The 57,363-nt window shown below is 38.1% G+C and overlaps 1 gene segment (V, D, J or C); it reads left to right on the top strand.

Moving 5' to 3' along the window:
• Window positions 1–6,688: 6,688 nt before the first annotated feature.
• On the top strand, window positions 6,689–45,194 carry LOC124244041 (T-cell receptor gamma chain C region C10.5-like). The segment is given in 6 exon segments: window positions 6,689–6,800; window positions 6,917–7,221; window positions 29,449–29,488; window positions 39,012–39,341; window positions 43,001–43,045; window positions 44,687–45,194. Coding segments are annotated over 6 exon segments (900 nt in total).
• The last annotated feature ends 12,169 nt before the right edge of the window (window positions 45,195–57,363 follow it).

The following is a 57,363-nucleotide window of genomic DNA, read 5'->3' as shown; positions in this document are numbered from 1 at the left end:
GCAATGGCCCAATGAGGATAGAAATTAATTCCTGAATCACAAGCAGCCAAGCATTTTACTTAGGGCACAGGTCCTGGAGACGGGCAGACTTGGTTCAAATTCTTGGTGTGCTCCTTATTAGCTAGGCAACTACCAGTTAAGTTACTTAACTTCCTTAATCCTCTATTTAATCTGCAAAATGGGAATCAGTAACACCTACTTTAAGCTTTCAAGGAAGGAATAAATATGCACAATGTTGGACATTCAATAAAGGGTATTGGTTATTGTTTCAGGATCAATATTTATGATATGACCTTAAAAACTTAATCTGTTACAAAAAACCATCAGTTGTTAACTCAAAATTCTAGAAGAAATTTCTACTACTCTTTGAGGTCCACCACTGTTAATTTAATGACTGCTCTTCAAGGATATCTTTTGCTCTTTGCCTACTGGCATGTGAGAGTTATTCTTGAGTTTCTGAAATCTTTCTGAAATTTTCTTCATGGTCCCTTACCCTTTATAATTTAAAAGAAATTCTATATTTAAATACTGAATTCTATGTATATTGAATTAATGGTGGCATGGGTTTTGGGATTTGTTAAGCTTGAGTTTGAATCCAGACTCCATGACTCACTTTTTAAGTGACCCTAAGCAAATGAAACTTTTTAAGATTCCAATGATCTCGTTTGTCAAATGTGGTTGATTATACATACTTTGAAGTATTATTATAAGAACTAAGTTTTTGAGGCCGACCCTGTTGCATAGTGGTTACTTTTGGCGCATTCTGCTTCAGCTGCTGGAGTTCACGGATTCAGATCTCTAGTGTGGACCTACACCACTCGTCAGCCATGCTGTGGCAGTGACCTACATATAAAGTGGAGAAAGATTGCCCCTATGTTAGTTCAGGGCTAATCTTTTCCAAGCAAAAAAAATCACATGAGGAAGATTGGCAACAGATATTTGCTCAGGGCTAATCTTCCTCAGCAAAAAATAATAATAATTTTTATAAGAATTAAATTGTACTTAAGACTGACTTAGATATTATATATTTTAATAACAAATGACTTGGCACAATCCCTGGCACGTGGTGGATGGTGAAGACAGAGTAAGCATTTCATTCCCACTTTCAGAGACTTTTTAAATGACACATTCTCCAAGAGGCAGTACTTGGACTCGATCTGTCATGCTGTCTTTTCAAAGGCAATATAGCCTCACAGAATTAGAAGGTCTCAAGTCTTCCTCTCCAAAGTGTTCCCTTTTTGGCAGCTCTGTCCTAAGATGGACCATCTCCTTCAGCTCACTGTTTATCAGACCATTCACAGGGAAAGGAAGTCTGGAATGGTGATACCACATGGAGTGGATTAGAACTTGCAGGTCCCTGAAGACCACACGCACCTGGCAGCCACAAAGCCTATGGGAAGAGCAGGCAGGATGCGAAGCTTTGGTTGAGGTTTCTGGGCTACACTCAGCTTCCCTGGAAACTGTGCCTGCCCAGCCCTGCCCCAGCACTGGCAGGAGATGCTGCTGCTGTCTGGGAAGCTGCAGGGCGGCACAGAGCAGCACAGGGACCAGGGACAGGAACTGGGCCTCTTTGTCCACCTAGTGTGGCTTCCTCTCTCCTCCACTGTCAACTCCTACTTTAGTCCCATGTGATGAGGAATGATTTACATTAGAGTCACTGCTTCCCAGCCATGTCCCAGCCCAGACTGACTGTATGAAAATGTTGTTCACCGACAGCTTCTTTTAATCCTCTGTAGCAAATACACACACTGTTTAGTTCAGTTTCACTGACATCCCTATAAGAATCTTCCTAGACATACACATGGTACTTTATCCCCTATATATATTTAATTCCCAGGTTTTGCTCCAAATGCTCTTGATACGAAGGTTTGTGCCCTCTTGAAGCTCATTACAATCATTATTGACAAGCCTCACTGTGGTCACAAGAAAGAAAGGGAGAGATGGAGGAGAGAGGTCAATATGAGAGAGGGAGAGGAAGCTAGAGAGACACTGATAGCGCAGAAATTAGTAACAGAAACATGGAGAGAGAGGCTATGGAGTGGGAGTTAGAGAAAAAGAGAGAATGACTGAGACAGTGGCATACAGTGATAAAAATAGTTAATGAGAGAGAGAATTATACATAGAGATGGATAGATGTCTCTACTGAGGAGAGAAAAATAACAGAGAGTCAGGGTAATTAAAAGACAGAGAGAGAGCATGACAGAGACAGAGGGATAGAGAGATGAAAATAGAGACAGGCAGAGAGGGAGGGAAGATGGATATAGAGAAAAAAAGAACAGAGACTAGAGAGAGGTTTTGATATAAATGTACTGATAGAGAGAGAGAGGGGTAGACATACAGAGTCAGAGATGTAGAAATAGGGAAAGATACAGTAAGAAAGAATTGGAGACAGATGGAGAGGGTGATAGAGCTATAGAGATAAAGGATATATGTGGGCACATTGAGTGTGATAGAGTTAGCAAGACAGAGATAGATATACAGAAACAGATGTAATTATTGACAGAAAGAGAAAAGTTAGAGATATATGCATATTTATATACATATTGCTACAAATAGTGTATCTATATATTGTTACAAATTTGCTTACATGCATACGTATATATTTTAGATGTCATGATTATATACATTTCTAACTTTCTTTTTCTGTTTATATTTAGTATCTTTCCAGTTACATATGTCTATATATCTATTTATTTATCTTAAGAGGAAGGACCTGGCCACCCACTTGAGAAAATTGCCCTTGAAAATCCTATGAATAGCAGTGGAGCATTGTGTGATATAGCATTGGAGGATGAGAGGATGGCACAAAAAGACCGAGAAGGGTTCTGCTCTGCTGTACGCGGGGTTGCTAGGAATTGGAATCGACTCCATGGTACTAACAAGAAATCAATCTATCTATCTATCTGTCTGTCTATATCTCTTGTATTGCACAATAACACTTTATAACAAACAGTCTGAAACATAGTGGCTTAAAAGTACATTTATTAATTCTCACAAGTCCGTTGATCGGCATGGCTAGTCTGCTGATCTGGGACAGGCTCAGCTGATCTTTGTTGCATTTGGTCATGTGTTGGTCACCTGATGGGTTGGCTGGGGGCTGGCTGGTCAAGGTGGCCTGGGCTGGAATGAATCAGCTCTGTTCCACGTGATCTTTCATCCTCCAACAGGGCAGACAGGACTTGTTCTCACGACAGCAGTGAGGGTCCGAGAGAGCCTGCAGAAGTGCATTAGGCCTCTTGAGGTCTATACTTGGGACTGGAACCCTCTAACTTTCTCACATATTAAAAAATGGTGAAATAAACTGCACTTCTTGATTGAGAAGCTGTGAATTCAGATTGCAAGGAGTGAGGTCCAGGCTGGATAAATTGCACTGAGTACATTTGACACTGTGTCTCTCATTGAATGCAACTATAACCCCTGCTTTGAGGACTCAGTGTAGAGAGAATCCTGGTGGCTTTTGTCCTCTCTTTTTCCTCTCCCTGCTTGGCCCCGAACGCAGACATAGTTGCAGGAAATGCAAAGCAGAACAAGTATGCTAAAGCCCAACCTATCTGGCCACAAGATAGAAAGGGGGACCCCTGTGAATTGGAAAATGTTGTAAAGATTGCAGAGAGGAGAGAGTTTAAGGAAGAAATTTCACACAATGGTGTTTGAACAACTGGGTTTCCCCCCTAGCTGCACAGGCATAGATATGACCCTAAACATCCTACCATTGGCTTTGCAAACTGATCTAGGGGTAAACCATGGCCCGGGTCCAAGACTGGCCACTGGGTGGCGCTCACACAGGACAGATCTGAGTAGCACTATAAAGGCTTTGAAAGCTGCACTGATTGGAACTGCCCACCAAAAGCAGGTGGGAACTTGCTAACTTTGTCAATTGTCTGCGACCAAAAAACTCTGCATCTCCGTAGTGTTTAAACACTGCCTCGAACCCCTAACATAACATTCAAAATGTGCAGGATACAATCCAAAATTACTCAGTATATGGAGAAACAGAAAATCTCAAAATCTCACAATGGAAAAGTCATTAATAGATGTCAATCCTGAAATGACACTGATTTGGGGATAACAGAATTTAAAGTAGTTGTTACTACCTTGGGATGAAACGGAAAGAGAGGTAGAGATGGAGATAGAATGTAAGATAGATAAGAAAGATATAGATAGAGAGATAGAAAAAGAAAGATAGTTAGTAGAAATAGGCAGAGAGATACAGAGACATAAACATAAAGAGATAAGAGAGAGATGGTAGGAAAGAGGAGAGAGAAAGAGAAGTACAGAAAGAGAAAGAGACAGAACTGGAAAGGCAGATAGAAGAGAGGGATGGATAAAACAGGAAATAGAGAAAAGAAAGAGTGTTGACCTAGAGGCAGAGAGATGGGGGGATATGAAGAGTGATGCAGACAGCAGGGGGGAGACAGAGACATAGAATGTTGGAGAGAGAGCCAGTGCAGGAGGCAGAGCTATACAGCCATGGATGGTAGTTATCTAGTCCAGGACATCGTTAGGGCTGCAGGATGCTAATTTCCTAATTTAATACTTCTTCTGCATTTATTGGTTGTAATACTCCTACGAAGAAGAACTTTCATTTATAAGCTCTGTGTTATCCTGAAGTACAGTTTGTACAGAAAGAGAAGGGAAATGTTCGATTCTTTTGTATTCCCCTTTTCAGAATGATGAGATAGTGCCTTAGCAACCTCCACAGGTGACACACTAATTTTGAGCTTCATCAGTGAGCCTGTGTGTTTTTATATATTAGGGCTTTAACATGCTTGTGTAGGTGTTGGTCTTTTGATGCTCATATTGTCCTGTGGCCAGTGAGAGACTCAGCGATTTGACTTCTGCATCCTGTGACATGACCACAGCCATCTCTCATGGCGTCTTTGCTTTCAGGCAAGATGAGATGTCACTGATCTTGTCCACCTCCTTCTCAGTCCTAGATTCAGGCATTTCTCCATTGAGCCCTAGTCTTTTAGTGAAAAATAGTACTTGATGCCACAGTACAGATTCTAGAAGAGCTCATTACTCCTGCAGGGTTATTGGTCTCTAGTTTTTCAGTTTATAGCTAAAAAAAAACCCTCTGTTTTAGAAAGAACAGATTCAAATTATAGATCGTAGGGATTTTATTAAAATTTCTAATTTTTACATCTGCATTTTCCCTTACGCTGAAATCATAATTCCTAACAGTGTCAAGTAAAATTATAAAAATATAAATAGAAACAATTTTATAATTATCACTGACAACGCTAGGCCCAGAGGATGTAATTTAATCTTTTTTTCCTTTTTCTTCACTCTCTCCCTCACTATCGCTCTCTCAGGATGCAATGTGTTCCATGAATATATTCTAGCCCCAATAACGCCCTCTTTTCATTACTGTAGCTCTATACTTCTTTTTACATTCTGGTGGAGTAGTTTTCTTTTCTTACTTTTTTAAGAATTTTCTTTCCACTCTAGTGTGACACCATTTTCTCCTTTCTCACCTTTAAACCACGATTCTGTCTAGCAGGGATGTGCTGGGACTCCACAGCACTGAGCTCCTTCCTGCATAGTGACCTGGAATGTTCTCTTGCAGAGCTGCTGCTGCGACACCTCATGTCCCAGCACGTGTGGTCCCCAAGGCAGAAGGAAGAGCAGCCCGAGTCCCCTCCCTTCCTCCTTTCTCAGCTGTCTGTTAGGATGGCAGAAAATGAACCACATGAGAGAGAGGCCAAAACAAAGATGGAGAGGGCATTTTTCTACGTGCTGTAAACATGTGTCCAAACACATTTATAAAAGCGGGGGTTCAAATCTCTGTATGCGTGACCTCAATTCTCCCATGATTTCACTATACTTGTTTGATCACCTATATACCCATCTGTGAATCCAAGTAAATAGCAGATGTGGGTACACTTCCTAAGGGGAGGGCCGCCTAAGAAAACACAGGATGCCCAAGGAAATCTGAATTGAAGATAAACAACAAATAGTTCTTTAGTTCAAGTATGTCCCAAATATTGCCTAGCGCCCTACACTTTTTTTCTTTACTAACTTTGGCAACCTTATGCGAGGTGTCCTTTTTACATGAGGATGAAGAGAAATCGTCTAACACATGGACGTGATACATACACACCCACACACATTAATTTCTCTTTGAGGAGAGTCAGATGTAGACCAACATAACTGATCCTATTTCTTTTACTAAAGCAGGTTCAGAGCTTGTCAGCTTTGCTGTGGGTGCCTCACAGTTTACTGAGAGAGGTGAAAAGGAAGTTGGTTCAGGGTGGGCGAGAATACAGAAGCTGCATCACAGGACAAGCCCATGGCAGCAGCGAGAACACTGAACCCTGAGTTACAGGGAAGTCCCCTGACTCAGGACCGCTCCTTGCACCAGGGAACATGGAGCTGCATCCATGGCTCCCCTGCCCCCTCCTTCACCTGAGGCTGTCCCTTCCTCTGCTCTGGGCTCTCAGGGCTCCTGGCTCCTCCTCTTCTGCAGAGGGCCTGCTCTCAGCCTACCCCAGGAGGCTGTCAGGAAATGGGCTGAGCAGAGAGGCAGGGCTCCCCACCCAGGCCTCCCCCAGCCCCACCCACTCTGGGTCATCAGCTGGGTGGTCTTCTAGGAGAGCCCCTCACTCCCTGCTGCCTGTGACAGCTGTGCAGAGCCTGGCTCTGAGTCCCTCCTTATGTGCTGGGGTCCCTGTCTTTTGAGCAGGACTGGAGTGTGAGAGGGTGTCTGCCCCTCCTGTCGTCTGTCCCTTTCCTTCTAAGGCTAGAGGAGGACGGCATGCTGTGGACTCTCGCCTTCCTTCTAGCTTTCTTGGCTCCTGGTAAGTGTGCTGCCTGGATGCTCCCAGGATTTTTCTCTCTTTTTTGGGCAATGGGAGGCCACACGAAGGAATTCCTATTACCGCTTCCTCATTACTTTTCATTGTTCCCTTTGCAGCCACTTGGATATCTTCCAATGTGGAAGGGACACAGACGTCAATCACCAAGCAGGCTGGGTCTTCAGTTGTATTCACTTGTGATAGTAAACAAAGGATCACCTACGTCCATTGGTACCGACACAAGGAGGGAATGGCCCCACAACGAATTGTCTACTACCATCATCAAGACTCCAGATTAGTGTCGGATCCAGGAATCCGTTTAGAGAGATACCGTGTTTATGAAAGCACAGAGAGGAACCGTAAAATTGAAATCCGGAAGCTGGAACAAAGTGATTCTGGTGTGTATTACTGTGCTATCTGGGAGGCTCACAGTGATTCACATCTCCCCTATTCTTCACTGAAAATATTGCTTGTGGCTGCCAATAAGTCTTGACACAAAGGATAGACCAGCCCCTGCCTCACTTACCGCCCTGACTTCACTGTGATCTGAACTAGAGACACTCAGTTCAGTGCCCATCCACCACCTTTATGTCCACTGGCCTCCCTCCACTCCCAATGAGCACTTTCTCTCATCTCCAGGCCTTAGGCAAGCAGTCTAGCAGACATCATATTCTTTCCCCTCTTCTAGGAGCTGGTGGAGTTCACTTTCTCTGCTTTCTGGGACAAAGTAACCTAGGGTTGATGTGTTCAGGGAGACATTTACGAGAGCAATATGGGAAGGCTAGTGATACCTAATCATTTGTCCATTCATTATGCTGAGATAACGCCTGAGAAAGGAGCTCCTGCCTTTCTCAGGAGAATGAGAAATGATGGAAAGAAGACTTTGGACTTCATGAAGACCTCAAGCTGGTATCCAATGTTTCTTTTGGACAAACTGATGTTTCCCCTACCATACCGAACCATGGCACTGTTCACACAGTGAAAGTGTAGGAACAAAGTGATTGTTGTAGAGATGCCAAGCATTGTGTTCTATTCACTGGTCTTTTGAAGTTCAGCCTCAGCCAGAACTGTTCTGTCCCAAACAAGTAAAGCCAAAGTTCCTTTCCACCCCTCCCCCAACATTGACATGGCCAAGTCCTAAACTAGAATGAGTCTTATCAGATTAATTTTTTCCCAATAATTAAAATAAAGGGATGCTTTCCAAGAACAATCAATAAATAGTATATGTTTGAACTGAAAAGTCAAATGGGAAAAGGATGTGACTGTCATATTGGGCCAGGTTTAAGGATATAAAACTAATCCCGAAGTACAGAAATGCCAGATTCACCTGTGTGTGGTCTCTTGTGTATTGGATCCTCCAGCTTTCTACCGGATCTCTTGACCTTGACTCTAGCTTAGAGTCAATAGCTCCTAGAACAATAGTTCTCAAACTGTGGTCCAGGGACTGCATCAGAAGCACCTGGAAAACTTTGAATAAAAGTGCAGGTTCTGGGCAACATCCAACACAATAAATCAGAAATGTAGGATGAAGGCTGAAAGTGTGTATTTTTCAAAGACCTCCGCAATGATTCTTATTCAGATTGATTTGTAAGAACTTCTGTCCTGGCAGGAATAGATAAGGTGACCTGTCTCCCTATGAAATGGTCCAATTCCCAGCCTGACACAACAATGCATTCTAGAAAGGTGCTCATGAGCTTCTTCCCAACACACAAAGCCCTCCTCTCTTAATGCACCCTTGATGCTGCTGCCCTAACAGGTAATCAGGTAATCACATTACTCTATAATTCCACAAGAACCACAAGTGGAAACTTCAGTTCCTCTCACTTCTGTGACCTCAGGCAAGAAGAATTGTACACTAAATGAACCAACTTGAACTTGCTCTACTGTTCCAGGGACCATGTATTTTACCTATTTTGCAGCTCTATGAAAGCTTTTTCCTTACATTGAAGCATTGACATATTCTCATTTATATTCTTCTAATAGTGTTAAGGCTTTATTCTGCACATTTTTTCTTTAATCTTCTTTGAACTGAATTTTTGTTTATGAGATAGAAGTAGGAATCTGAATGTGGACATCCAATTTCTCCCCCAAATTATTGAGTAATCCATCATTAATCCCACAGTTTTTCATTGCCACCCCTATGATAACTAAGGTTCCATAGGCTTCACACAGCCTTTTTTACTCTCTCTCTTCTTTTCACTGTTTGTGTCAACTTACATGTGACAATTTCTGTAAGGAAACATCTAGAAGTGGAGTCATTGTGAATGCACAGCTTCACCTTTACAAATGGTGCAAATAGACACAATTTGTAAAGGTGACAATAGACAAATACCAAATTTTGTCTATTCCTATGCCAGGAATACAGTATTTTAATAAGTATAGCTGTATAACAATTCTTGCTTTTTGGTAAGCAAGTTTTCTTGTTTTTTTTTTTTCAAAACTCCCTTGGCAATAATTTATGCATGAATAAACTCTAAATATATGTACCTTTATTTATTTGTAAAGTGATAAGTTACACGAAGTATGGTAGAACTGCTTTGTGTCTGATCCTGGAGCTGTTTACAGACACAGATGCAGACAAAGAAAAACCAGACTCGGTGAACTAGATTTTGGGTAAAACATCCTACAATTTTTCCCACTCTGAATGCATGTCAAAATGGTCCTATTGGACGGCAGATAGGCCTGCTGTAAATAGAAAGACCCCAGATGGAGGGGAAGGGAGTTCACGGCCATCCTTGAGGTGACTTACCCTATTCCAGATTGAGCCTGTGGACTTGCCAGACACAGCTGTTTCTTTTCCTTCTACAGTCAGTGTTAGGAGGCAGCTAGCATCAGAAAAGGAAAAGGAAGAAGGGCAGACCCTCAAGCCAAAGAGAACCTTGGTAGCTGCTAGGGACTTAGCCAACAGATTGCCCATCCGAGGACAGTTGGCCATGAGCAAGACCCAAGGTCTCATCTGGAGTCCCAAGTTTGTTACCACCCAAGGGGGTATTGTCTGCTTGTTGCAAAACATGCCAATTGCTGAAAGGCAAGGTGGTAGGAGAGAAAAGGTTTTATTACAGCTTTCCAGTGAGGGAGAAGATGGTCAACTAATGTCCAAAGGAATCATCTTACAGAACAAAGACTACAAGCCAGTTATATATGGGGCTGGTCTCTGAGTGTGGGAGACATCAAGTCTTAGTTCCTGATAATCTTTTGTTTTACTGGATATACATCAGAGACCAGAGCAATGCCCTATACCTTGATTTGGTTTAAAGACAATAAGAAAAAAATCTCCAATGTATATAGTAAATGTTATCCTTTACATGAATGGCACCAATATATGATTTGTTAAAATAATTTCCTGTGTTCAAAAAGACTAAGGTCTCTCTATTAAGGTTTTCTTAACTGTTTATGTTTTCACGTTGATTGAATGGATAACTAAACATTCCTTGCAATTTGACCAAGTGTTTTAAAAGTGTTTAATATTTTTGATAAACTTTGCTCAAAATTAAAGTCTTTCTTTTGATCAGGGAAACTTTGAGAATTTTCAATTAGCCCTGGGACTTCTCAAATAGTTTGCTCTCTCTCTTCCTATAAGATGTTAAACTAATTAGACTTATTTGGTATGAAAATTATATGGGAAGCATTATCAAATAAATGGTGATAAACTTTCACAGATGATATATAATGTAGGTAAATGTTATTGATGTAAGTGTTTTAAAAATTATATAACATTCATAAAATCCTGATCTGTAATGATTATAGCCATAATTCTACTTATTATTTCAAAGTGTTGTATGGCACAGAAATAACCAAATTTCTTTGTCAATTGCCATTTTTAAGTCTTTTGTCATTTACAGAGAGTTGCGTTTTACTCTGCTTTTCCAAATGTATTCTTCCTCAGAGATATTGACAGAAAAGGCTCTGGAACCTACTTTGGACTCCAGGTTTTTGATCAACTATCAGATCATAAAACTGGACTAGGTTAAAAAAATTACAGAACTCTAGTACAGGAACTGATGACTTCCTGAAACAGCTAATAAAAGATCAAGATCAAGCATTGATTATATGGGACCGAATGAACTGATGAGGATCATTAAAATTTTTGTGATGTTTTGTTTGAAATATTGCAGATTTTTTAAATGTTTTGTTTGTTCAGGTTTATGAAAAGGTTCTCTCTTTCCTCTTAAGAGAAAACTATGACTTATAGCAATTTGAAAGTTATAGTTTTGTAATCAGATTTGAAACATTTATCTTTTTCTCCCTAACAGATCCCACCAGAATTTTGACACTCTTAGTGAGAGAATATTTCTTACTTCATGGTAATGGAGTTATTTGCATAAGTTCAATAGGAATCTATTCTCCTTATAACAGGACAAAATTGAAAACATTGGTCATATTACCAAAGCTTTTACTGGAATGTTGTATTTGAGAGAAACATGCATAGACTCAGATATGACCAGATGCCTTTTGAGAAACGAAGATTGAACTTTACGAAATAAAGTCGCTTGGAAATATTGGCTTGGTTCTTTGCTTACAGGGTTCCCATAAAACTTACCAGGTGAGTAAAGAAGGTCACTTTTCTGGCAGGTAATTCACCCAAATCTCTAGGTATTGCAGGTTGAATCTGAAAAGTCCTTGGGTTGGCTTTCCTAGCCTCAAAATACCTTTGAAGTTCAATCTGAGATATCTTATAAAAAGTTCGAGCAAAGCAAATTTGAAAGAGGCTGTAAGATCAGCTATGAGTCTTGCTTTATGTATGTAAATAATAGGGCCAGGTTTGTTGAAACTAGACATTTTAAAAACCAGTTAATTTTAATTTGCTGTAATTGGTAAAAATGATTGTGATTTTAGAGATAAAAATTATATTTCAGAAGAAACTATAGTACATATTCGTGGATATTAGTTTCTAGTTTTGTTAATTGCCCTTAATGGTTTCTTTTCTGTCTATAATCTAGGGGGGATCCTGAATTCTTCTTGTCTCCTGAAACATCTAGCTACAAATCTCCAAACTAAAATTTTCAAATTTTTCCATCATTTTCATTAGGAATTGTTGAGAACAGCAACCACTCTGTTTCCTGAAGCTCTGCAAACTGAAGCTGGCTAAGTTAATATACACTTAAAAGAGATCACCACAATAGCATGCCTGTTGTTATGTAAGACACTCAAAAGGATACCTGGACACCAGATAACATAATCAGAAAATTTCAAGCTGCAAAAGATGCTTCAACCCTGACATCTAGAAACCTTCTTGAGGGACTGTCCCATGGGCAGGTAAACTGGTTTATAATTTACTCCAACAACTCATGTTGTTTTTCTTTTTGTTTCCAAAGAAATACTTATTAAATATCAGATTTCTTGCTTCCACAATATAGGCCACAGTATGGGATCCCACCCACATCACCGCCTTCTAAAATGAATTTAAATGTATTGATCTAGTATCAGAACTAAGAAATGTGTTCAGTGAAATGCAATAATCTACCAACTCAGCTTCTGGACTGTGAAACTTCTTAAAGTTTCAAAAACAGGAATGTGAGGGATCAGAATTGACCACCCAAAATGTGTCTCTTTGCCTTCATTATTTTTAAGGAGACAAAGGCTCTGAAAGAAACTTTGACCCTCCCCACTAATTACCTAAAAGATTTTAGGATAGAAGGCCTGTTCCAGGAAGAAGAAAGTACTATCAGGTAACTGTAGTGTAATGTAAAATGTGTCTCTCACCTCACCTTGTCCATAGTTGGCCCCTTTACTTTTCTATTTCCATGTAAAATGCCTTCCTCTCCTTTGAAGACCCAAACCACTACCCACAACATCCTCCTTGTTCGTTAGCTGGAGGTCATATTCAAGGTGACAGATTTTGGTATTCCTTGGAGTCACTCAGGATTCCTGGGTTTCTCTCAAGTATACCTGTTTTTAAACTTTGTTTAATTTTCTCCTATTATTCTGTTTCATGTCAATTTAATTCTTACACTAGCCAGAAGGACCTAGAGGGTAGAGGAATTGTCTTCCTCCCCTACAGCTGCATGCTTTGCTCACATAATGCTGTTTACTCTCCAGGCAACCCCGTGAGGTCCTTTTTATAGATGAAGTAAAGGAGGTGACATAAATTGCTGAAGAATACAGAACTATCATGTTCCTTTAGGGCATTTAAAATCTCCTCCTGATTGGACCTCTAGATGAAATGCTCCAATGAAGCTCAGATGGTACACATTTGTTTCTGGCAGGGATTGCTGTTCTGTGCTTGTCCCTCCCACCAAAGAAAACAGCATACCCATTGCTTTCTCAGTATTAAGTGGGAAATGAGCATGAGATTTGTCTCCAGCCAGTCCTAGCTCCATAGCATACCTCATTCTCTGTAAGTGTTGTCAATCTATAAAAGCAGAAATGAGTTTAAGGGCAAAACATTTATGTGGGTTCAAAGAATTGCAATTCAGGAAGCACAGATTTGTGTAGAAACCCAAGCAGTGTCCCAATTACAAAAGAGGGGCTGAGGGTTTTTATGAGAAAAACGAAAGGAGATGAGGTAAGTTTTATTTAAAAAGAGTCCATATGCACTAGATAAGGCAAGGCTGGTTTTTACTTGATTGATTGGTTAGTGATTTTGTCATCAGCAAAGTCTGATTTCATCATTTCTTACAAACAGGATATTCTTGTCCGTTCTGACTTCTTCAAATATTGCTAGTTTGGACCATAGTGGAAGAAAAGAAAAATATGAGAAAGAAAGTTCTTTTCAAATATCTCCTCCAGCTCTATTTAATATAACTGGTCTCAAATCGTCTGTCACCCTTTCCTTTTTGATGAAGATCCTCTCCAAAGCATCACTGATCTAACGCTGGAAAGCATTGATGGTTGATTATTGGAAAGCATTGCTGATGAACCATCAAAGCATCATTAGTCTCTTGTCTCAAAGAAAGCTCATTACCAGTATCTCCTGTCCCACATAGGAGAGAAAGGGGTTTCCTTAGGAGCCTTTTAGCTCACCTTTGAGCAATAAAAATGCCAGAGCAAACGAATGCTACTGTCAAGTTCTTTTAAGGGTAAACATTGTCTGCAGTTCCTTGAAGTCTCTCATGTGAAGTTTCACAAACATTAGTAATCATTTCAAAGCATTGAGTGACCGTTATCTGAGTGGTGTTTTTATAACATGGAGTTATGTAGAGTACATTAAGTTTCATAGCAATGAGAATTCTTGTCATAACAAACAAAACACTAAGTCCAAATTGTAGAGTAAACAGGAACTAGGAGGCAATTCATGAAGGCAGCCAGCTAAGGGGATCAAAGAACCACAGAACGTCAGTGCGTGGTGAAAAGAGTTGACAAGACCAAAGGTATTACCCTATACCAGGAGAGTCCAGTCCTTAGGTGTATAACAAAACCTCAAAGACAATTAGCAGGACTAGAATCCAACATCTACAAAAGTGCAGAAATAATTTTTCTATCCACAATTACCATCATTTTCTTTAGTCAAAGATAATCAAAGGAAAACTAATTTGTTTTTGTTAAACAAATGGGAGCTTCTGAATTCTGGAAGGATTAGATAGTGAGAAAAAGCAAACATTCCATCTTTGTTCACAGAGATATATCTTACCAAATTGTTGATAGCTTAAGAGAAAAGATTTCTTTAAATCTGGAAAAACAAAACATTAGGACACTGTCCTCAGTTCATGTAGTCTCATGTAATTAATATTTGTAATTGATCTTTTCTTAACAGTTTTATGAAGCCATCAGTTTCTGTTAGACTTCTATAATTTCTTACTCAGTTCAGTATTCTAATGTAAAATTTTATCAGAACTCTGTATTCTAGAGTAAGTGTTAGAGTAAAAAATAACTATCAATGACAGAAGACTTAACCTTTTAATGCAATTGACAAAGAAACTTTGTTATTTTTATGATACAAATTTTAAGATAGTGGCTAGAATTGTGACTGATAACATATACCAAGGTATATTAGAATTTTGCAAATTTTATATGTTTTAGAACACATATTAATAATATTCATCCACACAATATAATCTAAGATGGATTAACATCATTTATTTAACAATGCTTCTCATGTAACTTAACATATTAAATAGTTTAATATCTCCCTCTTTCTACTAGGAGGGAACAAATTCTTTGAGGCAAGAAGTTCCAGGGGCCATCTAGAAAACCCCAAATTTAGTTCCATGTCAAAAAGTCTTCATTTAGAATTTGATTTGGGGAATTTTGTCAAAAATATCAAAATATTTTAAAACACTTGGCCAAATAGGGTCATAGAACACTGTAAAACAATGTTTACTTATTTACTTAACCTTGGTAACAATTAAAGGTTTTCATACAAATACAGAAAATTAAATATTTGTAAGGAACCTCCAAGATCTTGTGATTAAAGACCTGATAAAAATAATACAGGTCATTATTTTGATGAAACATAATTACTTCCTGACAAATTTACTTTCTTAACAAAAAATATCTCTATTTCTTAGAAGATCTTTTACTGAAAACATACATTTTCTCATAGCATATTTTTTTTTAATGTGGGACAAGGAATGTTTACTAATAGACCCAAACATCTTTAAGTTTTTCTGTAATAAAGCCCAAAGTAGGCAATCTTAAACTTGTTTAGTAATTTTCAATAATTTATCTTCTTTGGAAATGATCTAGACATTCAGTGAATTTCCATCGTTTAATGTAACTTAGCAAAATTCTAGTTTCAAGCTGCAAATTGATTTTTAAGTACATATACCATAACACATACTTATTGTGAAAAATTTCACCTAAAAACTGTTTAATATTACCTACATCTATTTAGTTTACTTGTTCCCAATAATTATGTTAAGATTACCTACAAAAACTTCATGAGACATTAAAGTCAGCCATCAATGTTGTTGCTGCCACATTTTGTAACAGAAATAACATGAATTTATTTAACTTTTAGTAAATTGAAGTAGAACAGAAGCTTCGTGTCTAATGCTGATCATTCCAAAGACAACAAACAAATTAGCATTAATCCCAAATATTTCCTAGATCGTGTGATCCTAAAACTCGTTCAGGTTAGTTTCTATTATATTTTTGAGAGTGCACTCAATATAATGTGTGTTTTAAGCCATTAAATAGAGCTATTTTAGAAATAATACCATCCAGAAGTAGAAAAATATCACATCTATATGACATAAATGTATATACACAGACATACATAGGGACCCCATAGCTATTGTTTTAAAGTTACCACCATGAATCATATATACTAATACAAAGCTCGCTAGTTATGAAAGAAAGTTGATTTCAATTTGTGTTTCTGGAAGATGGAATGAGTTAAGGTTATCTGCATAACTGGTTAAAGCTTTTCTTCAAATATTTGTAGAAAAGGCACTTAGGATGCCACATTTTGGGTAATGGTGCTTCTCTAGCCATTTGGCTCTTTTTTCTTTCAGTCTTAGAACTTGGTAATGGTCTAGAAAACAGTTTCAGGAGAAGTTACAAACTTTTTGAAATAAATAGGGGTGGTTTTTGAGATTGATAAAGGAGAATGAATCAAATCTGAACTGCCTCTAGAGATGGATTTCCAGTTTTGCAAAGATCTGTAAGATAAGGACAGTTGCTTTCAATTCCTCAGAAATTGGATTGTAACTTAAACAACGTCATAGGTTAATCCACCTGTCTATATCCACCTGTCTGTATGTACGTTGGCCAAATTTCTCACGATAAGTTATTATATCCTTTCAAATATCTTGTCAACTTTCAGCTGGGACAAAGATTAAATATTTCTGTCAGTAATGAACAATTCCTTTAAAATTTAATTTTACTTTCCCCTTGATTGTTTAAGGGAATAGAATAGCAGTTTACCAGAAAATGTCTCAAAGTTTTGTGAACTCTGAGAAGGACCCATACAGGACCCTACCTTTGAATGTAGTTATGGAGATGTCTGTAAAGTCATTAACTTAATTGTCTTTTGTATAGTCTTTCTTTTAGGTTTCTCTTTCATTTCAATTTTTCTTTAGCTTTTTTGCAATGAAACTTTCAATAAGGCTTTTTTGGCATTTTGAAACCTTTGCTTTCTAGTGCACTTCTTAAATGATCTTATCTAATTAGAATATTTCTTCTAATGAACAATGTGATTTCCCTGAGTCTAGTCGCAGTTTGGTAGGACCATAACCACAAATGGAATTTAACCCCCATTTCTACTCAGTGACATATGGCTACAAAAAGCTTGCAAACAACATTTCTGTCTTACTTATTTTGGGGCCCCCAAAATAATGGATATTGATCCAAGCTTGCAGGACACAAAATGAGATTAGCAAGATCTTGAGGTTTTTTTGTAAATATTCATAGCTTCTGAGACGATGGTTTTTAAACAGGTGTGTCAGATTGTACCCTTTAGAAATTAAAGTTTTCATTTAATTTGTCTAGTCCACTGTTCTCAAATATAGTGCATAAAACCCCCCAAGTTTTGGAAGCTCAAAACAGCTCCAAAGTGGCCATTATAATTTTAAATCATCTTTAGTACTCGGTCCACTGGGACAAAAATTTATAAGAGGATGGGCCATAGTTCTTAAATATTAACCTAGCTATAGTTTCTGAGGGAAGAACTTCTCAGGAACTTTCAGAAGATGAAATTCCCACGTTAAAGCATGGCCACACAAAGAGTCAAGGAGACAGAGAGATGTTGGTTGCAAGCCACAGGTTGTTACATGTTCCTCTAACCAACTGGCTACAGCTGTTTGGACCAATAACACAATTTCCCTGATAGTTAATGATGTTTAACATCTTTTCACTTGCCTATTGGTCGTTGGTATATTTTCTTTGTAGAAATCTCTGTTCAGATCTTTTTCCCATTTTTTAATTGGTTGTTGTCTTTTTGTTGTTGTTAATACATAAGAGTTCTTTGTGTATTTTGGATATTAACCCATTATCTAATGGATAGTTTGCAAATACCTTCTCCCAATTGTTAGGTTGTATTTTCGTTTTGTTGATGGTTTCCTTTGCTGTGAAGAAGGTTTTGAGTTTGATGAAGTCCCATTTGCTTATTTTTTCTATTGTTTACCTTGCCCAGCCAGACATGGTGTTTCAAAAAAAATGTTGCTAAGACCAATGTCAAAGAGCATACTGCCTTTGTTTTCTTCTAGAAGTTTCATAGTTTTAGGGCTTACATTCATGTCTTTAACCCGCTTTGAGTTGATTTTTTTTTTTTTTGCATGATGTAAGCTAATGGTCAACTTTCATTCCTTTGCACGTGACTGTCCAGTTTTCCCAATGCCATTTATTGAACACACTTCCTGGTCTCCATTGTATGCTCTTGGAACCCTTGTTGAAAATTGGCTATCCATAGATGTAGGGGCTTACTTCTGGGCTCTCAATTCTGTTCCATTGATCTGTGTGTCTGTTTTTGCACCAGTACCATGCTGTTTTGGTTACTATGGCTTTGTAGTATATTTTGAAATCAGGGAGTCTGATACCTCCAGCTTTGTTCTTTTCCCTCAGGAGAGCTTTGGCTTTTTGGGGTCTTTTGTTGTTCCATATACATTTTAGGATTATTTCTTCTATTTCTCTGAAAAATTTTGCTGGAACTTTGATAGAGATTGCATTGAATCTATAGATTAGTTAAGGAAGTATGGACATTTTAACTATGTTAATTCTCCAATCTGAGAGCATGTAATATCTTTCCATTTTTTTGTGTCTTCTTCAATTTCTTTCAACTATGTTTTATAGGTTTTGATGTACAGATATTTTGCCTCTTTGGTTAAGTTTATTCCCAGGTATTTTACTCTTTTTGTTGCAATTGTAAATTGGATTGGCTTCTTAATTTCTCTTTCTGCTACTTCGTTGTTAGCATATAGAAACACAAGTGATTTTGTGTGCTGACTTTGTATCCTGTAACTTGACTGTATTCATTTATTATTGCTAAAAGTTTTTTAGTGGATTCTTTAGGGTTTTCTATATATAAAATCATGTGGTACACAACAGTGGTAGATTCACTTCTTCTTTTCAAATTTGGATCCCTTTTATTTCTTTTTCTTGCCTGATTGCTCTGACCAGGACTTCGAATACAATGTTAAATAAGAGTGGTGAAAGTGGGCATCCTTGACTGGTTCCTGTTCTTAGAGGGATAGCTTTCAACTTTTCTCCATTGAAAATGATATTCATTGTGGGTTTATCATATGTGGCCTTTATTATGTTGAGGTATTTTCCTTCTATATCCATTTTATTTAGTTTTTATCATAAATGGATGCTGCATCTTGTCAAATGCTTTCTCTGCAACTATTGAGATGATCACGTGGTTTTTATTCTTCATTTTGTTAATGTTGTGTATCGTATTGATTGATTTGCAGAGGTTGAGACATCCCTGCATCCCCGGAATAAATAACACTTGATCATGATGTATGATCTTTTTAATGTATTGTTGTATTCGATTTGCTAGTATTTTGTTAAGGATTTTTGCATCGATGTTCATCAGTGATATTGGGCTGTAATTTCCTTTTTTGTGTGTGTTGTCCTTGTCTGGTTTTGGTATCAGGATAATGCTAGCTCCATAAATGAGTTAGGAAGCTTCCCCTCCTCTTCAATTTTTTGGAAGAGTTTGAGATGGATAGGTATTAAATCTTCTTTGAAGGTTTGGTAGAATTCACAAGGGAAGCCATCTGGCCCTGGGCTTTCACTTTTTGGGAGGTTTTTGATTACTGTTTTGATCTCCTTACTGGCGATTGGTCTATTTATATTCTCTACTTCTTCTTGGTTCAGTTTGGGAAGGTTTATGATTCTAAGAATTTATCCCTTTCTTCTAGATTATTCGACTTGTTGGAATATAACTTTTCATAGTATTCTCTTTTAACCGTTTGTATTTCTGAGATGTCCATCGTAATTTCTCCTTTTTCATTTCTGATTTTATTTTTCTGAGCCTTCTCTCTTTTTTTCTTGGTGAGTCTAGCTAAACGTTTTCAAAGAATCAACTCTTGCTTTCATCAGTATTTTCTATTTTTTTAGTCTCTATTTCGTTTATTTATGGTCAGAATTTTAGTATTTCCTTCCTTCTGATGATTTTAGGCTTATTTTCTTCTTCTTTTTCCAGTTCCTTTAGGTGCACTGTTAGATTGTTTATATGGGATTTTTCTTGTTTGTTGACATAGGCATGAATTGCTATAAACTTCCCACTTTGAACCACTTTTGCTGTATCCCATATATTTTGTCATGTCGTATTTTCATTTTCATTTGTCTCCAGGTGTTTTGTGATTTCTCCTTTGATTTCTTCATTGATGTATTCGTTGTTCCATAGCATTTTATCTCCACATTTTTGCAGCTTTTCTGATTTTCTTCCTGTAGTTGATTTCTACTTTTATACCTTGGTGATCAGAAAAGATGCTTGGTATTATGTCAATCCTCTTAAATTTATTGAGACTTATTTTGTGGCCTAATATATGATCAGTCCTGGAGAATGTCCTGTACGCATTTGAAAAGAATATGTATTCCATGGTTTTTGGATGGAATGTTCTATATATTTCTAAGTCTGTCTGGTCTAATGTGTCATTTAAGGCCAATATTCCCTTATTGATCTGTTTGGATGATCTATCCATTGGCATATGTGAAGTGTTAGAGTCCCCCACTATTATTGTGCTACTGTCTATTTCTGCTTTTATGTCTGATAGTAATTGCTTTATAGATTTAGATGATCCTATGTTGCGAACATAGATATTTAAAAGTGTTATATCCTCTGGTTGGATTGTCCCCTTTATCATTACGTAGTGACCTTCTTTGTCTCTTGTTATAGTTTTTGTTTTAAAGTTTATTTTGTCTGATATAAGCATAGCTATCCCTACTTTCTTCTCTTTGTCATTTGCATGGAGTATCTTTTTCCATCCTTTCATTTTCATTTTGTGAGTGTCTTTATGTCTGAAATGTGCCGCTTGCATGGAATTTATATATGGGTCTTGTTTTTTATCCAATTGACCACCCTATGCCTTTTGATTAGACCATTTAGTCCATTGACATTTAAAGTAACTATTGATAAATGTGTGTTTATTGCCACTTTTTAATTTTTTTCTAGGTGTTTTAGTAGTTCTTCTCTGTTCCTTTCTTCTTCTCTTGCTCTCTTCCCTTGTGGTTTGATGGCTTTCTTTAGTAATATGTTTCATTTATTTCCTCTTAATTATTTGTTTATCTGTTATAAGTTTCTGGTTTGTGATTACTGTGAGGATCCTCTGTAATATTCTACATATATAGCAATCTATATTCAGATGATGGTCTCTTTAGCTTGACCTCTTTCTAAGAGCTCTACTCTTATTCCTCTCTTCCCACATTTTATGTTTTTGAAATCATATCTAATCTCTTATTTTGTGCATGTCTATGTATTACCCTCTTATCATTGAAATCGGTGATTTTATTAATTTTGTCTTTTAACGTTTATATTATCTTCATAGGCGTTTGATCTTCTACCTTTACTGTATTTTTGCCTTTACCGGTTATTTTATTGCTTGTCTTGGGTTTTTTCTTTTTTTGATATTTTTCTTATCCCTATTTGTCATCTTCTCTTTCCTACTCAAATAAGTCCCTCCAAGATTTCTTGTAGAATTGGTTTCTTGGTGATAAACTCTTTTGAATTTTGTTTGTCTGGGAAACTCTTTATCTCTCCTTCCAATCTGAATGATAACCTGTCTGTATAGAGTATTTTTGACTGTAGGTTTTTTCCTTTTAGCACTTTAAATAAGTCTTGCCACTCCTTTCTAGCTTGTAGGGTTTTAGCTGAGAAATCCACCGATGGCCTTATGGGCTTTCCTTTTTATGTCACTTATTGCCTTTCTCTTGCTGCTTTTAGGATTCTCTCTTTATCTTTAGTTTTGGACATTTTAATTATAATGTGTCTTGGTGTGGTCCTGTTTGGGTTCATCTTCCTTGGTGCTCTCTGTGCTTCCTGTACTTGGATGTGTATTTCCTTCCTTCAGTTAGGAAGGTTTGCAGCTGTTATTTCTTCAAATAGATTCTGTGCCCCTTGGTCTCTCTCTTCTCTTCCTGGGACACCTATAATATGAATGTTAGTGTGCTTGATGTTGTCCCAGACTTCCCTCAGACTGTTCTCATTCTTTTTACTTCTTTTTTCTTTTGTCTGTGCAGCTTGGGGGATTTCCTCTAGTCTTTCATCCACCTCACTGATCCATTCTTCTGTATCCTCTACTCTGCTATTGAGTTCCTCTAGTGAATTTTTCATTTGCAGTACTGTATTCTTCATTTCTGATTGGTTCTTTTTTATGTTTTCCAATTCTTTGTTGACATTCTCATTGTGTTCATCCAGTATTCTCCCAATATCAGTGAGCATCCTCATGAGTTTTTATTTGAACTCTTTGTCAGGTAGATTGCTTATTTCTATTTCATTAAGTTCTTTTTCCATGGTTTTTCTCTGTTCTCTTGCTTGGAATTTATTCCTTTGCCTCCTCATTGTGTTTCTTGTTCTGTGCCTATGTCTATGTATTAAGTGAGTCAGCTATGTCTCCAGATCTTGGAAAAGTGGCCTTATGGACAAGGTGCCTTTAGAGGCTAGACAGTGTGCTTCCCTCTCATCACCAGTCCAAATGTTCCAGGAGTGACCGCTTTGTGGGCTACTTGTGTTCTTCTGCTGCAGCAAGGTTGCTCTTAATGCAGGTACCCAGGGAGTCTAGGCTTTTGCTCCCTGGCCACCTGTTTGCAAGTTGCATTTGAGCAGTCACAGGACCATTAGCCACAAGGTCTAATAGCACATTCCTGTTGCAGTTTTCCTGTTAATTGGGTAGGTATCCAGTGCAGCTGGTTACTAGGCTCAGGGGCTTACTGTTGCTGTATGCCCCAGGCCTGTAAGCCTGTTGTGAGCTGTCTTAGGATTGAAGCTGAGTGGGCCTGGCCCCAGACATGGGAGTAACCAATTGTTTCAGGCTTTTGGAAGGTGAGGCTGATCCTCTTTGTGACTGTGAAGCAGCGGTCTTCTGCCACTGATAAGCCACAATCCCAAAGGTCCACACAGACAGTCAACAGTCCTGGCCCATGCACACTTCCTAACCCCCTTAAGCATACCCAGTCATCCCACTGCAGAAGTCCCCAACTCTCCACAATGTCCCTCACAGTTCAACTGATCCTCACAGAGGCCCTGCCCCACAGAGGTGGACACACTCACCTGCGTGCAGATGATCAAGGCACCCAGTGTATGCAGGTTGACAAGTAGCCTGAGGGCTTGCTGTTGTGTGGGGCCTGTCCCTAGGGCAGGCTGCCTGTCATGGCTAAACTGGATTAAATCTTCACTCTAGTGGGTGTGGCTGACCCCAAGGCTAAATGGCCAGGGGAAGAACCTCAATGGCGTCTGCCAGTGTCTGTGCCAGCATGCTCACACTAGGTCATACCAATGGCTGCCACCAACGTCCCAGTCTCTGGGGAGGTCCCACCTCCCACTGGCATGCACTCAGAGACCACCAGGTGAGTCTCTTTTCACCAAAGGACTGTGCAGCCTTCTTTCTGGTGATTTTAGGTTGCTCTCTGAGATGGGTGAATTTGTGCATGGGCCCTTCAAGAGCTGCTTTTTTCCAACTTTCATCTGATAGCTTTTCTGCTGGTATTCCTCACTGCAGTTATTAGCCAAGGAAGACAAATAGTATGACACTCATCTCAGTTGTGCTGAATCTGAAGGATGCTGATAACAGTCATGAGCCCCTACCCAGGTCCCCACTCCTCCAGGGAGGGCTGCATACCTTAGGATGGCACCTGCCCAACTGGCTGTCAAACTCTGCCACTGGTGATGGTGTCTTTTTTCTCTCCAGAAGGAATTTCTGCCTCTTCTACCTTATTCAGGACTTTCCCTTGTTGTGCAGGTTCTTTTGATCACATTTTCAGTTGTCTCTCTGGGGTGATTTTTCCAAGAATATTTGTCACCTGGTTGTGTTCATGGGAGGAAGTGAGTTCAGACTTTGCCTACACTGCCATATTTTCTTAAAGAGGAATCTTTGTATAAATGGGTGTAAATGATCAGCCTTATTTTTTCAGGAATCTACACTCTCCCCAAGATGCTGTCCCTGGCACCCAAGTTTATTCCTGTAGGTCAATTTCTGTGACTCTTCTATTTTCTTTTCTGCCAAGATATGTATTCCCCATCATTTCTCTAACTTCTTTTGTATTACTCAAATTGTATTACAATTAGTAGTTTCTGAACCACTTTTCTTCTTTGATTAAAATATTGGAGATTACCTTAAATTATCCTCATTCTCCTAGAGGCTATAATGTAAACAACACAGCATGATCTAACCACAGGCAGAGACAACTGCAATGATAATATGTCAGATGTATAACCTGGAGAGGAGTGGTGATATTTGATTTTGCACAAACTTATGAACATTGCTGCTTAATGAGTCCAAATCAAAGTGTACTTTGGATTGAAGTTTGAAGAGTAGTGCATTTTCTGGTCTAAGATTCCATTCATCCAACGTAAGCAAGTGTTTGACTGACTCCTCTGAGCCAGGCACAGTGCACAGCAGACATGGCAAATCTCACCTGCTCTGTCAAGACTGGAGGTTGCTCCTGCAGAGCCCTCTTCTCCTGCTGGGCTGCCATTATCTGTCTACATATATGGTAAAGCAAAGTGGTTAGGACCCAAGCCTCTTGTACAGAGAACTCCAGGTCTGACCCGTGCTCTGACACTTACTAGCTGTGTGTCAGGCCAACACCTTCTCTAGTCCATCTCCTCACGTGTACAACAGAGGTCCTGTAGTTACCTCGTGGGTTGTTGTGAGGATTCCTGAGATGATGCACATTAAGTGCTTGGTCCATTGCATGGCACACTGTGACAGCTCAGTAATGTTAGATGATAAACTACAAACAAACAAAACAACAACTAGGATACATATACACACAGAACATACACACACGCATGTACCACACACATTTGTATACCATGGCTTAGCACCACGTCTGTCATACTGTGGCTGACTGTTACAGTTTAGGTAAAGAGAGATTAAATAGATATGAAGAGACTCTTGCGAATAGTCATAGCAAATCAATTTAAATCTAAGTTTTCAATCGTGGTTCCATAGTCCCCTTGACTTACGCACTTTGGGGAGGACAGTAGCCTTATGCTTGAGCAAACAATGTCTACTGGGGGAAAAAACAAGTCCATATTTGGAGTCACTTCCTCCTCCTGCCCTTCTCCTTTAGGCTGAAGTAGCTTCCCCAAGAACGCTTTGACCACAACCACCAAAGGCAAACCAGCCAGAGGAAACCAGCACTGTACTAAGTGAACATTTGCCAGTTCAATGGTGGTTTAAATTGCTGATTTATACAAACGCTGAAAGCATCTACTAGAATGTACAGCACCAAATATTGTGGGGACTGTTACTCTCTGTGGAGATGAGAGAATATTTTGATCATCATTGTGGTGCTCACATTACCTACTAGGTGCAGGATTTTGTGTTCTTGGATGCCTGAAAGATCCTGGTGATCTTGGCTCAACTTATTTTTCATCATAACTGAAGTAGGTGACAATGACTCTGCATAATAGAAGCAACATTATATTATCTAATGAGTGCTGAAAAAGACCAAGAAGTTCTTCAAGATCACTATTTTCATATATCATATCTATCACCCAACTCCCCTCACATCCTAGCACTGTGGGAAAGTGATGTCTGTAACCTAGAAGTCCTCTTGTAAAAATCACAATTCAAATTGCAAGGCCCTCCTGAAATCTATGTTGACTACTTTTTCTCAGGGGCTGTTTTTATTCAGCCCCACGAATGGGTTCAGAGGAAAGGGTACAACTTTCGAGTGGTCATCTCTGGACACTGGGATCATGGAGATTTTTTTTTCCTACATCATTTCTGTACCCCTCAAATTGTCTAGTAGAAAACACGTATGTATTTTATTTTAAAATTTATTTTTAAGTACAATTCACGTTTCATAATATTAAAACTATCTCTGCATATTATTGAGCACTTAGAGACCACGTGTGGAATTTGGTGATTAGAAAGGACTGTCATGGGCTCTGTTGTGACCACTTTTCCTCCTCTTTTCTCGTCCAACTTTTGTTGTTTTTACAAAACAAAACCGGTTTCCTTTTCTTATTCCTACCTATCCCATTTTCCAAGTTAGAGACAATTGTGATGTTAGGGTGGCTTATTGGGCTTCAAAATCTCTTTTTCCCCAAGTTGTGCAGATAGGAAGCTTTACAGATAGCAGTAAAAATGCTTATCTCTTTTTTTTGCCATTGACGGAGAACTTTTAAAATTATTTTTACTATTTTATGAAGTCACGGTGGTTTATAACATTGTGTAAATTGCAGGTGCACATCATGATATTTTGGCTTCTATATAGACTGCATTGTGTTCACCACCAAAAGTCTAGTTTCTATTTGTCACCACATATATGTGCTCCTTTACCCCTTTTGCCCTCCTCTCACCCCCTTCCCTGCTGGTCACCGTCAATCTGTTCTTATCTATGTGTTTGTTTATTTTGAACATATGAGTTAAATCATGCAGTATTTGCCTTTCTCTTAATTATTTAACTTAGTATTGTACCGTTCATCCATGTTGCCATAAATATCACAATTTCATGTTTTCATGAGTGAGTAATATTCCACTGTGTATATATACCACATCTTCCTTATCCATTCATCCATTGATGGGTACTTCGGTTACTTTCAAGTCTTGGTTATTGTGAATAATGCTGCAAAAACATACATTTGCATATATCTTTTCAGATTGGTGTTTTCATGTTCTTTGGTTAAATACCCATGAGTGGAAGAGCTGTATCATACAGTAGTTCTATTTTTAAATTTTTGAGAAATCTCCATAGTGTATCCCATAGTGGCTGCCCCAGTTTGCATTCCTTCCTGCAGTGTATAAGTGTTCCTTTTTCTCCACATCCTCTCCAACACTTGTTATATTTCTTCTCTTTTTAATAATTGCCATCTTCACGGGTATGGATGCTGTGATAGCGCATTTAGCTTTGATTTGCATTTCCCTAATGATTAGTGACATTGAACACATTTTCATGTGCCTGTTGGCCATCTGTACGTCTTCTTTGGTTAAAAATGTCTGTTCTGGTCATCTGCCCATTTTTTGATCAGGTTGTTTGTTTTTTGGTTTTGAGTTATATGAGTTCTTTACATATTTTAGAAATTAACCCTTTATCTGATATCTAATTTGCAAATATATTTTCTCAGATAGTGTGTTGTCTTTTCATTTTGTGGATGATTTCTTTTGCCATGAAAAAGCGTTTTCGTTTGATGAACACCCATTTGCTTACTTTTTCATTTCTTTCCCTTGCCTGAGGAGACATGATATTCTCAAACATACTGATAAGATTGATGTCAAAGAGTGAACTGCCTATGTTTTCTTCCAGGAGTTTTATGTTTTCAGGTCTTACATTATAATCTTTAATCCATTTTGAGTTAATTTTTCTGTGTGGTGTAGAATAATGGTCAATTTTCACTCCTTTGCATGTAGCTGTCCAGTTTTCCCAACACCACTTATTGAACAGACTTTGCTTTCTCCGTTATCTGTTCTTAGCTCCTGTATTGAAGATTAGCTGTCCATAGATGTGTGGTTTAACTTCTGGGCTCTCAATTCTCTTCCATCGATCTGTGAGTCTATTTTTCTGCCAGTATCATGCTGTTCTGATTATTCTAGCTCTGTACCATATTTTGAATTCAGTGAGCATGACACCTCCAGCCCTATTCTTTTTTCTCAGAATAGCTTTGGTTATTTGCAGTCTTCTGTTTTTCAACTTAAATTTTAGGATTGTTTGTTCTATTTTGTTGAATAAATGTCATTGGGCTTCTGATTGGTATTGCATTGAATATATAGATTGCTTTAGGTAGTATGGACATTTTAAGTATGTTAATTCTTCCAATACATGAGTGCAGAATGTCTTTCCATTTCTTTCTGCCTTCTTTGATTTCTTTCAATACTGCCTTATAGTTTTCAGTATATAGATCTTTCACTTCCTTGATTAAATTTATTCCTAGGTATTTTATTCTTTTTGTTGCAATTATAGATGGAATTGTATTCTTGATTTCTCTTCCTGCTAGTTCGTTGTAGTTGACTAGAAACACAACTGATTTTTGTATGCTGATTTTGTACCCTACAGTAATTTATTGTTTTCATTTATTATTTTTAATAGTTTTTTAGTGGATTCTTCATGGTTTTCTATATATAAAATCATGTGATCCATAAGTTGTGACAGTTTTTCTTCTTCCTTTCCAATTTGGATACCTTTTATCTTCTCTCTTGCCTAATTGCTCTTGCAGGATTTCCAATAGATTGTTGAATGAGTGGCAAAAGTGTGCACCATTGTCTTCCACCTGTTCTTGGATGATAGCTTTTCAGGTTTTTACCATTGAGTAGGGTGTTAGTTGTGTGTTTGTTTATACAATCTTTATCGTGTTGAGGTACTTTCCTTCTATACCTATTCTATTGAAAGTTTTTATCATAAATGGATGTTGGATCTTGCCAAATGCTTTCTCTGCAGCTGTTGAGATGATCACGTGATTTTTATTCTTCATTTTTTAATGTGGTGTATCACACTGATGAAACTGTGGATTTGAATTACCCTTCCATTCCTGGAGTAAATCCCACTTGATTCTGACATATGATCTTTCTAGTGTACATTTGTCTTCAATTTGCCAACATTTTGTTGAGAATTTTTGCATCTATCTTTGTCAAAATATTGGCCTCAATTTTCTCTTTTGTGTCATCCTTTTTCGGTTTTGGTATTAGGGTAACGTTGATGTTGTAAAATGAGTTAGGAAGCGTCCCTTTCTCTTCAAGTTTTTGGAAAAGTTAGAGAAGAATAGGTATTAAATCCTCTTGAAATGTTTGGTAGAATTCACCTGAGAAGTCACCCACTCCCGGACTTTTTGGGAGAAGAGGTTTTTGATTGCTCTTTCAATCTTCAGTTTTGGAAGCTTGTTTGGTCTGGAAATTTACCCATTTCTTCTTGGTTATCTGATTTGTTTTCATTTTATTTCTAATTTCATACAATGAGGTTGGAAAAGATGCGTGACAGGAATTCAAATTTTAGTTTAAATAAAAATCTATTATTCTTAGGGTATAGAATTCTGAATTCTTTAAATTTCTTTAATTTATTAGAAAATTAATGTCATCACAGAAATGATTTTTCATTTGGCATTGCCTGGTAAAGAATCCTTAATATTGGTAAAATGGCTTTATTTTAAATGAAAAACTTTGTTCACATTTCTCAAGGACATTTGTGTTGGCATATTTGCATTTCAGTAACTGAAGAGTTTCTTCCTTTCAGAAATACATTCCAAAATTGCTAACGAAACAGCCCCTGTGTTTGTGAGAACAAAAGGACCTTTCCTTTGATGCAATCTCAGAAGTTTTAACACCATTGAACACCTGGAAAGAAAAAAAAGTCTTAATTGTCTGAGTGCTTTTCCTAGTGATTTAGAAAAGTAGTTGGTTGACAAGTCAGACCTGATTTCTTATCCTTTCTCTTTTACAACAATGCTTTTCATTGATTACTGCCTGGTTATAAACCGATGTTTGGGTCAGTTTATCTGAGGAAAACATAAAATATCTGATGCCACCAAACTTATATTCAAGGACTTCTGAAAGAACCCAGAAGATCAAATTGCCAGGACACAGTTATTTAACTGCTACTCACATCATGAAGCTTATGAGAAAGCTGAGTTTTTGTAGAAGCTGTAACCAGTGTGGTAACTCTGGTCAAGAAATTTGGAGAAGGGACTAAGCTCGTGGTAACTCCCTCTGGTAAGTAATATTTTTCTATTTTTACTCTAGAAATGAAAAACTGGTACATGTTTTTTAGAAAAAACAATTAAGGATCACTGTTATCTAACTGCCACATAATTGGCTTCAGCATATGAAAAGCAAGTTTGCAGCTACTAGTCACTCTTTATGAAAACAAAACTACTTCATAAATGGTTTGTTCACTTCCCTGATTGTAACCATATTGAAATGATACTTTTAGAATACACACACACACAATTACAGATTCAGGATAGAAATTAAGATATTTTTGGACGATATCCATAAACCATTGGTATAAGTTATTGGTTCAAGATACTTATCTTATAGACAATCTTTTAAGTGAGAGACACTTTGATTAATTACCTCTTCTTTATGTTTTCAGATAAAACATAGTACTCTTTTGTTGAAATAACAGGCAAAACCTATGTTATTGGTTTTTATCTCATTCCTAAGAGCAGTGCAAAAAACTAACTCTTAAAATAAATGGCTATAGAACATGGATAAATCTCACTTCTTATTACCCTAGCTTTTTAGAAGTAGGGTGAGATCAGTCAAAATTTATGATACCACAACTCTTCTTGTCTTGCCTAGAGATGGGCTAGTTTAAGGGAATTTGCTAGCTCAATAAGCCATTTCAGATCCAGTGTCCACAAAAATTGTCTCCATGGTTTTATATCTTCATTTGCTCATTCATCTTGTCAGCAAGCATTCATTGAAGACAGTTTCTGTTCTGGATGCTAGAAATTAAACGGTGAACAAGACACAGATAGAACAATCCACAGCATTCCAAAGGCTTCTAGTCTAACAGATAAGTGTTCTAACTCCATCCATGTCCTTGGAGGCAGTTCTCTGCCTGACATGTCAAGAGGGAACATTGACAAGGAGTTAACAACTTATACCAATTGTGACTCCCTAAGGGTTGGAGACGTTAGGTCCATTTGGTATTTCTATATTGAAAGATTTGTGATGAAGTTTAGATATTTTATTTCTTTCCAAAAATAACCAACGAGGGAAAATGAGGGAAAAAATTGCTAAACTTGTCATTTAGTCGGAGGATGGTGAACATCAAGTATCAAAATGCTTAAGTGGGCAAACTTATTCAAGAATGTAATAAGCTGGATTTGATTATTTCTAAATTCAGTCCAGTAAATTTGTCCCACCTTCATTAGCCTTAAAGATGAAATTATGCATGAATGAGGGACAATATCTCACAAGGATGTTCCTAGCCTGCTAGGTCCATTGAAATGAAAGTTTTTAGAGAATTTTCACAAAGTTGATGAAGCATTGAAAAAATGAAATAAATTGTGTATTTTGGTTTCTGCAGTGATTGTGATCATGTAAATATAGAATTCATAAATTGAAAAGCAACTTTCTGGTGTTATTTTACCTAAATGATTATATGTTCAATGTAAATTGTAGCAATCAAATTAAAAGTGGCACAGATATAATTCATGTAGGTCCTGAAAAATGGTTTTTAGGAGAGTGTGGTGCAGGGAAAGGTGTGGACTTTGATTCTGGGTCTGTCACTTTCTGGATAAATATTCTTTGGCCAATAAATTTGGATTCATTCATTACTGCTATGCTAAAATTATAAAAATAATACTGCCCATTATGAAAAAAATTTCAGAATACAAAAAATAAAGAAAAAATTAAAATTTTATATTGACACATCACTGTTAACATTTTGATATATTTTCTTCCACTCATTCTTTCTATGTAACAACCATTCAAATGGATGTTGTGATGATTAAATGAAATTAAATATGGAAATTACCACCATGGTCAGTGATTTAAAAAAGTCAGTTCCCCAGACTTCAAATTACCACCATTGGAATTCTTTATGAAATAAGAAGTACAGATAAGTGTATTAATTACCACCTAGTCTACCTATTACATTAGAATAAATGGTTAGCATTTGTAAAAACATTCAGTTTCTAAGACTAACTGTCACCTGCATCTAAAAATGATTGGAATATAATAAGCATATCTCAAATATCAATAGCCTGAATATGAGGTGATCTCTCATTTTCCATTAGAAATATATGGGGGAAAAAAGAGGGCTTTTGGAAATTGAATGTATCAATTTATAATAAAATAGGTAAAAGGCAAATATCCACTTACAATATTTAATTTCTTAATTAAATTATAGCTACACAGTGAAAAATTTTATTAATACAAATATCACTTGGGGAAATATTACTCTCTTTACTCTCACAATTCATTAAAAATTTTGTTGAGAGTCTTAACATGCAGCTGAAACATCTTAGAGGAAGTTTCCAGGTCATCACAGGGGCTGAGTGTCTGTTTTGGGATCCCCGTAGGAGGATGTTACTGGATATTTTATCTAAAGAGGCAATTATCCATTTGTAAAATAAAAGGAAAGCATTTTTTAATTTATTCTGTTATTCTATAAGTGTGCAAGGAAGCATAAAGTACAGAGCTGTATTCCTGAATAATATTTACCAAGCCCATGTTCAATTTCTTTATTTTCTTTCACCAATGCTAGCTCCCAAACTGGCATTAACTGAGTTCATTTCAGGTGGAGATCTTCTCCAAGTAGTATTGTATTTTTTGATCACAGCAGAGTATTAGAAGAGCATCTTTTAATATGAGAGGTTGCACAGAACTGAAATGTAAGGTGACTCCCATTTTCTGAGGGACAGTTTCGGAAAGAAAACCTCACTTTATCTTCTGGCACTTTTGAGTCTACCTGAATTCTGCATGTTTTGTGTCTATATAACAGAGCCAGGATTTGCAAGACTGTTCTTCTAACTCTCATGTCATATTGAAGTTAGGCCTTACTAAACTACCAACCACTGGGTCAGAAAAAGAAACAAGCTATAACGCACAAACGTTTTGTCATTTATTTCAACAGCCTATTTCCCAAATCTATTTGAGAAGCCTAAAATCAAATACACAAGCACAGGCATACCTTGTTTTTGTACTCTGCTTTACTGCACTTCGCAGATATTGCATTTTTTAAAAATTGAAAGTTTGCAGCAACCCTGCGTTGAACAAGTCTGTCAGTGCAATTTTTTGAACAGCATTTGCGTGCTTTGATTCTTTGTGTCACATTTTGGTCATTTTTGCAATATTTCAAAGGTTTTAATTACCAATATTTGTTATGGTGATTTGTCATCAGTGAGCTTTGATATTACTGTTGCAATTGTTTAAGGTGCCCATATACGAGGGCAAAATTAATCAATAAATTGTATGTGTGTCATGTCTGCTCCACTGACTGTGTCCCCATTTCTCTTCCTCTCCTTGGGCCTCCCTATTCCCTGAGACACAACAATATTGAAATTAGGCCAATTAACCCTACAATGGTCTCTAAGTGTTCAAGTGAAAGGAAGAGTTCCATGTCTTTCAATTTAAATTAGAAGCTAGAAATGAGTAAGCTTAAAGAGGAAGGCATGTCTAAAGCTGATGATGGATCACTAAATTTGATGCATTTGATGTATCTGGGCAAGGTAAATTGAAAACCTTCCAGAAAGGATTCACCAGTCTAGATGCCATTAAGAACATTCATGATTCATTGAAAGAGGTCAAAACATCAACATTAACAGTAGTTTGGAAGAGGTTGATTTAACCTTCATGGATGACTTTGAGGGGTCTAAGACTTCAGCGGAGGAAGTCACTGCAGACGTGATAGAAGTAGCAAGATAACTAGCAATAGAAGTCGAGCCTGAAGATGTGAATGAATTGCTGCTATCTCATGATAAAACGTCAATGGACGAGGAGTCGCTTCTTATGGATGAGCGAAGAAACTAGTTTCTTGAGGTGGAATTTCTTCCTGGTGAAGATTGGTAACATGACAGAAAAGGATTTAGAACATTACATGAACTTAGTTGATAAAGCAATAGCAGGGTTAGAGAGAATTGACTGTAATATTGAAAGAAGACCAGGGCCAGCTCCATGGCACAATGGTTAAGTTCGCATGTTCAGCTTCAGTGGCCCAGGGTTCACCAGTTTGGATCCCGGGTGCAGACAAGGGACCGCTTGGCAAAAGCCATGCTGTGGTAGGCGTCCCACATATAAAGTAGAGGAAGATGGGCATAGATGTTAGCCCAGGGCCAGTCTTCCTCAGCAAAAAGAGGAGGATTGGCAGTAGTTAGCTCAGGGCTAATCTTCTTCAAAAAAAAAAAGAAAGAAAGAAAGAAAGAAAAAAGACCTACTGTGTGTAAAATGCTATCAAACAGCATCACATTCCACAGATAAATTGTTCATGAAAGGAATCTTCAAACAATGTGGTAAACTTCATCATTGTCTTAAGAAATTGCCACAGTTACCCCAACCTTCAGCAACCACCACCCTGAGCAATCAGCAGCCATCAACATTGAGGCAAGACCCTCCATCTAGAAAAAGATTACAACTCACCGAAGGCTCAGATGGCTGATATTCTTAAGCAATAAAGTTTTCTGTGTGTGAGGAAGATTGGCCCTGAGCTAACACATGTTGCCAATCTTCCTCTATTTTATGTGGGATGCTGTTGCAGCATGAGTTGACAAGCTGTGCTAGGTCTGTGCCTAGGACAAGAACCTGCAATCCCTGGGCTGCCAAAGGGCAGTGCACAAACTTAACTACCATGCCACCAGGTGGGCCTCAATAAAGTATTTTTTAATTAAGGTATGCACACTGGTTTTTTTAGGCAGAATGCTGCTGCATGCTTAAAAGACTATAGTACAGTGTAAATATAACTTTTATATGCCCTGGGAATCCAAGAAAATCGTATGACTTGCTTTATTGCAATATGTGCATTATTTCTGTGTTTTGGAACTGAACCTACAATGTCTCTGAGGTATGCCTGTGCATTCAGACCATGAAATAAAAATAGAAGATCAAAACCACCAAGGGAAGTAGAAGAAAATAGGCCTATGATTATCTAGCAAGAAGCACAGGGTAAATTTTTATGCTCAGGTAGGAACAAAAATGGAGTGGAATTCATAGTATTCATTAACTGATGAAATGAAGCAAACCAAATTTTCAAATAGGAAGAAGTTTTCCCACTGTAAAATTAGAAATTGGCTTCAATGCATGAGTCCTTTAGGAGAACAGTGAAGTAACAGCGTGGACATTGCCTTTAAAATCCATTTCATAAAATGGAAGAAATAGTCTTTCAGCAAACCTATTTTATACCACCACTGCATCAATACTATAGGCATCATAACATTGCATGTCATTCACAGATGGTGACATTCAGCAGACACGGTCAGGCAGGTAACATTTAGTGATCTAATGTGACAATAGCAGGATTTGAGGACAGGCCTCCTGCCATCTCTCTAGTCCGTCTGCCTTGAAGGCCCACTGCCAGGAGTGTCAAGCTGAACTTTCTGCATAAGCTAGAAAGATATCAGCTTTAGTCTGAAATTTCTGGTGAAAACTTGGAATGCAAATAGATTGTGCTGTTGATTAGGGCAAAGAGCCATTTGTTTTCACAACACAAGTGAAGCAGTTCCATACACTGACTGCATGTTATTAGGCTTTCGTCAATGATCCTTTGATTTTTCTTACACTGGGACTGCAGCAGATAAGACAAGACAATGGTTGCCTATTAATTGGGTGTGTGAAAGGCACGTTTCCTCTGATGATGGCTTTGTGAATTTCAGGTTATTGGAGCAAAGTGGAATGCAAACGAAGGAACAAGTCTTCACACTTAATTGCCACAATCTAATAGCAGCCCCAAAATACTGAGTCCCTATTAGTAAGGGAAAAGTTTGGTTCCATGAGATAAAGATGTCATGTTGAACCACACAATCATCACAAACAAATGTTAATAATAATGATAATGATAATAATGATCATAATAATAGTTACAGTCTCTATTTGCTAGCATTTTTACTCTGCTTTTCAAATCTTCATTTCGGTCTCACTTCAGCTCTGGCAGGGACATTGAATTGATTTACACTAACATCACCTTTTTCAAACAAATAAGGCACCAAAGTCTCTCATTTACCTGATTTATCAGCCACACAACTTGCTGTGAGCAAAATTCACGAGCACCATAACTGTGGTCTCTTCAGTCTCAGGCCACCATAGCTTCCTAGGATTTGAAGAACTCAGAGAAGCTAATTAGTCTAAAGTTTTTGATATGGGTTGATCACGGTGGAATTCTTATACATAACTCCCCATTGATGGAAAAAAAAATTGTCGTCACAGGTAGGTATCAGAAGAATGGAATTTTTCCAGGTAATAGAAGGAAGGCAAGAAGCAATTAAATTGGAGGAACAGTTAAGAATGTTTAGACAAAGACAGGAATGTGATGGGGACAGGATGTAGAAATCTTAGGAGAGATTTTAAATCATTATGACAAAGAACAACATAGACAACATTGTGTGAATACTGTGATAGGATTTGGCTTTGTGTACAGGTGGACTTATATAAGGACTCAAGTATAACATATATAATTATCATGAAAATGTTTGGCCCACAGAATAAGTTTATAATTACAGGTAAGTTTGTGAGTTGACACATTTCCTTTCTAACAGTGAGAAAGTCTTCTCAAAGAGTCCGGGCTTTGGGTTCAGGCTGACCTGGCTCCACCACTTACGTCCTGCTTGGGTGAACTTGGCGATTATTCTCTGGCCTCAGTTTTCTAATCCTTAAAATGGGGTGACAGTATGTAGCCAGCAGGGCTTGTATGAGAATCAAATGAAGTCATGTGTAAAGTGCTTGGCACATTGTCTAACACACCATACATGCTGGATACGTGTTCCCCCAATTCCAACGTGAAGGGAGAGCTGTACCCAGTGTGGAGAGTGTTTGCAGCCAACGACATTGTCGGAGCAACAACTTTCCAAAGGATTCAGCTGTACTTACAACTGCTCAAGTGGAAACTCATCTTACTGTCCACTCACACGCACAAAAATGAGTTTGGAGATATTTGCTTCTCTTTGGCAGCCTTTTCCCTCACTTGGCAAGGAAAATGTGATTAAAATGTCCTTTTTTATTAATTTTGTCATTTTACTCTCTTTAAAACTTAATCCTTTATTTTAACCGATATCATCTCTAACGCCAACATTTATTGGCACCAAAATTTATAGCAAACGTGTTTGGATTTCATGCTCATATTTATCAGAAAAGCAGTTTAAATTCATACAGAACATGGTCAGATTTAAAATCAATTCTAGCAGAAACTTGTCGTAAACTTGCAATACATATTAAAATATGAAACGGCTATAATTATTTATTTGATGAAAGAAACATTACAGGAAGAAACTCAATAACACTTTATCAATATCAGTATGTAGGTCTGAAATATCATAATTTCAATCTAAAATGTAGTTGACATTTGGTAAATTCATGTGTAATTCATACGATTGTATCTTAGTAAAATACAAACAACTCAGACAATTTCACTCAAATGTATTATGTGAATGTGCAAATGAATGCGTATTAATGAATTAGAGAGGTTTATTTACTTTTTTACCTGGTTTCTGTTCCTTGCATTGTGAAAAGGATTTTGACCATAGAATACACCATTAATAAGTTTTAAAAAGACTGTTTAAAGAAAAAGTGGGTAGTATAATTACTTGAAATATAGGCACTGAACATATATACACAAGTACACTATTTAACGCTCAAATATTACGTTGAGAAAGTTATGGAAATTCAAGATTTATTTTATCCTGAAAAGAATGAAATTTAAAGAATCTAGCTAAGGAAAAGTGACAGGTGGTAAGAATAGTGTGTTATCATACAGAAATTTTTCAATTCATCATTTGATTTTCAATTTCGTCAGTATAATGAATCAGAAGTATTCCTATGAAGAAACATAAGTACCTAAGATGAAAATTAGATTTTCTAATATTCTGACTAAAGACTAAATTCTGTAAATAGAATGTAGGATTGAAAAATTAATCTTGTTTTACATAACATTCTTTTTAAACTAAAAATAAATATAAGGCTGGTGAAATAAAGTGTCTTATTATCATGATCAATAAAGCACCAATTACACTAAAAGCAAGATGTATAAAATTAAAATAAGCACATTTTGACCTAATTATATTTACAGCATGAGAAAAAACCCAACATCGTTTGCTTAGTCATTTACTGTAAAAATCAGGAGCTTTGCTGAATAGGCAGAACTTCTCAAGAATTTTTTGCTCTTTTCTTCTCAAATAAGACATCTAATTCTTCTTTTCTTAAGAAATTGCACATTGAATTATTTAACTCTAAATTAGTCCAAAGAGAATATTATTAAAGCATTTATGTGTCAATTGGAAATCGAATTGGAAAAAATTTTAATATTTATAATTCCCATCATCAGATTAACAATAAATATATTATCAAATAACATTTCAGCATCCAAGTGACAGGGCTTTGTAAGCTATGATGTTTTGTTATATATTTTGACGTTATATCTGCGAGGGACTCTGGAACTGTAGCATTTAGCATTACACCAATTACATATATAATTTATTGAGCAGGTGATGATAAAGAAAATAGTGGAGCTCTAAAACAGTTCATCAGCTTTTTCGGGTAGATACAAATTTCAGAGAAGACACAGATTCAAAAGATGGTGCATAATTCATCATGCTTAAACTTCAAATGAACGTTCAAAATAAAACAGTCTTTTGGTGAATATTTTGTAAAGTGAAACAAAATTCTGAGCGCATTTACTTAATAAAACTAGCATAACAGCATTTCTGAAAATAACCAATACATTTTTTAATATAAGTTTTGGAAATATTGCTATTTTGTCTCTAAATCCAAGGCATTGTAAATAATTTGGAAGTCCAGTGTCAATGCAACTGTACTTAAAAACCTGGGGTGGTTCAGACGTGAAACCGAGATGATACGTAAAATTAGACATCAATTAGGAGAACTGCATTACCTCAGAACTGGGCATGGGACCCACACTGGAAGCAAAAGGACGACTAGATTGTCAAGTACACATGGAAATTGATTCCCATTAACAAGTGACTGTGCGTTGTTTTAGAAAAATTAAAAATTTCCTCCTGCAATTTATTTATACGGCAAATAAGAGATACATGGTGTATTCCAAAAGTGGTTAAATGAATAGTGAGGTTTCACGGAGTTGCGGAAAATGAGAATGTGCTATTTGGTGAAAGAGAGTACAAATTACAGAATTCACGAGACAGGAAAGGGACGTACTTTAGAAATGATCAAATATTCTCATGCGTTGAGACATCATCAAAGTTACCTGGCATCCTCCCCCATGCCCACCACCTACCCACCCACCTTGAAAGCATGTTCCAGTATGGTAGAACAAAAGAGATTTTAAAAAATATGTGTGTTCATGAATGTTAGGTGCATTGAAATGGAGTCATACCCCATTTTAGCATGTGGAGAAAGAACAAAGGCCAAGCTGTAATACCATGGAACCTCTTTTCCCATGGAAAATAAGAACAATAAATACCTCACAATCTGTGGTGGAAGAAAGGCCATGGTGAGCACTAATTCAATGACCGCTTTTTTCCTTTCATCATGTGCTAGGTTGTTGCAAACTACAGGATCTTTGTGCTTCTCCAATGATTATTTGCTGTTCCATTTTCCCCCACAGATGCACGCCTTCCTGCAGACATTTCTCCCAAGCCCACCATTTTTCTTCCTTCAATTGCTGAAATAAACTTCCATAAGGCTGGAACATATCTTTGTCTTCTTCAGAAATTCTTCCCCGAGGTTATTAAGGTATTTTGGAAGGAAAAGAATGGCAATACAATCCTGCAGTCCCAGCAGGGAAATACCATGAAGACTGATAACACTTACATGAAATTCAGCTGGCTGACCGTGACTGGAAAGTCAATGGATAAAGAACATAAATGCATCGTCCAACACGAGAATAATAAAGGAAGGGTTGACCAAGAGATTCTTTTTCCATCAGTGAATGAAGGTATGTGTATTTAAATATAATCTCCCAGAACATTTTTTTCAAAGGGATACCCCACCTTTTCTGTCAAGTCTTAATGCAAAACATACATAATATATATATATATATATATATATATATATATTTCTTAAATGTTGTTCTATTTATTGCTAATGTAAATGTTCCTTTCTTTCCCCATAGAATTAAAATAGTATATGCTTTGGAATATAAAAATGAGAAAGAAAAAGAAAAATTTACTTAACCTTTCTCAGCCTGAGATTCATCATCTAAAGTGTTAAGGTCACAGTGATGTATTTTAGGGTAGTCGTATGCATTAAATGAAACAAGATAAGTCAAAACAGCTAGGAAATAGCACCAAAGAAATGCTCCAAAAGATAATCCCCTTTTGGTGATCGGTAAATAAGAACAATTATATGTCTTTCAGGAATGTTCTATTAAGCAAGCGAAGTCATTCTTACTTTCATCTTGCAATACTCGGAGTACAACCCCAAAGCAATGCTAATAGTTCTCGAAACAGTGTTCATTTGAGGGAGCTAACCACAGTTCAACAAAAAAACAGGATAAATTGGGCACTTCCATTGTTTTGTGATCTGAGGTTTTCCAGATTTGTATTTTATATACCACTGTAAGGCAAAATTTTATGATTAGAGATTGGGTGAGGCGAATGTGTACACACATACTTCCATTCTACATAATGAATCTATTTTTTGCCATTGGTAAATCTAGCCCAAGAAATATTTATTGCAGAACTGGCCTGTGCCAGGCCTGGAAGGGATGTGTGGATGAGGATATTGGGATAAATTACTGTCCCAAGGAGGATGTATTGTTGTAAGAGAATACATTGTTTTCCTAATCTCTCAGGTCCCTCATGATTCAAGCATGGTGTCCCCAAGGAGTCCCTTTGATGCAGATTCTGCACATATTTAAACAGTGGCAGACGACTGAATGTGCCTTGGTCCCAGCAGTGGTCCAGTAACTCTCTAGTCTCGGGACTTGAAGTCCTGAGTATGAATACAGCAGACCAAAGTCCCCAGAGCACCTGTGAATAGGAAGGAATCGGTTTGTACTCTTCCCTGTGGGTAACAAGCCCTTTTGAAGCCGTGGGGCACAAGCACAGAAGAAAATGTACAAAGACCTCTGCTGTGCACCAGCACAAATTTCTGAAGTCAGTCTTTATCTTCTCGGATCCTTAGTTTCATCAGTGAATAAATTAGGCTCCAACACTCGCCTTGGCTTTCTCCCGGGGCTGTGATGAAGAGCAAATGAAATAATGTCAGCGAAAATACTTACTTTTAAAACTATAACATGAATGTATTTCTCTAAGTATTTATTGTATTTTTTAATATCCTTTCCTAAAGCTCAATAATGTAATATTGAAACAACTGCTCTCATTTACTATTTCTACAGCTAAGAAACAGAGGAGCAGCAATATGGGCAAAGCAAAGCTTTAATATAACCACTGAAGTGAGGTGACCTATTAGCTTTTGATTTTTCTAGAGATCATGGAAAAATGAGAAGTACAGTAAGTTCCATGGTGATGATCATCATAGAGAAATTCCAGTTCATCATGTGTTTTACTTGGTACCTAATTTCTGAAACAAAAGACTCCCATGGGCTTCTCAGGGCAACAAAGCTGATGAAGACATTTCTGTTAATGCCATTCTACAGCAAATTTCTAATGCTGTTCTTGGAAATTTCTAGTTTCAATAAAAGCTAAGAATATAACTTAGAAGCACAAATCAATGAAGTAATTTTGAAGAAGATAAAACTAGCGTTTTTAACTGACCTTGGTTGAGAAAGAGTTTAGGATACATACACAGATTTTTTTATGAAAAATGTTTCTTTTCTCATTATTACCTCATTGATTCATGATAATGGAGTTTTATTTATCTTTTAATAAATAAATCACTGTTATGGAAAATAAAGAGAAATTTAAGATACATCAAAGTCAGTTTTTGAAGATATTTTAACATCTAAACATGATTATGCTGTTTCATTCTTGGAATTTTTCCAAATCTTATTGGTTCAAACCCAGTTTTAGAGCCACCAACAAAAGAACTCATTGTGTGCAATAAATTGCCTACCAGAACCTTATCTATATGGACAAGAACACATCTTTTAGAAAAAGGATTAACCAAAACAATGGTTTCGACTGTTTTCCTCCATCCAAGAGTCAATTATCTTTAAAAATTTTTTATCTTTGTATGTTTTCCTTCTTTTATTTTTTACAGTGGAGATAAATCTCACTCCAGATTGTATAGATTCAGAGAAGTATAATTGTGTCTTGGCCTACCTTTCTATCTTTGGAAAGAATTGCACTGAAATGCTGAGCTCTTGTAATAGAAAGTTCATTTGCTGGGAATATTTAACATATTTGGAACAGAAAATGTTTTTAGTGTCCACAGTGGTGAAATTATGTCGTTTCTCTATAGATTATTTTCCATTTCTATGGGTTATTTTTACGAAGTACTTTCCACATGCTCTATCTCACCGAATCCGCCACAACAATCATTTGAATGCTGGCTCTGCCCTCGCTGGTATGACTCCCAGCAAGTTCCTTTTTCTTCCAGCCTTATTCCTCCTTTGTAACAAGGAGTCTTCCAAGACACAACCAACATCAGTGTCACTGTAGCACTAAATGAGATAACACGTGCGAAGCATTTAATAGTGCCTGCCACAGTAATAATCACTCGATAGCCATTAGCTTTTGCTCATATTGTTGTCACGTCCACAAACACCACAACTCCAGAGAATCAAGTGCATGAGTTGAGGATCTGGGAATATGCATGCTCTGGAAAGGTCTGCATGCTTCTGTTGCTTTGATGGGAAATTTTCCTAAACCAGATTCTTTCAAGCGTGAGACTCTGTTGTGGAGTCTAAGAGTTGATGAGTGGATTTTGGTAGCAACTCTTCATGTCAACAGCATGTGCTGAAGACTATAGAGAAGCCGTATTCTGGTTATTTTTGCATTCGACAAGTCCTTCTCCAACACCTCCTTTGAGGCAGGCATTGTAGTGGGAGCTATGAATACAGAAGGAAAACAAGATAGTCTTGGATATTATCGTCAGGTTGTGATAAAGAAGAAAAAAATGTATTCTTCATGAAGGTCAACATCTTCCTGTGCAGAAGCACAATATAGGAATTAGATGTGCTTTACTGCATAGAATGAGAGAAACTATGCCCGGATTTGTAGGGCCCATATTTTTAAGGACAGTCTTTCTCTCAGCGAAGTCTATGTGCGTGTATGTGTGGTTGTGCATTCCCGTGTACACGTATAAACACATACACACGCCCTCCAATAATGGACCTGAATAATTGACTAGTTCTTGCTCTCATTTCTTCCAGTTGACGTTGCTCCTGATTCTCCAACAGCTTCCCCAACAGAGCAAAGTAGTAAGTTTGCATATATGCTTGCCTTCACATCATGCTGTAGCATTTCCTTTCCTCCTGATCAAATTACATTTTGAACTTCCCTGATTTGTAGTAGACAAGACTAATTATTCCTGGAATTGTAGGGTTCATATTTTTAATGAGTATCTCTCCCGTGTCTTTTAGTAGATTTTATGTCTGTGTGTATACACACACACATACATCTGCATATATATCACATGTAAAATAATAGGCGTGAGCAATTGACTAACACTTGCTCTCATTTCTTCTAGACGTCACTGCTGTTACTTCTAGAAGAGCTTGTCTGAAAGATGAAAGTAAGTTTTTGTACATGTTTGCCTTTATGTCATGTGACAGCGTTTTTTTCCTCTGGCTAGACGTCACTTTTGTAATTTCTTGGTTTAAGGAAGAAACAGTAGAATGGTGGGATGATGCAGAATAGATTGAGTGATATTTTAAATCAATCCATCATTTCTTAGGTGTCATCTTTACACAGTAAATATTGGTTTAGGGATGAGACGACTATAAATTAAAGGGTGCAGTGATAGGCGCTGAATTATTTCCACAATGGATTTAATTCATTTGTGCAGCTTTTATTTCTGAGAAATGAGGAATATGTGATATCAGGGTGCTTCAAGATTTCTTTTTTAAGTCTTTGGTCCTTGCAAGTAGCTAATGACATTAGGTGACATGTACTGAGATCTTCCTCTACAGAAGGCATTATGGTGGATTTGGCATGCATTTTCTTGTTTAATGCTTATCATACTCCTGTGAAGTGGTACAATAATTTTTTTCCCATTTCACAGATGAAAGCAAAGACCCAAAATTAATTGAGTCTGTGGCACCATGCCACGCAGCTGGAGCTTGGGTTTCAACACGGCCCTTTGAATCAAGAGTTCATACACTTACTCAGTTCTCTCTTCTTCCTCTAAGATATAGTTCTAGAGCAATAAACCCCCAAGCCAAGGCCCTGAGACGTGATGGACACATGGTGGGGGTTGGGTAAGGGCATGGCTTTTGCTGTCTCACAGGCTGGACTTGAACCCCAGCTGTTTTAATGGTTAGTTGCATCAATATAGGAAAATTAATTACATTTTGTGAGCGACACTTTCCTTGTCTGCCAACCAGAATTAATTACAACTGGCTTAGTTATTGAACGGATAAGTTCACCTATGTGGAAGATCTAGGATTGGGTTTCTCATTTAGCCAGCACAGTCCTTATTTTTGGCCCTTTCTCCTTATATGTGTACAAAGAAAGTGACTAGAATCACCAGTCACTGGTGCTCTAGCCCTGCTGATCTTCCCTCCATTTCCAATATCAAGGGGACTCTGGACCTCAGCTAACACCTTCCCTGACTAAGGGCAAGGAGTTATGAGCACATCTCCTCTGAGATCCCTTTTCACAACAAGTGCTAATGATTCTGGAGTTCTGATTCTTGAAGATAAAACATGTGAAAGGGGAATTTCCACAGGAAGAGATTCGGCCTTGTTCATTGAATAGTCAGTCTGACTCACCACCATTGTCATTACTTACTTCTTGACGTCATATATTTCTTGCCAAACTTCGAAGGATATTAAGTGCAATTATCCTATACCACAATGAGAGACATTTAGGAAGGACAGGTGAGTGAGCCATGATATCCTAAAGTTTTGGAGAATTTGGATTAACCACTCTCTTCTGCTTTATATGATACTAATTACATATAAACAATTGTATGATGTTCTAAGTGAATTTAGAAAAGGTTGTTGATTGACATGACCTGGTGAGTGGCTCCTCAGTTGCCTTGTTGTTGTCTGTGGTGGTTATGTTGGTAGGTAGACGTTTAGTTTTGGGTTCTGGTGGTGCAGGGTATGACTACAAGGTAGGCCATTTGAAATAAATAACTGTCACCAGCCTCCCATTAATATGACCTTTCTTTCAAAAGAACAGGCGAAACTAATCATCTGACTTCTCTTAGACCCCCTGCAGCTCACCAGCACCTTGGCCTATTACAGCTACCTCCTGCTCCTCCTCGTGAGCGCGGTCTACTTTGCCATCATCACCATCTGTCTGTGTAGGAGAACAGCCGTCTCTGGCAATGGAAAGAATTCATAACAGATGGGGGGACAAAGAAGTCAACTTTTGTTCATCATTTATTGTCCCTAGAAGTGTCTACTGCGAATCTACCTTGGCTTTCTCTCTGGGTTTGGGTTATTCCAGTTCAAAAGTGTGCTTTGCTGTTATGCCATTATTGTGTAATGGTTTTTCAAAACACTGGGCAAATAGAAATTTTTTCTCTATGACAGCAATGAACTCTGCCATTACTCAGGGGCAGGGCCGTGGGGTCGTCCTTTAGCACCACTCTCTCCATGATCTCCATCAGCTCCTCCAGCAAACTGAATGACCATGCCTTCTGAGTACAGACAACATGCAACTCTACTCACGTCCCTTAGGGCCATTTAACCAGATGACCACCTTGGAGCCTTCCATTTTACACACGCAGAAGTCACCATCACTGTCACTTGAATTCTATACTTCGTTTTTCATAATGGGCACAATAAAAAAAATGAAAACTCTACATTTGTCTCTGTCTACTTTAATTTGATGCAATCTAACTGAAAGTCTGGGGTAAGAAGCAACATGACACCTGAACCATCAAATCCAGCATTGGGTGTGATGATGGTCAATACCACAGTTCCAATTCTTTCCTAGATGGTGGTCATGACACTTTCTTTGGGGCACTGGCTCCAAGAGGAGCCACAGTCAAATGAAGGCACCGAGGTCACTTCTCTTTCAAAGGCCATCAGATTCACATTTATTTGGTTTGGGACATTCTCATGGTGTCAGTAGAACATCTAGCATGACTTGCACTGTGTGTGCTCAGCTCTACACTAATGTTTCACAAGCACCGTGTTTCCTGCTCCTCACAATAACCACATGAGACCTGCACTCACACCAAGAGGCATCGCAGTGGAGGGATTAAGCCCCTGCGCTCTGAACCCAGAGTGTCTGGGTTTGAATCCTTGGTCTAGTATGAGAATCTGTGTGACCTCAGCCAAACTATTTGAACTCTCTGTGCCATAATTTCCTGCATGTGCCCCATCTCCTGGAGTTGTGTGGATTAAGTGAGTTAATAATGCCTCGTACTCGCAAGTCCTCAACAACATTACCAACCACTGTTGGCAGTTCTACTTTTGAATAGAGGATACTACACAACACAGAAACACTGATAGTCATTTGTAATCTTATTTCCCCACAGAGAGGTTAGCTGTGGGCAGAATAGAGACTCTGCATTTTTACTGTGTACCAGGAAATCTCGTTAATCCTCAAAGAGCCCCCTGGTACAATTATAATCCACAGTGTAGATATTGGAGAAATTAATTTCTCTGCTCAAGGTCACTATTTTGTAAGTAATAGCCATTTAAAGCCAGGTCTCTCTGAACTCAGAGCCAGTATTTCATACCTATTATCAGTTGGCTTTCCCTTCAACCACTGTCAACTGGGAAAAACAAAACAAAACAAAACATGCACTGTTTCTTTACAAAAAGCATCCTCCGAGGAGTCAGTGAGAATTTTTTTAGGGATTTGCGGGAACATCTTTGTTTTTTACTCATGTTTATATGCTGTTATTACAATAATTGCTGCCTTTGTTGTCAGCATTAAGGAAATCCTACTTTATTCTGTGAGTGTGTGTCCTAGATTTGCAACTGCTTTTTTGGGGGCTGCTAATGAAATGGACTGAGAGTCTTGGACAGAGCAGGCCCATTGCTGGTGCTCTCTGGGTGTACCCTTCTGACACCCCGCCTCCTCCCCTAGACTGGATGGGCTCAGAGGAACTCACGATCACCTGTGGAAGCCTCTGGTAGGTGCAAGTGAATTTCTGAGGTTGGAGGTTGGTTATACATCCTTTTTGGTCCAGTAATTTTCCACCACAGTATGAACGCCACATGGTGTGTTGGAAGAAACACTTGCCCAGAGTTCACACCTCACACTCCATAGTTAGAGCCTCAGTACCTATGTCTGGCTCTAACTAGCTGTGTCACTTATTCTTGACCAAGTCACATTGCTTAAATTTACCCAGCTTTAGAAGAATGTGTTCAAATTAAATAATTTCAGGTTTCTAGTGCTATTTACAAATTCAATTATTAACATCCTAATGAAGTAATAATAGCAAATGCTGGTATGGTGCTTACTGGTACTGGTCTAAGTACACATTAACTGACTTAACTCTCACAAGAAACCTTTGAGATATATACAGTTATCTCTGTTTTATAGATGGGGAATCAGGCAGATAGCGGATAAAGAATGTCCCCATAGTTAGCCAGCTGACAAACAGAGCTGGGATTTGAACCGAAGCAGCCCGGCTGCAGGAGTGCTGCTCATAACTTCTCCATTAGATGCTACTAGAGTAGAAATAGGTAACTTTGAGTTACAGTTAAAGCAGGAACATTTCCTTCTTTATTAGGCTAAGAGCTGGTGACGAGAACTGCCAAGTAAACCTGTCCACACTTCCCCTCCTTGCTCCTATGCTGTTCCTACAATTCAAGGGTCACGGTCAACAGGCCACACAATTTCTATGCTGGGAAGACTTTTATACACAGACCTCCACCCACCCATAGGACTTCTGTGATTAAAGTCCACGGCACTGTGTTGGATAAAATGAATACCAGAACAACAGGATGCATCCACAGGTGTGCAATGGAAAACTAGGCAAAGATTTACACAATTCCACATAAAAACACTCGTGTCTCAATATCTTTAGAGAGTCTCCATACACTTCTCAGCTGTAACAAAGGGAAACCTCAAGGAAGCAATTCTGAAAATTTCCCCATTACAACTTCTCCCTACTGTTTGGAATTTTTTTCTTCAAAGACTTCAATTTTTGAAGGCTGCTGTCAATCAAGCAGGTCACAATTGAGTAATATTTGATGTTCCCTTTCATATCACTCAAGGTTCCATACAACTGCAAATTTGAAAATGTAAGTAACAAGAGATAAAGAGAGATGCTATACAAACATGCACCATTCACGCACAGGCCAGAAACTTAACATTTTCATTAGCCGTGAAATCTTATATGGGTAAATTCATGGACTCTGTCATGTTCTGTTATTCTATTTTTTGTTTGCTTGCTGTCTTTTGTTTTATTTGAATAAAGCAAGTTCCTACCACTTAGTGAGCATCGAGAATTCTGCTGGGCAGTTGGCATGCTTTATGTCTAATGTTCTCACTGTACCACACATGGGTATCATGCTCATCTCACTGATGAGAAGACTAGGTCCCAGAGAAGCTAAGAGATATGCCTGAGATTAAACATGGAGTAGTGCCTGAGTCCACATGACTCCAGGTCTGCCTGACTCAAGACCTCCTTCTCTATCCATTATTCTAGTGGCTCTCCTCCTGGGAGCCTTTAAAAACCACTGAGGCCCAGCCTTCCCCAAAGGCCATGCAGAGGACTTTAAAAAAAACCTCCGTCAGTAATTCTCATGTGCACTGGGGTGGAGGCCAGCAAGTGACTGAAAGAGCTCCTGAGCTCCAGCGCTGCTGTCCCAGATCGCGTGCAGTGAGGAGCCGTCACAGAGTCCATCACACAAGGGAAACTGTGCTGCAGCCAGGAAAGTGTTCTCACCATTCCTCCCATAGATTTCCTAGGGAAACGAAAGGTATGAACTAAGATTTACGTGCAAGGCTGTTCACTCAGTGTGCCACCATTTATAGCAGCTCCAAATTAAGCCAAATGCCTACAATAATGCCCAATAAGAAACTAAAAAATAAACTAAAAGATGTCGTATTGTCTACTATCCATCTTCAAAAGATGTAGATTGTTTAAAGAAATGTAAAATTAATCACAAAGTGTCAAAAAAATATTACCTATAGCATGACCCTATACAAATTATTAGAAAATATCGTAACATAGTTCAAAAATCAAAACACTCTAGGGGCCGACCCACTCGTGCAGTGGTTAGGTTCGCACGTTCTGCTTCGGTGGCCTAGGGTTCACTGGTTTGGATCCCGGGTGCAGACACGGCACCGCTTGGCAAGCCATGCTGTGGTAGGCGTCCAACATATAGAAGAAGATGGGCACGAATGTTAGCTCAAGGCCGGTCTTCCTCAGCAAAAAGAGGAGGATTGGCAGCAGATGTTAGCTCAGGGCTAATCTTCCTCAAAAAAATAATTAATTAATTTAAAAATTTAAAAGAAAATCGAAACACTCTAAAAAATGCATCTAGAGATCTTGCTTCAACCGCTGTCTCTCCCTCTCCCAATTCGTATAGGTAATACTTTTGTTTCTTGTACATCCTTCTGTTTTTTATTTATGGAAATATGAATGTACATGTAACATATATACACATGGATATGTATATTCTCATTTCTTCTCTTCCTACATAGAAGTAGTAAATGATATACATTATTCTGCACTTCTCTTTTCCCTTAAAAGTTCTAGAGCTCTTTTGATGTCAGTAAAGAGTGATGGACAGATGGCTGTGTGGTATTTCACTGGTGAATGGACAATACTTTATTAAATCAGTTCCCTATGATAGCCCATTGGCTCATTTTCAATCTTCTGCTACTGTAAGAAATGCTGGAACTATAACAGCATTTCCTATTATTTTGAATGTGTGCATTGGTCGTTTTGGTAGGTATTGCCAAATCAACCAAGATGTAAAGAGAGCATCGTGTTGTACTTCTATCGAAGTGTCAGTGAATGCCAAGAGAGTGCCTCAGGACTTTCTAGTCTACAGATGAAACATAGACTCATTGCAGTTTTAATTTTTTCCTCTTACTATGAGTGAGAAGAAGCATCTTTTCTTATACCAGCAGTCTAAATTTCTTTTTCTGTGAAATACTTTTCATGTCGTTTGGCCATTTTTTCCATTAAGTAACAATACCAACATGTATGACACTCATTTATATGTGTCTCTGCATTTCTACAGGCATATTCATAAAACAACATGTTCAATGTATGGTAGGAAGGTGCAAAAGTGATAAGAGATTCTATATTTTCCTATTTTCTCTTAGAAACACTTTTAAAGCAAAAACTTATTTATATTAAAATTGAAACATCTCAATTAAAATTTGGAAAAATTTTTATTGATTCTTTACAATCAGCTTCAGTTTCTGTGAAACACCTTCTTTTGAAAGCCGAGTAGAAGTTCCCATTGGGAAACAAAGTAAGACTCACATGATCCAAGAAAGATTAAATTTAATTAGATCTACTCCTCGATCCCCATGAATCTGATCAGATTCTCTAGGCCCAATCCCTGGCCCCCTCCTTAGAGACCTGGAACCATATCTGTGTTGGGAAAGAGTAGAAGCAAACAAGAGAAACTTGCAAATCACTGAAAGCTTTGTGCAGCTGACTTCACTGCCAGGCACTACTAGGCAGCGTCTCCTGTGGCTTCCAACTTCTGAGCAATTTCCTTCCGCACTGGGCCTGGGCTGCCCTGAATGAGGCGGCACAGAGAGCGAGAGCACAGGTGGTGGAGGTGACAGCCTGGGTGGCGGGAGGGGGCTGCTGGTGTGTTACTTTCTCAGCTTTCTTTTATGTACATGCTCTGTAAAATGTGGTTGATTTGTGGAAAATGCTCAAACTTAAACTGGCACCTACAGGTTGGGGTTGTGCATGCAGTGGCTAGGGTGTCATAAGATAAATTAAGGACAGTTAAACCACAACCAACTTTGCTCACTTTCAAAAGGTCACAGCTAATGGGAGGAAAATATCCATCTACACACATGTGATTGCAGTCAAACATACTCAGGCTGTGGCCGGGGGTGCCCTGCTTTTTACACACAGAGTTTACTCCAATTAGCTACAGTGTGAGTTGGGAATCTTATGCCCAAGACTGTTCAGATGCTGCATCTCAGTCCACTCTCACGATCCTGTTCAAAGGAAAGAGCAGACAGGACACCTTGGAGCACGAACTTCATCCTAACAGTCCACCAAGTATCCGAGCTCTTCCATGGTATTTGACTTACTGAGGCTGGTAACTTTTGGTTTCATTTTCTCAGTGTAGATGAGGTGACACAGGTCTGTGCCTTGAACCTGGTAGCGCAGAATGACTGTAGATGTGGGCAACAATGATGAGCCTTTTCCCTCACAAGAACACAGAGATACAGAAGCCCTGAGTTCAACTGTGTAATTGAATGTCATTTACTGAATCGTATAAGTCCCTCTAATGAGTCAGAGTCAACCTGAGCAAGGCTCAACAGAGGACATTGACATCAGATCAAAGTGTGATTGGGCTCAATTAGAGGAGGTCTGTTCAGCAACGTGAGCATAAACAGCAAATGTCCCCACCCCCACCCACCCAAGCATGGGAGAGAGTGGGTTCCCAGGCCACTAATTCAATCTCTCTATCCCAGGGAATGTAGAGCTCTATTGTTGAGACCAATGCTGTAGGCTTTCTCAGTCTGACATCATGGCACATTCAATTCATAGACTTCATTCTTCTTGGTCTGCGCTCTGAGATCCAACTTCTGGTTGAGCTTTGACTTCCTATGAGGATTGGCTGCATCTGCTGCTTGAGCCCAGCATGCCTGGAGGAGAGCTCTTTCTCAGGTTAAATTAATACACTGATGTCCAGCTTAGGCATCACCTGTGGGCCTGGGCACCCACTTTCTTGGTGTATATATGACTCTACTCCTGAGACAGGACATTCTCACCGTTGTAACACCATTGCATTGCTGAGATTTTAGTCCCAAGGCAGACCCTGGACCTGATCCTTATCCCTTTCTCCTCCATTAGAAGCTCTTTCTCATTAGGACCCGGTCTCCTTAAGAGACTCCCAGTGGCATTTCTGTCATTTGGCCATTCTTAGAATAAGCACACTTGGAGTTGATTAGATTTGCACAAATGGCCACTTTTCCACCCAAACCAGCACCATTCCCACTACACACAATTGAGTTTTTTTTAATGACTCAGTGGATAATGAAAGAAAACTAAGAGCCAAGCTGCCTTCCTGTGAAGCACTGAGGTAAATATTCAAGTTTGAAAAAATAGCTCACCGTATGATTTAGTGCATTTTAATTCAAACTAGCTAAACACAAAGGGAAAATGATGGCAATGATTTCATAGTATGGGTTCAAAATAAGAGTGCTCAGAATATTTCAGAACCATATTTCTGGGAGAAATATAGCATTTCATGATAAAATTAACACAAAACATCTGGTGAGCTTTTATATGTATCAAAATCCCTCCTTCCACCTTTTTGTAATTCCAACACTTTCAGCCAAATACATAATACAAAACAAGGAAAATAAAACTAGTGATTTTGATATGCTGGACTTTATTCTTTTTAAATTGTACAAAAAGCACATGTGCATGAGTTAAAAAACACAAGGGAAATGTCAGGTGTTAAAAAAGAAATACAAAACAAATCTGAGACAAGAGACAAAAAATGTCCATTCTGCAACTCAGAAAGATACCTTGCTTACTGAAAAAGTGTTATTCTAATATATTGAGAAGTCATTCGATTAGGAATGCAGCACAAGCCTTTTCTGCAACTATTCATTAATAGATCAGATTCAGTCTCACCAAATAAAAGATGGATAATTCCACTATCTTCCCAGCCACAGGCAGGCTACGAAATGTATAAGGATGTGGGACAGTGTCTGTGAGGTATTCCAATAAATAAATCCTTTATTAGCCGTTCAGTGAAGTCAGCAGTGGATGTCAGCATTTCAACCTTCAATAGGGAGATCCCGTCTTGTCCATTTTTTCCTCTGGTGACTCTCAGTGAGGGTTCTTCACACTAGAAAAGAGAAAACACAAAAATATTTGAGATGCAGTGTAAAGGTCAAATGCTACATTGCCTTATGAATTCATAACAACATCTGTGTCCTGAAGATGAGCTGTGTTACAGACACTTGAAGGACTCTGGGTGTGGCCACGCAAGAATTTATTTAAGGCGTTTTAGAAGAGGATCTGCTATTCACATCCCCACACTGTTACTTCAGGTCCAACCACTGCTGTGGAAAGAAGGGGCCGCAGCATGTCGGGTGCTTCTGCTGTGGGCACAGGGCCTCCACCCACCACGACTCCGGCCGCCTCTGCTTCTCCATGACTCCGAGTCCGTCCACGACTTCTCCCTTCTGTGACTAAACAATTAGGCAGAGTCGCTGCTGCTACAGTTGACTTCAGTTCATTTGCTTGTGTCTCTGAGGATGAACTGTTTCCTGTGATGACCTGAAGGGGTTCACCCATGTGCCCACCTTGAGGCCCAGCACGAGCTGCTGCTCTGATGATCACATCCTGCATCTCTGAGGCTCCAGAGCACTTGAGAGACATCCCAGTGCAGGGCTGGAGCGGTCCCTGGAGCCACACTGGGTGGGCCTGTGTCCTGGCTCTGCCACTTGTTCGCTGTGTGACCTTGGGCAAGTTACTCACCCACGCTAGTCTCACTCGCCTCAGGCATAAATGGAGACAATAACCACATCTCATAGGACTGCGACCCTCACAGCTCACTAAGTTAGGGTTTGTGGATAAACAACGTCTGAGATGCAGACATTCTGACTAAGTCAATAATAATGAACTCATGCTGATTATTTAGAAATTTGGGACTCTGAAGCATTTTTAATACTTCACAAATTTATACCTATGCAGAAAATGTTAAGAAATGTGACATTAACAAAATATGAATGATAAATTCAAGTAAATATGACAAATCTGGTTATATACTCACTCTCTTATTCTTTGAATTTTCTTTGAATCTACTCAAAGAAAACGCTCCATGTTTAACTACTTTGTTGTTATAGTTTCATTTTCAAGGACTCACTTTAACAAAGTAGCACTCATAGTTCTAAAAGTAGTTTTTCAGTGTCCTGCTTTTCTTCAGATCCTACACGGTAGGGAAGAGGAAGGAGAAAAAGCATCGCATTCCAGTAAAGTGAGAAACAAGTTCTTCAAAATTACAACGTATATCCATAAAATTTTAAATGAGAGAGTCATATGTTGAATGCTCAGAGATTTAGTTTAACAAAACTGTTAATGTAAGATAAAGTTTTACTTTATTTATTGTAGGATGAAAGTGTTTAAAATAGGATCTATAAGTCACAACAATCTGTCAAAATGTATTCACCTATGTAATTGTAAAATTATTCATACAGATCAAGAATTCCTATCCACTGCTATTCCTCCTGCACGTCTTTGCTAACAAGCTTGCATGTGTTTCTCAACCGCTAATAACTTTGAGTTTTGGTACAAATAATTTTATCTCCGTATTTTCAAAATCGCTGTCCCCAGTGACTGAGAGAGCTAAAAGGGCTTCCTAATGCCAAGGGTGATGCCACAAGGTCATTCTTGTGACTGTTGCCGGTGACCACTGCTACAACCATGGAGGGTCAATGTCTCGTGAGACTTAGATAGTTTGTGCTTTTTATCCAGTCATTCCATCCTGAAATTACTACCTTAGGATATATCCCTGAGGAAAAAAATATTAGTTTTCCACTATGGAGATTTTGCCTCCCAAAATTAGAAAAAAATACCTCAATGTCTGAGAGTAAAAGTTAAATAATTATGGTATTTCAGTGAAATATCCAAAAATCACTTAAAAATATATTTATAGGTTATACAACATGGAAAAGGCATATGCTACAAAATAATAGAAAATATATAATAAAACTGTAGGTACTGTAAAATCATAATTGACAAAAATAAATAACTAAATAAAAATGTGCAAATCAGGAAGTCTAGAAGAAAACAGCCAGGAGACTTACATACATTTCCGGAGATTCCAAAATTTCTACAACAAACCAAAACTGTTTTCTTAAACTTTAATACAAACTAAACTGTCACACTGATGTAGCTGAGTCGTGTGAAGGACAGGGGACCTTTATTTTTGCCCTTCCATGTTTTTCTAAAAAGCTTGCATTATTCTCACAATCAGAGAAGGGAAATAGAAAGGAGCGGTGAGAAGGCCGAGGCAGCAGGTCAGGGATGTGACCTCCTCACACTCAGAAGCAGCCTGCCTCCCGTGCTTTCCTCGTGTCAGACAACGCACTTCAAGAGGGACATGTTTTCTTATGAGAACGTCTACCTGGACTATAGCCAAGAACAAACCTGGTACAAGAGAAAGAATGGCCGAGGATCCTAAGAAAAGATTGTGTCCCACATCATAACCTCATCAGTGCCACATAGTTCAGGTCACATTTGTGGTGAAATAAATAGAGAAAGGTATAGGGTTGGAAGGCTTCCCTTTCCAGCCTGTTAAACTGCTGTAAATCGTAGAGACACTGGGGTGGTTTAACTGCCTTCTCCTTTTGAAAGGAGTCTGAGGAAGATGGACAAACCAAGTCTTCCTGTTTCTGGGCTCACTTTCCACCTGTCAGGCTAATGGCGTTGGAGCCACAATGAGCTGACATGTCTTGGAATTATTTGTGAGTCCTAAATAAAGCCAAATTTTTAATTAAAACCTAATCATATGTATGCTTTACATAATATAAAAGAGAATAATAGCAAGGACTTCGGGCTCTGGTCAAGTGAGGAGGTCAGTAATTCTCATTTTGAAAAGCAATTATAACACTGGACCAGATGAAAAACTAACCATTTCAGCACTGAGGAAATGACCCCAGGCACACAGCAACTGAGAAGCGCTTATGCTTGAAAAACTGCAGAGTTCAGGCAACAACAGTGGTATTCTTGCCTGGAACTTCTCACATTCCTCCCCTACTTCTGAACACTCAGTTCAATGAGCATGAAGGTTCTTTCAAGGTAGAGTACGTCATGAAGACTGCCAAAGAAGTTACACAGCTTAAGGGAGCCCACTTAATTTGGGGTGAGGAGTGACGTGATGGTGAGTTGACAAACTCAGTGGTTTGCAAGCAAGACGGGCCAGAGGCTCTGCTGGTTTGAAGCTGCGGTCACTGCTGCAGCAAGTATATGTTTGGCTAAAGCTGTGTACATCCTTAGTAGAGACCCACAAGAGCCCAGGCTAGCCAAACACTCCTGGGCAACCCTAAGGCTTGGAGCATTTGCAGAGGAGACATGAAAGGACTCAGCAAAAAGTACAAGGGGGGAAGACTCAAAATGGCCTGAAATTTGAATGTGCTCCCCAAAACATATATATGTATCCACCTGGAAGAGGATGGAAGTCTTAAGGTGCTTGAGCAGTCTCTGTGCAATCAATGGCTACCACTAAGGTACGTAGACACAGGTGGGACCCCTAGGGAGCTAGAATTAAAAATAAGAGAGCTAAAAAGAAAAAAGTAAAAACACTGAGAAGAGCCATCAGCCACTACATCTCACAGGGCTCATAATTTCACAGATTTAGCTCAGGCAATTTTCAAAGAAAACAGCCAGCAATAACAACAAATGCATTTGGGAAAAATCAGATTCTAGAGTTCTTACATATGTTTTCAATAAAATATTTTTCAATAAAAAATTAGAAGACAGGTAATGAACAAAAAAGTGTGACGATTCTCAGAAGAAAAAACAAAACCTACAACTCAATACAAACTGTCTGTGAGTATATTCAGATATTTTATTTATCAAAGTCTTTAAAGCAGCTATGATAAATATGTTCAAAGAAATATGGAAAACCATGTTAAAAGAATTAAAGGCAAGTATGAAAACAGTAAATCAACAAATAGAAATTCTCAAGGAGACAAATCGAAAAATGAAGAGATTCAAACAAATAAAATCTGGAGTAGAAAAGTATAATAAGCTCAGTCCAATATTCACTAGACAGGGCTAACAGAGTAGTCAATTGGCAGAAGATGGAATCTGTAACTTGAAGATAGAGCAATAGCAGTTATCCAATCTGAATAACAGAGAGAAAAAAAGAGTAAGAAAAACTGAACAGAGCTCAGATACCTATGAGAGAACATCAAGGATACCAACATGCATGTAATAGGACTCCCAGAAAAAGAGAAGAGGGAAAAAAAAGAATCCGAAAAATGTTTGAAGAAATGGCCTGAATGTCCTCAAATCCTCAAAATTGTTGAGAAATATTAATCTACACATCAAATAAGCTAAACAAATACTGATTAAAAAATGTACCAAGATATTCGCAAGTAGACACATTACAGGAAACCTGTTGAAAACCAAGGAATGCATGAAAACACAACACTTCAAAATTTATAAGATGTCACTAAAGCAGTGCCTTAGTAGAAATCTATGGCTTTAAATGTCTGTATCAAAAAAGCAAAAAAGATCCAAATCAACAATGGAAAGAAAAGCAAGCTAAACCCAGCACAGGTAGAATAAAGGAAATAATAAAGATAGGAATGGAAATAATTGAAATGGAAAACAGAAAAGAAGAGATAAAAATCGATAAAAACAAGTCAGGTTTTTGAAAATATCAACAAATTTGACAAACCTCAAGCTAGAATTACCAAGAAGAAATTAGAGAAGATAAAAATTACTGAGTCAAGGAAAAAAAGGGAAACATCACCACCAACCCTACAGAAATTTAAAAGGATTATAAGGGAATAGTATAAATGATTTATGTCAAGAAACTAGATAATTTAGAAGAAATGGATGAATTCCTAGAAAGACACAAATTAATAAATTGGACTCAAGAAGAAACAAAAGATCTGAATAGATCTATAAATAATAAGTAAATAAATTAGTAATTGAAAATCTTCCCACAGAGAAAATCCCTGGCCCAGATGGTTTCCTTGGAGAATCTATCAAACATTTAAAGAAGGAATAATATTGAT

The sequence above is a fragment of the Equus quagga genome, chromosome 8, assembly GCF_021613505.1.
Source record: "Equus quagga isolate Etosha38 chromosome 8, UCLA_HA_Equagga_1.0, whole genome shotgun sequence".
In the NCBI taxonomy this organism is placed as follows: Eukaryota; Metazoa; Chordata; class Mammalia; order Perissodactyla; family Equidae; genus Equus; species Equus quagga.
Note: the sequence above shows the minus strand (reverse complement) of the source record. Positions and strands in the feature narration are given on the sequence as shown.